Here is a 72,089-nt window from a genome sequence, read left to right as displayed (position 1 = left end):
CGACGCAGACGTTCGTCGAATGCCTTCACGTGCCCCAGCGCTTCCTCGAAGGCCATGGTGGAGACGTCGCAGAACTGTTCGATTCCGGCCACCGCCGCGTACAGGCGGTCCAGCACGGAATCGAGGAGCTTCTTCACCAGCACGTCATCCTCGAGCGTTGAATCGAGCCCTGCGAACTGCGCCGTCATGCTACTGAGCTTTCCCGCGAACTGATCGAGCGTCTCGCCCTCCTCCATGCGCAGGAGCTCGAATTCTCCCCGGAGAGTGCCCAGCCGAGCAGCTCTGACTCACAGTCCACGCACGACGCCCTGGATCGTGCCGCGATCACCGCGCCCGCTCGCCAACGGCCTCCTCCTACATTCCCGCGTACGGTGGTGCGCGTGCACACGGACACACCGTGCACCACACACGCCTACACACGCACACCTAAACCATGTACCCGATGCATCCGACGTGCCCGGCGCGCGCCCACACACGAGCCCGACGCGCCAGGTGCACCGCCACGGTTTATTTCCTAACAAACGTCACCGGTGATGCGCCCTGGTTGTACCTGGCCGCCGAGTCGCCGTCGTCACCAAGGCCCTGTTGGCCATGACCGTCGCTCGCCCGGCACACCCAGCCACGGCTGGCCGCAACCATATTGGTCACCCGCGTCACGCCCTGTCCGTGCTTGCGTCGCTCGTGCCGCACACCGGCTGGGCCGCGCTAGTCACGCCCTGCGTGCTGCAGGTCGTCGCCACGAGTGCACGCGCTCGGCTGCAACGGCCGCGCTCGCCGCACGCGCCTCGGCCGCGCCGGTCGTGCTCGCTCAGGCCATGGCCGCGTCTCGCTCCACCGCGTCCTGCTGGCCGGTGTCGCGTGCGTGCTGCAGGCTGCCGCCGCGAAGTGCCTGGTAGCCAAATAGCCATGCGCGAGCTGCCACCACCCCGCGTGGAATCAGATGCACATACACGAGCATACATTCACCCCTATAAATGAACGCACCCACACCCTATCCCTATAAGCATTTTTAAAAGACTAAGCCGGCACATCATCTTGAGATTAACGAAGTCGTCACTAACGCCTTCGTTGTCGACGGGAACGTCTCTTCCCACTGAAAACACATCGCCGGAAGAACTGAAATAAATTCAGGAAAATGCAAGCACCAACGTCAAGTCTAGAACTTAAACTTTGGTGCGTAGGGGATACCACAGTCCTCTTAACCATCCAACCACGGGTTGGTTTGCACTTGTTTTGCTAATAGAATGGAGCAAACGCACAGATGTATTTCCTTTTGACCTCACGTAGTCCTACGTATTTATACGCAACTTCACTCCTGCTAAATTATTTTGTGTATAAAGCCATGGACGCGTCAATTTTAGCAACAAAAAACGCATGTTCTGGCTTTAAAAGAGCTCGGAAATTCATTTTTTTAATGTTTTTCATGTATTACTACTCGTAATATACTACCTCATGCAACATAATTTTATTATATGGTTTTACTACTATAGATTAATTGTTTAGCACTTTTAATTATTGGGTAAAACATATAATAAAAATGAAGTTTCGCATAAATTTTTATTGAATAAGTTTATCTACATCGCATTTATGCAAAAGATTATCTGTTGTAATCTTATTATTTTCGCATAAATTGAGATGGTCGGAATCGTCAATAAGGAGTTTCTTGAGTTGGTCCGGACAGGGCTAAACTACCTGACGTGGTCTTCGGACTGCGAGATCTGGTTCGAGGGTAAGAACCTTCTAAGGGCGATCGGTAAGGGGACCCTGTTGGCCCCCACAAACCCTAAGTTTGTGCGAGAAAATGCCCAAGCTCCGCATTTCCTCCGTCATCACCTTTGCCCTACTATGAAAGACGAGTATATGGCTAAGCGGAGTGCTTCTGGCCTTTGGACCACTCTTAAGCAGCGGTTTGAAAGGCTGAAGTACACCGTCAAGCCACGTGCAGAGGCGGAGTGGATCCGTCTAAGGTTTGCAGGCTTCAAGACGGTTGGGGAGTATAATTCGGCGATGCACCGGATTTGTACAACTCTTCAGGTTTGTGGTACTCGGGTTACCGACAGTCAGAAGATTGAGAAAACCCTATCCACTTTCCATACTTACGCGGTCCAGTCCTCACGGAACTACCGCTACGGAAACTACACGAGGTATTCAGAGCTAATCGACATCCTGCAGGTGGCAGAGGCGCACGACGAGGTTCTGAAGAAGAACTCTATCGTGCAACCACTTAGGGGAGTTCTCGTCAGGAGGTGAACCTCTCAAGGTCCGCAAGCCTCTCTAGAAGAAGAGGGGGTGCAAGGAAAAGAAGAAGGGCCCTCACCCCCCCCCCCTCCTCTGGCTAAGCAGCAGAAGCTGGGCAAGGGGGCGAGGCCTCACGACTGCTTCCGGTGTGGACCGTTGGAGCATTTCTCCCGCCAATGCCGCACACCATAGGAGGTAGTTGCTGTGTACAAGGCTCGAAAGGAGTGCCAGACGCACCTCGCCTTGGTTCAAGAGGAATCACCACTGGCGCCCCCAGTGGCACCCATGATGATCCCTACGCCTCCTCATGCGCCCATCGTGACGACCTCGGATGTGCCCATAGCGGCAGTCTTGGCAGTCTCTAACGACGTTGACGTTGCCATGGAGGTTGAGCACACGGTTGCCCCTACGGTGCCGCCAGTGGATGTTGATATTGCTACCAAGATGATGTCTATCGAGGAGGCGATCACCAGTCTGGAGATTCATGCTGAAGTCAATTGCTTCTTTGTCGAGTCAACTTCGCCTACCTCGTTAGTATCAAGATTCCGTGATTTGAGACAATGCATTCGAATAAATTCGATTTGGTTGTAAGCTCTGTGAGAGCACAAACTTATTCTTTATTTCATGACGCTTGGATGGCATTTATATCATTCATTTATTTCATTTTTTATACATGATAGTATGTTATGTTCTGAAATGTGTGCATTTATTATTAATGTATCTTATTCCTTATTACATTAATTAGATGTCATATATTAGAACGAGTGTGGCGCCCAAATGGAGGAAACGTGCCTTGTTGATAGCGCCACTACACATACCATTTTATGAGAAACTAAGTACTTTGAGTCTATTAAAAAATCTCCGGGAAGTATTATGACAATCGCCGGCTGCGGTTCGAACATAGTTGGCTCCAGACGAGCTATTATCATACTTTATAGGAACAACTTTGATCATTCATGATGCGTTGTTGTACCCAGAGTCGACTCATACTCTTTTGAGCTTTAAAGACATCCGCGCCAATGGTTCCATATTGAGACCGATGATGACAACGGCAAGGAGTGACTCCTCGTCACAAAGCGGGATGCAAATGGTAAACATGTTATCGAAAGGCTTCCTTCATTTGACACACGGCTATACTACACCAAGATAGTAGCTCCGCCCGTGTACACTACCCTTAAGACTATTTTTAGAAGCTCCAAACTTTTCTGCCTCTGGCATGATAGGTTAGGACACCCCGGACTTAGGACGATGAGAAATATAATTAACAACTCACATGGTCATAATGTTAACGTGAAGAACTTCCCGAATCCCGATGATTTCGTATGCTCTGCACGCTCCATGGGGAAGTTAGTCATTCGACCATAGCCCCTCAAGGTGGGGGGTGAAATCCCCGCGTTCTTGGAACGTATCCAAGGGTACATAAGCGGTCCAATTCAGCCCCTCACGGGGCCGTTTAGGTACTTCATGATGCTCATTGATGCTTCCTCTAAATGGTCCAATGTTTGCCTGCTGTCAACATGGAACCATGCCTTTGCAAAGTTGATCTCTCAGATCATACAAATGAGGAATAATTTCCTTGATCATCGTATAAAGTCTATTCAAATGGACAACGCCGGCGAATTTACTTCAAAGGCGTTCGATGATTATTGCATGGCAACGGGAACCAAAGTTGAGCACTCGGTACCGCACGTTCATACATAGAATGTACTTGTCGAGGCATTGATTAAAAGAATTAAATTCATTGCACGACCACTCCTTCAGGGTTGTCATTTACCAACTACATGTTGGGGCCATGCAGTGTTACACGCGGCCAGACTCATCAACTTTAGACCGTCGGCCTACAAGATCCACTCTCGTGTTCAACTCGCAAGGGTCGGCACCAAAAATTTCCCACCTTCATAGGTTCGGTTGCCAGGTATACATACCTATACCACCGCCCCAACGACCAGCAATGGGCCCACTCTGTAAGTTAGGGATATACGTTGGTTATGAGACTATGTCCATAATCAGGCATCTGGACCCCATGACACGTGACTGTCACACGACTCGTTTTGCTGATTGCATTTTTGACGAGGATTTTTTTCCTGATTTTAAGGGGACAGAATCATCCCCTTGATGCTAAAAGTCGAGAAATCACGTGGCAAGCCACGGGAATCCACGCTCATGACCCGCGCACTACTGAGACTGGGAGAGAAGTCCAAAAGATAATAGATTTACAGTCATTAGCAAATCAACTGCCTGGCCACTTTAGTGACTTAAAGACTGTGACAAAATCGCATGTGCATGCGCGCAATGCACCGGAAATGATCTAAATTCCAAAGAAAAATTATGGTATACCCGCTCCGTTCCAAAGGCCTAAAAGGACGAGAGATTCGGCTTCTCAAATCCCAAGTACTCGGGGACGCCTGGCGAAAAAGGATAAGAGAGATTTATTACAGCCTATCACTAAAGTGCCCCAAAGTGAAATGTGGAGCCAGTCGAGACCTCGCACAAGTACGGAAAATCCAGTGCACGAAATTCTGGACTTAAACTTTCCCATAGGGGAAACACCCAGCAGAGATGTATGCGCACACATCGGCGCGGGGAGCCTAAAGGACATTCCTCCCAGAATGGGAAATTTGGTAGAGCAAGTGTTAGCGCCAGATGCGCTCCATGACGAAATGGCCATAGATTATATTTATACGGGAGAGTCTCTGAACCGAGCAACGTTGATTGTCGACATTAACTTTGCTACGAAAATTGCCACAATCATAGATCTTGACCCTGAGCCTAAAATGCTCGTTGATTGCAAGAAAATGTCGGATTGGAATGATTGGCAGAAGGCAATTACTTCCGAATTATTATCTCTCAACAAAAGGAAGGTGTTCGGACCAGTTTGTCGAACTCCTCCCCACATTCGCCCTGTTGTCCATAGGTGGGTTTTTGTTCGAAAGAGTGTTGAAAATAATAAGGTAGTACGGTACAAAGCAAGGCTCGTTGCTCAAGGGTTCACTCAACGACCTGGTGAGGATTTTGAGGAGACCTATTCTCCGGTCATGGATGGAGTTACCTTTAGATACTTAATCTCAATGGCAGTAAACATGGGCTTGAAAATGAAATTAATGGATGTTGTCACTGCTTACTTATATGGTAACTTGGATTCGAACATATACATGAAGGTTCCTGAAGGTATCCCTGTTCCGAACCATGATAGAGCAAACAAGAGTCTATACAGTGTTCAACTTCAGAAGGCATTGTATAGACTTAGACAGTCTAGTAGAATGTGGTATAACCGCCTCAGCAATTTCCTTCATTAGAAGGGCTACACGAGCAATACAGATTGCCCATGTGTTTTTATACGGCGATCCCAAGATGGATTCTGTATACTCTCAGTGTACATGGACGATTTAAACATAATCGGTACACCTGAGGATATTGAGAAAGTGAGTTCCTATCTAATGTCGGAATTCGAGATGAAGGATTTGGGTAAAACCAAGTTATGTCTAGGTCTCCAACTTGAACATTCCCCTGATTGGATTCTAGTGCACTAGTCGGCCCAGAAGGTGTTGAAAAGATTTGAATTTGATAAGGAATATTCTTCTAAGACCCCGATGGTCGGGAGATCTTTACAGCCAGATAAGTACCCGTTCAGGCCTAAGGAAGAGGGAGGGGACTGTGGGACCAGAGGTTCCTTACCTGAGTGCAGTTGGAGCACTCATGTACCTCTTAAATTGTACACGGCCAGACATTGCTTTCGCTATCAATTTGCTTGCTGGGTACAATTCTGAACCTACCAAGAGACATTGAAAAGGTGTTAAGGACGCCTTTCGCTACCTGCAAGGGACCAAAGATCTTGGCCTATTTTATAGAAGGAATCAAGACCTATCCCTTATAGGCTATGCCGATGATGGGTATCTGTCGGACCCGCATGATTGGAAATCACAGATGGGATATATTTTCCTTTGTGGTGGAACTGCTTTCTCCTGGAGATCAACCAAGCAAACAGTTGTGTGGACCTTCATGAACCACTCGGAAATCATGGCACTATTCGAAGCGGCAAAGAAATGTGTATCGCTTCGACGGATGATCAATCACATTCAACAGACGTGTGAGCTGAATACCGTACAAACCCCTACCATTATCTATGAAGATGATGTTGCTTGTGTTGCACAAGTTCAGATGGGTTATGTGAAGAGTAACCTCACCAAGCATATTAGTCCCAAGTTCTTCTATGCACACGAACTGCAACAATTAAACAAGGTGAGAATCTTGCATACTAAGTCATGTGACAATCTTGCTGATATGTTCACTAAATCATTACCGACATCATCCTTTGAGAGGTGTGTGCGTGGAATCGGTATGATGAGACTTAGAGAGATGCAAGGTTCAGGGGGAGAAACTTCACAAATTCGCCACTAAAATCTCGATCCCGATGATTGAGTACTCAACCAGGTGATTGAGTGGATTGTACTCTTTTCCCCTTGAGTGAGTTTTCATGATGTTTCTCACCTAAGATTTTTAATGAGGCAATTCATGCAATACAACAACGTATACTATGTGCTCTATCTCCATATTTTTTCCACTAGATTTTCGTGGTTTTGAGACATGGATATACGAATAATTACCCAAGGGAGAGTGTTGGGAAACTGGGCCAGGCCCGATCGCACACGCGCGGTAGCGAGGCTGGCTTGCGTGTGAGGCACACATCCAGCCCCTATCGTTCCCCTGTTCTCGTTACGTGGTACTTATCCCTTGACCCCACCCCTATATAACAGAGACCATCATTAATAAAGATTGTTTCCTCCCTACTTCCTGGTGTTCATCTACTCTATGTGTTTGACTACTTCGTCTACGACGCTGCTTCGCCCCGCAACCTTGGACCGGACTCGTCGACAGGAGTTGCGGAACAGAAACGATGGTTTTTACCACTCGCGGCTTTTATAGCGCATCATGATCTAATCAACATCTATCTATACCTAATAATAAAGAGGCTATTGCTTCCGTCGGAAAACCCACCGCGACATTTTTATAAAAAAAAACCTGTAATTTTTGTTATTCAACCGGCGCTCCATCATTTATCTCGAACGCAAAAGAAAAAAAACGATTCGCTGCAAAATTATATCCGTACCTCCATTGTCGCCGGTGGTGGAGTCTTCCACACCGCCATCGCCACCACCACTCATCGGAGTGTCACCTCGAAGAGTAGAGGACGCACCACGGAATATCCTCTTCCTCTCTGCGATGTCCTCCTTGTAGTCCTTCCACCATTGCAATTGTTCTTGATCCATGTCCTTCTTGGACATCATCATGTGCTCCTTCTCTTCCACCATGAGTTCTTTCCATACCTTTGCCTCTTTCACCTTGATCATCCTCTCCTCCAAGTCGGCCTTGCGCTTTGCTTCTTCACGTTTTGCTTCAACTTGTGCAAGCTTGACCTCTTTCTTCTTCTCGGTGATAAGAATCTTCGTCTCCAATGTCTTCCTTGTCAATTCCTCTCTTGCCTTCATCATTTGCTCCATCTTCTCCCTTAGGCTTGATGCCTCTCCTTCCATCTTCACCCTTTGCTTGCCCTTCTTGGTTCCCTCGGGCTTGCCCAAGTTCCTCTCCTTCTCCTCATCTTCACTATCATCCATCCTAAGCATTGCCGACTTCTTGGGTGCGGTCTATTGATCCCTCAACTTCCACTTGTCAAAGGTTTGAAGAATTGCCCAAGCATCCTTAAATGGGAATGGTTTGCCCTTGGAAGCGGCCATCTCCTTGTACCTCATGCCGACAATTGTCTCCTATCAACCACACATAATCACATAAGAACCCACCAATAGCATAGTACACACAGATAATCAAAATAGTGAAGAGATATGTACTCACATAGTCACTCTCCACGGTTCCACTAGGTGGTGCATCCCTCACTTGGTCCATGGTCGCACTCCAACGAGCACAAGCGGGCCTCATCAAATCCCACCGGCCTTGAAGCAACCGGTAACTGCGAGAGATGAACCCACTATTCTTCGGCTTGATCCTACAATAGTTGTCCTCGATCCTGTGCCAATACCTTTTACCGGTTTGAACGGTGCCGGTGGTTGCATCCATCCCCACAGAAGCCCAAGCACGAACCAAGAGGATATCTTCCACTTCGGTGTAGTTTGTCGACCGCGCGTGTGGGCGGGAAGCGGCGGTGAATGCCTCCTCCCCTATCTCGGCCACCTCCTCCTCGTCATCCCCTTCATCCTCCTCATCTTCCTCAACGTCCTCACCAAAGGGTTCTAGAGGTGGAGCCCCGAGGTCCACCTCCGCGTCTTGAAGGAGGTCCATGAACGAGGATGGGGTTGCCATTTCCTCGAACACCTCGTGCGCGGCGGGAGGAGGTTCGGCGACGGTCGGGGCCGCGGGCTTCTTCCGCGCCGCGACCTTCTTCCGCTTGGGGGACGCGCCGACGGCCTTGGAGGAAGCCCCTCGCGGCCCACGGGAGGACACCTTCGGCCGGCTCTTCTTGACGGTGGCCGGGGCGGGGACGGTAGCTGGGGCGGGCGCGGCGGCGGCCGGGGCGGGAGGAGGCGGTGTGAGGCCCGCCCGCCGCCGCTTGGCCCCGACGTGGGTCGCCGCCACCACGTCGGCCACGGTCGGCTGCAGGACGGGGCTAGGGGCGGCGGGCGGGGGCGTGACGACGGGGGAAGCCTCCATGGCGGCGAGGCGGTGGGAGGAGCTGGGGAGGCGGGGAGAATTCCCTCCCGCGCGATGTGGGAAGAGGAGTGCGGGTTGGGGGGAGTTTTCCCTCCCAACCCTCACTTCTACAGGCTGGGAAGGGGTTTGAGGGTTGGACCTCTAATTTTTTTTACGGGTTTAAGGGTTTTAAGGGTTCTAGTCTACGCCATTTTTCTGATGAAAACTGTAGAAAAGCGGTTATTTTTAAGGGTTTGAGGGCCTCAAACCCTTAAAAATAACCGCTTTTTTTTACAGTTTTCATCGGAAAAACGGCGTATACTAGACTCAAACCCTTAAAAATAACCGTTTTTTTTACAGTTTTCATCGGAAAAACGGCGTAGACTAGAACCCTTAAAACCCTTAAACCCGTAAAAAAAATTAGAGGTCCAACCCTCAAACCCCTTCCCAGCCTGTCGAAGTGAGGGTTGGGAGGTAAAAACTCCCCCCAACCCGCACTCCTCTTCCCACATCGCGCGGGAGGGAAAAACTGCCCCGCCTCCCCAGCTCCTCCCGCATCCTCGCCGCCATGGAGGCCGCGGCCGCCGCCGCGCCAGCCGCCCCGCCCGCCCCGGCCGTCGCCGCGCCCGCCCCCGGCCCCGTCCTGCAGCCGACCGTGGCCGACGTGGTGGCGGCGACCCACTTCGGGCCCAAGCGGCGGCGGGTGCTCGCACCGCCTCCTCCCGCCCCGGCCACCGTCAAGAAGATCCGGCCGAAGGTGTCCTCCCGTGGGCCGCGAGGGGCTTCCTCCAAGGCCGCCGGCGCGTCCCTGAAGCGGATGAAGGTCACGGTGCGGAAGAAGCCCGCGGCCCCGACCGCCGCCGTCGCCGAACCTCCTCCCGCCGCGCACGAGGTGTTCGAGGAAATGGCAACCCCATCCTCGTTCATGGACCTCCTTCAAGACGCGGAAGTGGACCTCGGGGCTCCGCCTCTAGAACCCTTTGGTGAGGAGGTTGAGGAAGATGAGGAGGATGAAGGGGATGACGAGGAGGAGGTGGCCGAGATAGGGGAGGAGGCATTCACCGCCGCTTCCCGCCCACACGCGCGGTCGACAAACTACACCGAAGCGGAAGATATCCTCTTGGTTCGTGCTTGGGCATCTGTGGGGATGGATGCAACCACCGGCACCGATCAAAGCAGTAAAAGGTATTGGCACAGGATCGAGGACAACTATTGTAGGATCAAGCCGAAGAATAGTGGGTTCATCTCTCGCAGTTACCGGTCGCTTCAAGGCCGGTGGGATTTGATGAAGCCCGCTTGTGCTCGTTAGAGTGCGGCCATGGACCAAGTGAGGGATGCACCACCTAGTGGAACCGTGGAGAGTGACTATGTGAGTACATATCTCTTCACTATTTTGATTATGTGTGTGTACTATGTGTGTTCTTATGTGATTATGTGTGGTTGATAGGAGACAATTGCCGGCATGAGGTACAAGGAGATGGCCGCTTCCAAGGGCAAGCCATTCCCATTTAAGCATGCTTGGGCAATGCTTCAAACCTTTGACAAGTGGAAGTTGAGGGATCAATAGACCGCACCCAAGAAGTCGACAATGCTTAGGATGGATGATAGTGAAGATGAGGGGAAGGAGAGGAACTTGGGCAAGCCCGAGGGAACCAAGAAGGGCAAGCAAAGGGTGAAGATGGAAGGAGAGGCATCAAGCCTAAGGGAGAAGATGGAGCAAATGATGAAGGCAAGAGAGGAATTGACAAGGAAGACATTGGAGACGAAGATTCTTATCACCGAGAAGAAGAAAGAGGTCAAGCTTGCACAAGTTGAAGCAAAACGTGAAGAAGCAAAGCGCAAGGCCGACTTGAAGGAGAGGATGATCAAGGTGAAAGAGGCAAAGGTATGGAAAGAACTCATGGTGGAAGAGAAGGAGCACATGATGATGTCCAAGAAGGACATGGATCAAGAACAATTGCAATGGTAGAAGGACTACAAGGAGGACATCGCAGAGAGGAAGAGGATATTGCGTGGTGCATCCTCTACTCTTCGAGGTGACACTCCGATGAGTGGTGTATAAGTATTTTTGTGTTATGGTATTGAATGGTTTACCATAAGGTAGAGGGCTAATTTTGCTTGCTGAAATGAACTCAGCTGGTGACCTTGCTCTTGGAGATTACACCACAACGACCAAAAAGATTGTTGAGCAACATTCTTATTTTATAATTGGATTTATATCCGTAAATCTTGCATCTTGATTGTTCCAGCTATGCTTATGGCAATAGCTGAAAGTCATTGGTGTTGGGTTGCTCATCATTGAGAAGTGTGTTTGTTCATGGATGGTTGTGTGATGGAGGAAGAATTTGGTAATTTGGAGTGTGCACTGAGCTATTGGAAGTAATTATGGCAGACACACACTGCTTTCCTAAAGATTCTTTATTTGTTGAATTCAAACTGGCTTAGAGGACAATGCACGAGTGTGGTGTACTTATTCTAGCATTTTGTCGCTTCATTTCTCACACCTTCCTGCTTATTGCTTTGACATGCTGAGCCACTAACCAACATCCGAAACCCAATTCAGGTAGGGCAAGAGTTGCTAAGAAAAGGAACCCACACAAAATGGGTAGTCATCAAAATGGGTTCCAAGGGATCAATCATGATCTCTAAAAGTGTTGTTTCTTGTGCATCTTCTTTCAAGGTACTTGCCATGCTGATAAAAGGATATTTGTGAACTTCAACAGAGGTAATGAAAGTTATTTTCCTGAATTGTCGCCGTTCTGGGTCCATTGCGCGCTCGCAGCGATCTGGCTTGCCCGTTCTGCATTCATGTAAAGTTTTTGGTCCTTTTCAACTGGCTGTCAAACATCCGACCGTCTGTTTTGCTTCACACCGTGGCTTTGTGGCTGGGTGGATGACGCCTGGGCCAACCATTTCCGTGGGACCGCGTTACAACATGCGTTGCTGCGTGAGTTTGGATGAAAAAAGGGGTGGATCGTGCTGCACGCGGTGGAAACCCTAGCCCAATCCGTCATGGGACACAGATAACGTGACATGCACGTTTGCATGTCACCGTGTGACTTGCGACCTAAATTCAAATTTAAACATTACGAAAAATCTAAAAAAAATCATGCATGTTCACAGCACATATTAAGATAACCTCTAAAAAATTCAGATCAAAATTCGAAACATGCACCGAGAAACAAAAAAGAGAAACTCAGATGTGAATAGTGTACACAGAACCATTCGTGACTATTCATGACAGATTTCTCTTTTTTGTTTCTTGATGTATGTTTCGAATTTTGATCTGAATTTTTTAGAGGTTATCTTAATATGTGCTGTGAACATGTATGATTTTTTTCAGATTTTTTCGCAATGTTTAACTTTAAATTTAAACCGCAAGTCACATGGTGACATGCAAAGGTGCATGTCACCTGATCTGTGTCCGGCTCGAACACATGACGGAGGACACAGATCAGGTGACATGCACTTTTGCATGTCACCGTGTGACTTGCGATTTAAATTTAAAGTTAAACATTGCGAAAAAAATCTGAAAAAAATCATACATGTTCACAGCACATATTAAGATAACCTCTAAAAAATTCAGATCAAAATTCGAAACATACATAAAGAAACAAAAAAGAGAAATCTGTCATGAATAGTCACGAATGGTTCTGTGTACACTATTCACATCTGAGTTTCTCTTTTTTGTTTCTCGATGTATGTTTCGAATTTTGATCTGAATTTTTTAGGGGTTATCTTAATATGTGCTGTGAATATGCATGATTTTTTTTAAGATTTTTTCGCAATGTTTAAATTTGAATTTATGCGGGTGACATCCAAACATGCATGTCACGTGATCTCTGTCCGTTCGAGCCCCTCTCCTCGAGCCCCGCGTCCCCTTCTCCATGCCGCCTCCCCCCTCCGCGTTTCTCCTCCTGCGTAGGATCCATGTCAGAGGCTGGCTCGAGGCGGGGGAGCGCTGCCTCCCCCCCTCCGCATTTCTCCTCCCGCGTACGATCCATGGCGGCGGCTGGCTCGAGGCGGGGGAGCGGCGGATGCGGCGGCGTCGGCACGAGAGGAGCGGTGATGGTGGCGGCGCCGAGCTGCAAAGAGGCGCCGCTTGGGGAGTGGCTGCTTCGGGCCTGATCTGGGGAGGGTACGAGGCAGGGACGAGGCAGGGAAGGACGCCGTCATCGCCGTCGTAGGTCTTCCTTCTGTTCCTTTTGTTTCCTCTCTAATTCATCCTCTTCCCATCCCTCTTGCTCGCCGGCGGCTGACTCCCCTGCCTCCTCACGTCGCCCTCAAGTCGGAGGCAACGAAGACAGCGTGCAGGCAAGCTCAAGCTGCTGAAACGTGAGCTGAGCGTCTGGCGAAGGGGGATGGCAGAGGTATCGTGGACAAGGACGCCATGGCTGCCTTTGCCGAGAGCGTCTGCATCTTCATCCAGTGCCTCTGTCATGTACTGCCTCCTGCCATGGATCTACTTGTTTTTCCTTGCCTCCACTTTTGCTCTGATTCTTAGGAGTAAACCTAATTGATTTGGTGTATTAGGTTAATTAGGTTGACTGTTTCTTTTTGGGTAATCTGGGTGCGAATTTGATGCTACCGTTACATGTTTGTGGGTTTCCTGGGAGGAGCAAATAGTAGTTGTTAATTTATTGGCACCGTGTTAGCACTGCTGGAGATTAGTTTAATTTATTGGCTCAAATTCTTTCATGTACTAAAATAGTATAAGTGCTTTTGTGTTATGGTATTGAATGGTTTACCATAAGGTAGAGGGCTAATTTTGCTTGCTGAAATGAACTCAGCTGGTGACCTTGCTCTTGGAGATTACACCACAACGACCAAAAAGATTGTTGAGCAACATTCTTATTTTATAATTGGATTTATATCCGTAAATCTTGCATCTTGATTGTTCCAGCTATGCTTATGGCAATAGCTGAAAGTCATTGGTGTTGGGTTGCTCATCATTGAGAAGTGTGTTTGTTCATGGATGGTTGTGTGATGGAGGAAGAATCTGGTAATTTGGAGTGTGCACTGAGCTATTGGAAGTAATTATGCTCTTTTTACCATAAGCAGAATTTAAATGATGGAGTCCTGCTGCTGAAGGACGTGAACAGAAAGTCCTATCGCTGGATGCTTACTGTTCGAATTGCAAGGATTTGGAAATACACGAGTACGAACTTTATTGAATCAGAACACTACAGCCATAACATGTCTCTCTCTGCAGCAAAACGACATATACCCGTATGATGACGTGTCCGATCCAGTCTACAGTGGACTATCTGGTGAAGGTTCTGTAATATTTGCTTGCAGATCGAACAGGTATGGATGAGACAGTTCTATAGGTTTTAGTAGCTCAATGGTCTTGCACTAGCCACATTCGGCTTTGGGTTTGTGCCTTGGTTCAGGTTTTCATAAGCTAAGATGGGGTTTCTTTCCCTTTTGTGATGCAGTGTATTATGTAATGTTACTGCAGACTATAGAGATTTTGACTGGTAGTACATCTTAGTTTGGGCATGCTTAATTTCTTGCCTTGTACTGCATTTAAAGTTCCATTGTCGGTCTACCTCCTTTAACTTTGTATCTTGGTGTTATTAACAGCCATTAGTGTGTATGAACTCCTGCAGACAAACAAGTATTACTGGAACATCGATGGTGATATCTGCTATTGGGTCTGTCTGATATTCATTGCTTCATACCACCTATATAATGTATCCCTTCCCATCTACTTCCTTTGTGTATCACATTGTAACTAAACATCTATGTACCAATAGTAAAGAGTTGGGTGTTTGAATATTCTCACAATACTCCCTCTCGTCTAGGCTAATTTTTTTTAATATTGCTTTTTTTATTCTTTTTGAAAAATATTGCGTTTTTTTCAAAATTTACAAAAATGTGAGTGTCTCGGCCTAGCCAAGACCAATTAGGTCCCGTCGGCCCTGACTAGGCCGATTAGCCCTTATCTGTGTTGGCTAGGCCGACAGCCCTGTTGGCAGTGCATTTGGCATCCTATCGGCCTTGGCTAGGCCGATTAGTACTAATTGGCACTAATCGGCCTAGCCAAGGCCGATAGGTGCATGGATTTTTTCCCACGTCCTATCTTTCCGCCTCCATTTCCCGCCATATCTTTCCCCGTCCATTTCGCGCCATTTTTCTCGTCATTTCTTTCCCGCCTTGTTTTTCTGCCATCGAGTCTGTAAAAGGAGGCACTAGGCTCTTCCTTCATTATCCAGGCACACTTGAGAACACAGACGCTCTAGTCATTATGAGTTTGCCTTGCTCAGATCAAAGCATTAGGCCTAGTAAAATGAAGAGTATGAGTTTGCCTCGGGGGGTGGAAGTAGTTTGTTGTTGGTGCGGTGATCTCTGTAAGGTGAAGGAGGTGACATTTTTCAGTTTGGTTGGGCATGAAATTTTTCATTTGCGTCAATTACGAGGAAGATCCACCCACTTCTATTTCTCCATACATCAGGCCTCCGGTATGCTCAAGTCATCCCGAATAAATATGTTGTTGATATTATTGTTTACTTGATATTTATATTTATCTTTTTTTGGTAGTCACCTCCTCCACTGTGCATGTACTCTCGTTGAATTGACACGCAATAGCCAGACTGGGCGTTGACCGAGATTCGTGAAAGAGGTCGTATTGCATGGGCTAGTTTGGACTTGGAAGAGCGCCGCGCGAAGGCCGAAGCAGAGGAGAAGAGAGAGCAGAGGGCTATGATTGATGTGATGTTGAAGCAAAACCAAGAAGAGAAAATTCGACTGGCAGAGGTTTATAGACAGCGAGAGGAGGCCCGTAATGCTGAGAGGCGGAGAAAAAAAAAGGGGCTCGCGCGGCCAAGGAAGCAGAAGAAGCTGGTGATGGAAAAGAAAAATATCCACGTTGAAGATTTATTTTATTGTATCCTAAAATTGTTGAATACTTTCGGCAAGTTGTATCTTAATTTCAGCAAGTTTTATCCACGTTTGACTCAAGTTGTTGGTACTATATGTGTTATCCGCGCTGAACCAAATGAGCATAGAAATAGAACATGAAGGTGCCTCATACATAAAATAGACATATGTCTCATACATAATTAGATAGCCATGTCTCTAATGATAGATAGAGGTGTCTCATACATAAAATAGACATATGTCCCATACATAATTAGATAGACATGTCTCTAATGACAGATAGAAGCGTCAATCACGACGTCTGCCTTGGCGCTCTGGGGTGTGGGAGGCGTACTCCATCCAAACCTGGGGGGTAATGTTACAAAGAGGAATCTCGGACCCACCCTGGTAATTCTGTGTATCCTGTGTGGGCCATGGTGAAGGAGTTGAAAACATGTCCAACCACATGTTTTGCTCCGATAGTGGCTCTTCTTGTTCACTCGCGCACCCAGATCCAGACGCCGACGCCTCGTGATATGCATAGGATCCTGTAGGAGGGCCCATACCAGTTGGATGTGGCTGAAACATGAAACCCGCAATGGGACTGTGATGTTGTGGTGTTGGTTGAAACATGAAACTCAAGGAGGGGGCATGGTGCTGTGGTTGATGCCATGCCGAACTGCTAGCCTGGTCAGGAGGGGGTGGATGGGCCGTCGGTTGCTGTTCTAGACGTGGACGCGACTGATGTCGATGCACGGAGGGACGCGGCAGTTGTTGATGTTGGTGGTGGTGCTGCTGCTGAACAACGTGTGAAGTGTGTGTGCACGTGATAACTCTATAGACATCTCGTATCTTCTGCTCTAAGCGTGTGACCCATTGCTGAAGCTGAGACCTAGGTACCAGAAGAGGTCCAGTGGACAATTGTCGTCCAAAGTTCGTCACATCGGTATGAAGACTGTATGCCAACTCATCCTGAAATTGTCATGAGAATTAATTAGTATGGAAGACAAAGTATGTAACAACAAGTTGTTTTAGGTAACGATAATAAATATTACCACGTACTGCCTAGAGCCAGAAGTATCATAGGTCGGGTACGTGTCCGACGTAAGGGGGTCTGGTAATGGAGTGTTGAATAATGTGTAATCGTGTCCCTCTCATGTACGTATCCAAATAGGCATTGTATAGAGCCAGATCAAATGCGAGTTGTTCATGCCAGAGACGTTCAGTGGCAGTATCCCAGTCTGTAACGTACTGCAAGCCTTTGTAGCCACTGAGCCCGTGTCCTGTTGGTTCCCTTCCTTGTCATCCTGTAATTGATGGTGTTGTTTAATCATAGACCATAGTTAAAGACAATGTAATATACAGTACGTATATAATACCTGTGGACTACTCCTTCCAGCTGGTCCTCTGTAGGGGGTATATTCGACAGCTACCGAAGACCGAACTGTCTCATAACCCGCTGCTGCGCCATCTCCTCAACGAAGACATCGAAGATAATCTTCGATTTCGTCATCCAGTAACCCCGATCTCTCGTGCATAGCTCAGAAATACCACCGGGATATCTCGCAGTTATGACTGCTTGCATGTAGGGCTGCTAGATAACTCCAGTGTACGTATCGAACTGCTCATTACGTGCAATGTAGGCTCGCCTTGTCTGTTCACTAGCATAGCGTCTCTGTAAAACAAAAGTGAGTTTCAGTCATAGTTTTCGAAAGAGAAGGTGGATAACATTATAGCACGAGACATACCTTGTGACGCGTCCAACACAGACCGAAAGTAGGCATGTCGATGTTGTCAACATCAAACATGTTGCCCACATGAAAACCTTGGTCGACATCTATGTTTAGTTGTCCGATAGAGAACCTCTCCCAGGACCACAGTTGTAAAAACAGAGGGCAACCAAGAATGGCCGACTTGGGCGTGGTAAGCTGGCAACCGTTGCACATACCTCGGTATGTAGCTACTAATACCACCGAACCCCAACTCCTCGGTGTGATCTGGTAGGGTGTCTCAGCGCTCGCGATTTCCAGCGCAATGGGGATGTAGCGCGCACTCAAAGTGGTGACATGGTTCTCTGTGAACATCACCTTATCGAGAAGCCACATAAGGTACGCCTCCAGGCTACGAGTAATATGTGGTTCACGCAAAGGGACTTGTGGATAAATTCTAGATCTGTAATCACGCAAGGAAAAAGTATTAGATAATAACTTGAAGCATGTGAATTGAAAGATATGCGGCTTAGGAACTAACCCTGAAATTTTGTAACCTGTCATACTTAGGTCCGTGTGCCTCTGACGCTAGAGATGGAGCCCGCTCATATATAGCACGGAAACGTGCTGCCAAAGATTGTTGCCAATCTGGCGGGTCCTCCAATGGTCCAATGGCAGGCCCCGCCAATGGTAGCCCGAGCAACATTGAGACATCTTCCATAGTAGGAGCCATCTCACCCCAGCGGAAGTGGAATGTGTGGGTCTCAGGCCTCCATCGGTCCACTAAGCACGTGAGCAAAGAAGAGTCAATGCTGAGGTGCATCGATGTCTCGGTGGCCTCAACTAGACGTGTGAAAGGTAAAAGCCCGACCCATTTGAGTCTGCATATCCACCAACATTATGTTACTTACAGTCTATCTTTAATACACATGCTTCAAGTTTACCATACAAATACAACATTTACCTGTCAACCCAACGTGAATGTATACTCCAGTCCATCTTAGCAGTGCGAGTGACAAGTGGTACGAGCTTTTGCTCACTTAATAGCGCAACACGATGCTTAGTATCAATGTCCGGACTAAGAAGAAACATTCCCTCCATTGCTATACTAATGAAATATAGTAAATATACAATACAAATGACTAACATAGTGCAACAGTTAGTACGAATGAAAACATAGTGCATGAATTAGTACGAATTATAACATATTACAACACTTAGTTCGAATTTAAACATATTCCAACACTTAGTACGAATTAAAACATAGTGCAACACTTAGTACAAACTTAAAACATAGTGGAACACATAAATCTTAAACTCTTCCTCCCCCTCTTGCCCTCCCTCTTCCTCCTCTTCTTCCCCGGCTGCCTCATCCACGCCTAGGGCCCTTTGCAGTGACGAAAGTGGGACAATCAGGGTCCCTGTGCCCAAATTCATTACATAGAATGCATTGCATGGTGCGCCCACCGGCTTCAGATTCATCCGTGTCATTTCGAATGCGCTGACACTGCCATCTACCTCTGTTTGTATGCATATTCTCTGGGTGTGGAATGTATCGCCTTTCAACAGCGTCGACGGTGTTGAAGTTTCCCATTGATCGAAAACCCATCAACTCACCTGTCCAGGTATTGACAACCGCCTCTTTCAGAAAGTATAGAGACACAAATGAGATTGCGTCAAGGCCTAGCTGCCTGCAAGCAGCAAGTACATGCGAGCAAGGTAGGTGAAGCAAACTTCGATTTGTTGCATGTGCACTCACACGTAGGCCTCACTTCATTTCCAATTTTCACCTCACGCGTCCTCATCCGATTTGTACATCCAGATTTGTTGTTAGCTAAGCGGACCTCGAACCTTCGCTCTAGATTTCCTATGACGATAACAGTGTGTGACCGGGCTTTCTTCATCTTTTCATCCATGTACTTCATAACCCTTTCACAGCAACATGTGTTCGGATTGTTCATGATATGCAGCGCAACACTTTGACGTCTTTCTCTGAAATACTTCACTGTGCCATAGAAAATGCCCTCGACGATCGATGTAAGTGGCAAAGCCCTGTTTCATCCGAGGACAAAGTTATATGTTTCAGCCAGATTGGTAGTCATGACACCGTACCTTGCTCCATGTGTGTCATGCAACAGAGACCACCTCTCCAACGGCTCATGCTCTATCCACTGATCAAAGGTTTTGATCGTCCTTGCAATCCTTCTCCTTGTACCAGGAGGGTCAAATCCTGGTAAGTCACAAAGCCCAACAGGCTCTTCCTCCACGGTAACAAATCATGTTGCCAGTTGTGCAATCACTGCTTCAACATGTGCCCTGACAGCTGCATCTCTTGCAGCTCGCCTGTCTCTAATATGTTTCTGTGTGCAAACATTTAGTATGTTATGTATCAGCTCATACTTTCATGGTTGGTTCTGCTTGCAGAGTTTCTTGAATAGATTCATGAGGTTCTTATTTCTGAACTGTGAGAATAAATTTTCCCCTAGATGGCGCATGCACCAACGGCTCTGCATGTCCTGCCATGGAGTTTGTTCATCGGGACTAGGGTTTGACAATGTATTGATCGCATTGAGTATACCTGCATGTATGTCATGAAGGATGCACACATTCGGCTTATCATGCACAACTGCTATTTTCAACTGCCCGAAGAACCATGTACAACTCTCGATGTTCTCGCTCTCCACAAAAGCAAATGCAAGTGGGAGGACTTGATTTTGGCCATCTTGACCTATGGCTGTGAGGATCTGACCCTTGTACTTGCGAGTGAGAAAAGTGTCATCCACACATATCACCGGTCGACAATGTCTGAAAGCTTCGATGCAGACACCGAAAGAGAAGAACAATCAACACAACACCCTCATAGTTGGGAACTCTGGCATGTACAAGTCTTGGATGTCGACATAGGTGCCAGGATTCCGGTTCCGCGGTGTCTGCAGGAGCCTAACAACAGAGTCATATGCATCAAAATAGGAACCAAATTTGGTTTCGAGTGCCTTCTGCTTAGCCCTCCAAGCCTTGCCATACGCTATGTTGTACTTGAACCTCACGAATACTTTTGTCTGGATATCTTTAACTTCCATCGCTTTGCTCTCCACTATCTTGTTGTAAAGCAAGCGAGCAATGACCGTGGAAGTAAGGTTAGGATGATCTTGAGGGATACATGGAATAACACAAGTATGACTAACTATGTCACTTATGACCCAACTTGTGCCATACTTCGGGAAATAACCATGTGTTGGAAATATGCCCTAGAGGCAATGATAAAATAGTTATTATTATATTTCCTGTTTCAAGATAATCGTTTATTATCCATGCTATAATTGTATTGAATGAAAGCATAGATACATGTGTGGATACATAGACAAAACAATGTCCCTAGTAAGCCTCTAGTTGGCTAGCCAGTTGATCAAGGATGATTAAGGTTTTCTGACCATATGCAAGTGTTGTCACTTGATAACTGGATCACATCATTAGGAGAATCATGTGATGGACTAGACCCAAATTATAGATGTAGCATGTGATCGTGTCATTTTGTTGCTATTGTTTTTTGCGTGTCAAGTATTCATTCCTATGACCATGAGATCATGTAACTCACTGACACCGGAGGAATACCTTGTGTGTATCAAACGTCACAACGTTACTGGGTGACTATAAAGGTGCTCTACAGGTATCTCCGAAGGTGTTCGTTGAGTTAGCATGGATCAAGACTGGGATTTGTCACTCCGTGTGACAGAGAGGTATCTCGGGGCCCACTCGGTAATACAACATCACATACAAGCCTTGCAAGCAATGTGACTCAAGTGTAAGTCACGGGATCTTGTATCACGGAACGAGTAAAGAGACTTGCTGGTAACAAGATTGAAATAGGTATAGGGATACCGATGATCAAATCTCGGGCAAGTAACATACCGAAGGACAAAGGGAATGTTATACGAGATTATATGAATCCTTGGCACAGAGGTTCAACCGATAAGATCTTCGTAGAATATGTAGGATCCAATATGGACATCCAAGTCCCGCTATTGGATATTGACCGAGGAGTGTCTCGGGTCATGTCTGCATAGTTCTCGAACCCGCAGGGTCTGCACACTTAAGGTTCGGTGACGTTTTAGTATAGTTGAGTTATATGTGTTGGTGACCGAAGGTTGTTCGGAGTCCCGGATGAGATCACAGATGTGATGAAGGTTTTCGGAGTGGTCCGTAAACGAAGATTGATATACATGATGGTTTCATTTGGTCACCGGAAAGATTTTGGGCATTACCGGTAGTGTACCGGGAGTGATGAATGGGTTCCGGATATTCACCGGGAGGGGCCCATACACATGGGAGTGAGCCCAGTAGCCCTAGGGTGGCACACCAGCCCTTAGTGGGCTGGTGAGGCCAGCCCAAGTGGTCTATGGCGCCACAAGGAGAAAAAACCAAAAGAAAGAAAAAAAGGAAAAAGGGAGGTGGGAAGGAAGGAGTGGACTCCTTTCCCCAAATTGAATTGGGGTGGGAGTCCACCTCCTCCCCTTCGGCCGGCGCCCTTGGGGCTCCCTTGAGCCCCAAGTCTAGCCCCTCCCCTCCTCCTATATATATTGATGGTCTTAGGGCTTTTGAGACACAACTTTGCCACGTGCAACTCAAACCTATACCACGTAGTTCTTCCTCTAGATTAGATTTCTGCGGAGCTCGGGCGGAGCCGTGCAGGAATAGATCATCACCAACACCGGCGCGCCGTCACGCTGTCGGAGAACTCATCTACTTCCCCGTCTCTCTTGCTGGGTCAAGAAGGTGGAGATCGTCATCGAGTTGTACGTGTGCTGAACGTGGAGGTGCCGTCCGTTCGGTGCTAGATCGGGACGTATCGTGGGACGACGGTGATTTGAATCACGAAGTTGTACCACTACATCAACCGTGTTTCTTAACGCTTCCCGCTTAGCGATCTACAAGGGTATGTGGATATGATCTCCCCCTCGTAGATGAATATCACCATGATAGGTCTTCGTGTGCGTAGGAATTTTTTTGTTTCCCATGCAACGTTACCCGACACCATGCACCCTTGCGGGTCAACCCTGGTTTCTGCATACCATTGTCAAGTTTTCCGGACTTGAAACATCAGCTACAAAAACCCTTTGAGTCGACATTGCCCAATTAGTGATTGCATCCTTCAGAGCATGTTTGTTTGGGTACAGGGCACCTGCCGCAATATTGTTCTGGTGATATTGCCAGGCAGAATCATGACCGTCGTTCACCAACATTGCAGATGAGAAGTCCCGTTTCCATGATGCAGGAATATGCGCTTCATGATCTGACACGACGGAATAATCGGAAATATTACCTTCTCTATCTTCTTCATGCATCTGGTTTTGCATCTATCCATCTATCTCGTCAGCATCCGCCTCACCGCTGACATAATCATCTGCATTTCCTCCTTCTACCTGACTGCTATGGTCTGTTTCGTAAACATCATCTCCGGCATGGGACGCATAATTTAAGTGTGAATCATGCATCCCTTCACTGCTTTGGCCATAATCGTAGCTACATTGGGCTTCGGGTGCACTCACCGGCTTCAGCACGGGAAGCAGTAAGGCGACATGATTATATCCCCTACGCTCGCAAGATTTTAACGAGTGCACCCACTGGTAGTCATAGGGATGGCACCCGCAGGGTATGGGTACGGGTGGAGCCTCCCCATACCCTTACCCGCCTCGTCTGATATTACCCATCACCCTTACCCATGCCCGTTAATGGGTAAAAAATTTTCCCATACCCGTTACTCGACAAGGTATACGGGTACCCGCGGGTAAAATTACACATATTTGCAAAACATAAATTTAAACAACTTATAGGTATAAACTACATTGTATCATATACTTTACAAAGATAGATTATAAGTACAACATATACTTATAAAACCACATCATATAGTCATAAACAACAACACATAGGCATACACTTTCAATTCATAAATTATTGACATAGTGTAGATTGTAGAGATAATTTTGAGTTTACATAGATTTTATATGGGTACATGGGCATATGGGTATGGGTTATATGATCTCATACCCGTAACCGCTTTACCCGATGGGTTTTAGATTTTCCTATTTATATACCCATGAATAATTTTTTTGTCCCATACCCTTACCCTAATAGGGTTTTTACCCGCGGGGTATGTGGGTAATGGGTATCCATTGCCATCCCTAGGTAGTCACGCTCTATATGCTTCAAATAATAGTAAACATTTGACGTGGACCGGGTACATATTGCATGAACACCGACGGTGTGTGTTTCAATATTGAACCCTAAACATCCGGCCAACCATTCTGTCAACTGACTAACATTCCATGTTTCAGGTGAAGTCACTGGCACCTCAATCTACTGAAATTCACTAAGATCAGCTTCCATGTCATTTGTTCGGACAGTAACAGGACCATAGTGAAAACCTAACTTCACTAAGTCAGACATTTCTACTGACCTAAAAAATTATTCAACAAGGACAAAATTAAGAACCTACACGTATTTTCCAAATCTATCGGACAACCTACAAATATTTAAACAACTAAATTGACAGGACTAAATATATTCAAATCTAATGGTGAACCTAAAAATATTTAAACAACTAAATTGACAGGACTAAATATATTCAAATATAACGGCGAACCTAAAAATATTTAAAGAAATTTTGTAACTGACCTAAATATATTCAAATATATCGAAGAACCTAAAAATATCTAAACTATTTAATTAAGTGACCTAAATATATCCAAATCTACCGGAGCATACCTAAATTTTTTACACAACGCTACGGGACCGAATGTTGAATTTTACCCTTAAAGCGTGCGAAGAACACCGTTGAACACCGAGAAAATCCACGAACGCAACCACCACCACCACCACCACCTCCACCTCCACCTCCACGTCCACCTCACCTACACCTACACCACCATCACCACCTCCACATCAACCTCCACCACCACCATAAAAAATATGTTCAACAAACCACCACGAACTACCCCATCGCGAGTGAGACGAACGGATTGGATGCCTTAACCCTATAGAATATAACTATGGTGAAAAATATGAGAAAAAATAGCTAGAATGTAGTGTAGAAGTGTGACATATTTCGGGTGGGGAGAGAGGAAGAAAAGAGGAAGAAGGGGAGGAGGAAGAAGGCTCGACCGAGTGGGGAGAGAAGAGGAAGAAGGGAGCCTCGGCCGGCCGGCTGGGGCCAATTTGGTCACGCCAAGGCCGAAAGGCCATTCGGTCGTGCCTAGGCCGATTGCCACCCACTCGGCGCACGCGACGTGGCCCGCCGGTGGCCCGGCCGGTGGTCGGCCTCCACGTGGACGACAGGCCACTTGTCGGCCACCCGTAGGCCGAAAGGCCCCACTCGGCCACGGTCAGGCCGAAAGGCCCCACTCGGCCACGGTCAGGCCGAGGCACAGACATTTTTGTAAATTAAAAAAAACGCAATATTTGTCAAAGAAAATAAAAAAAGCAATATTTAAAAAAAATTGGCCTCGTCTAGTAGGCATAAACAGAGCTCACCTTCCCGACCGCGCACATCAATTTGCGCATCCCCGTCAGAGTCGAACAATTCCTAAGCACGCCTCCTGATCTCCTCCGCCATTTCGCTTGACACGGCGTCATCGGTTTTATCCACGAATCACCTCCTCGTCTCGCCTAGGATCCAAAGGCAAGGGACCAATCACACGCGGAGAAGACGAGAGCTCCAGGATTTCTTCTAGGAGCCAATCCAAGAACTGGGCCTTCTTCTTCTTGGGACAACGGATCGGCCATGGCGCCGCCGCCTCCGCCACCAAACGAAGGGGACCTCGCCACGCCGGCCGCGCTGCGGGCGCCGGCGGACGTGATCTCCCGGGTCTTCTCGCAGCTGGACTGCGTCGACCTCCTCAGCTGCTCCCTCGTCTGCAGGTCAGCGGGCCCTTCTCCCCCTCTTCCTGCACCTGCACGCCCGGTGTTCGACAGGTTGCCCGCTGCAAGTCTGTGTCCATCAATCCCGTTTGAGCTCCCCGATTAACTTGCGGACAGCTTCTCAAGCACAAAATTTCCAGCTGTCTGTGTTTTGGTCAGTGTATGCAATTGCAGTGATAAATTGTTTTTGATCGGTAACCCATGACCTGAATTGCACTCACCAGGCAATGGTGCCGCGATTCTGCGGAGCTACGGGAAGAGTGGAGGATGGAGTACATGGATGCGTGGAACCTGCAGGGCCTCAACGTCAAGTCCGATACCCGATCAACATGCCCAACTTGCTCCATCAGAAGCCTGCGAACCTGGTGCCCTTGACCTTCAAGGCTTCAACCAGGCAGGGCACCAGAGTTGCATTGCCACAAGCATATTATTCAGTGTCAGTGCTACCTGCACAAGACCAATCTTTATATGTGTACATGCCTGATAAACTGTATTGAATTTACAGTGTGCATTTGTACAGTTATACATACACTTTATATCAGGAATTAAGAGTGTGGACTGCAATTGTAGGAATTTTCATTCACATGATGTGACCATCAAAATCTGTCATCGCCACTTTCTGAGAACTGCACATCATTTCGATGACTGAAAGAAAAGGGCTCGAAAAGCTCAATGCGACCGAGATAAACTCAGCATAAAATACAAACACCATAGTAGAGTATCACCAAATAATTAAGATAAGACTGGTAAACATCCAGGCTCACCTGCGAGTAGCAACGAATAGGAATCTGGCTAAACTTTTCTTACAGAAACCCACTCCATGCAAGTCTGATTATCTAGGTAGTATAGTTCACACCGTGTAAAATTCACAACTTAAACGCAGTAGTTCATGCACACATATAAATAACTCACGATCTCACCTAATACCTATCACATAATATAATATGTTTTTAAGATAATGATGAATGATGAAGAACTTCACAACTCTTGCAAAACAGAACCCATCCTTTTCCATGGACCCCTTTAGAGAGTATTGGCCTGGAGGAGACCATCTCTGATCTGCGATGCAACATCCTTCACGGCTCCAGGACCATGGGGGATGAACACTGAAGAGGACTTGGATGAGGCTCCGATCTCTTTCATCGTGTCGAAGTACTGGGTGACCAGAACCATGTCCATGATGTCCTTTGCAGTGGTGCCAGGGACATTCTCCGAGAAGGCGAGCACGCTGTCCCTCAGTCCGTCGACGATAGCCTGACGCTGCCTTGCAATCCCCACACCAGCCAAGTACTTGGACTCGGCTTCTCCTTCTGCTCTTTTGATCTGAAGTATCTTCTCAGCCTCAGCTTTGTCATTGGCTGCCGACCTCATTCTAGAAGCTGTTTCACAAAACCATATTGATATTAATATACAAAAGATAATTCTGAGCATGCATCAAATCATCTAGTATATGTTTTGCTGCCAGTTTAATATGATGTGTGGATTGAAAGCAAATGATCACTAGCACTTGCCTGCATTGATCTCATTCATTGCCCTCTTGACATGCACATCAGGCTCAATGTCAACTATCAGAGTTTGCACAATCTCATACCCATACATAGACATTGCCTGCAACATTTGCAAATCATGTCAATCAAGATATTCTCTGTGCTCTAGGATAACAGACAGTGAACAAATACCTTTTCAAGCTCCTGTTCAACAGCTTTTGCAATGTCATCCTTCTGCACAAATGCATCGTCCAGCTCCAGCTTTGGGACAGTGGCTCTAATAACTGAAACAATAAGCATGACCTTATGAGTACTAATTGCACACAAAAGGGTAAAAAACATACAAATCTTCTCCTTTAGATTGAAAATTAAACACAAAACTGGCGTTAACAAGTATATTAAAGGAAGCACGTGAATTTCAGTAAGTTGACAACCATATGAAATGGAAAATCTGCAACTTCAGTTAAAGATCCGAGGATAAAAGCTAAAGTGGACACAGATAAGGGATGTAGTCAAAATATTTAGTGAAATTTTGAAGGACAGGTAATTTACCATCAAAGACGTAGGACTGGATTTGTTGCTTTGTGTTGCTCAGTTTGTAGAAGGCATCAGATGCCTTATCAACAAGGGCACGGTATTGGACAGAAGCAACAACAGTCACAAAGACATTATCCTGAATGGGTACAGATTAAAATATCAGAGTTGAAAGAAATAGAAAAGTATTTACCAAAGCACGTTAACAAAAAATGCAGCGACTGTAGAACAGAGAAACACCCAATTGGGATCATTGCATAAGTGTTTTTCATTTGTTAAGATTGCTTCAGCAAGGTATTAAATAAGTAGAGATATGATGATATAAGAGAAAACCTTAGTCTTTGTTTCACAGCGGACGTCTAGCTGTTTCACACGCAGTGAGAGGTAACCAACAATCCTCTGCCCTATGCACCAAGGCAAGAAGTGGCAACCAGGCTCCAGGACCTCATTAAACTTACCAAAAGTTTCCTTGACAGCTACAGTTGACTGATCAACCTGCACTAAACCCAAAACGCCACCCATGGTTTATCTGCACAATGGAAAAGATAGTGATTAAATAAAGTTCAGTGAAGTCATAACTGCCGACTGTGTAGACTGGAAAAGCAAAGATGAACTGTTCATCATCCAAGGATAACCTAACTTCTAAAGTTCTAAAGTGACATCAGACATGGCAAGTATGCAGCAGCAGCAGCAGACCAAATACACGGTAGATAGCCTACCAAGTGTCAAGTGTCTGAACGACCTACTAATTATCTGGCTAATAACTTGTAAGGCAGATGGCAGAACACCAAATGGTGGTAAATGGTTTAGATTTATTTCCCGAAGAGATATCAATTATTACTTCCCAAAACGAAGATTATAATAATATAATGTACAAAAAGGAATTATCATCACAGAGTAAGTGAAAGCATGGCACCCACGTCAGTAAATATATCAGTTATCACGAAATAGGGTAAAATCATCAATAAGACTACAGATATATGGTGTATTAAACTTGTATACACATTGTGCATCACACATACAGGTGACAACCTTCGCCAGTACATAAAATTTTGATATTATCCTACTTCAAGCAAAGAGTGTTATAAATAGGGTTCATGGCCAATTTGTAATACAAGTTGAAACAGCGACACCTCTGAAATTCCATAAATTCATGATGCACCACAATGCTTTCAAAACCAGTTAACAGAGGACAGAACAAAACAACTGAAGAGAATTTTAGGCAAATATAACTACGGAGTACAGCTTTGCCAGAAAAACTAAGTACGGATTGGTGAATAGTGAAAGAAATACTCGTCAAAAAAATATAGTGAAAGAAATTAAGTTATTGCAGTGATTTACTGAAATCAGAGGTAAAGGGGGCACCTGGCTGGAATTCCTGAGAACTAATAGGTACTACCTCCGATACATAAAAAGTGTGGAAGTTTTGAGCTAACCCCAGTTCAAAATTGGGTCACTTATTTTGGATCGGAGGGAGCAGCTTAAATAAACTTAACAGCTATGGGGAGATACAACCATACAAATACATGACAACTCAGGCTAGCCCGCAAGACGACCGCCACAGATTTCACACGGTTTAGGGGTTTAATAATTACCAAAGGTAACTGACTACCAAGCAGATAATCTGCAGCTCGACACTAAACCAATTATTATTTCACGAAACCACCAAATTCTGCAATATACTACTCTTTAAGGTGCTGCTCGCAAATAAAGTATTTTTAAGGGTCTGGAAACTATAACTGCCTAAGAAGTGATCAAGAAAGCAGCATGACACACAACACAATCACGTTCGATTACAACCCACAGGGGTACATATGTTGGATGAAATCGCAATAGGAGCAGGAAATTGATTAATTGGCCAAATCCGTCTCGAATTTCAAAGATCGCACCTTGCTATCTGAAGCAGGGCCACTCCCTCTTTCAGATAAAAAAACTACAAATTGGCAAACAAAAACAGCCACGGATGGGGACCTAAAAGATGGGGAAATATTGTGACTGGCAGAACACGAAGGCGAACAGAAATCTGATCTAGAAAACCTAGACGACGCGCACCCGCGTTCCTCCCCGCAAGAACGCATCTATGTATAGAAATACAAGGGGTGTAAACTAAAGATCAGAAGAACAGAAGAGAATGCATCCATCTGATCTGATCTACCGCGTGAGGAAGAAATTCCAAGGAGAGGGGGGGAAGGGATCGGTTACCCTGAGCCTCGGCGAGCAGGAAGGCGACGAGGATTCGGATGGTTTCGCTGGAAGGAAAATCGTTGGGCGCCCGGGGTTTTCCGCTGAACCAGAACCCTCCTGGGCTGGGGATTGTGGCTGTGTGGCGTATATATACGGCGGCAACGCAGGAGAGGTTTTTTTTTTTTTTTTTTGGCTGATGGATGGACCGACGGTTCAGATCTTGTTGTGCCCATCTTGTGGTCTTGATGGAGCCGATGATGATCTTAACAGATATAGATATCTCTTTCTTCCCTTGAAAAAAGGCCCATAGATCTTTTCTTTTCGGCCACGTAACAGCCTAACAAGAAAATATATCTATACCTATCTAATAATAAAGCGGCTATTGCTTCCGTCGAAAAACCCACCATGCTATTTTTATAAAAAAAACCCTGTCATTTTTGTTATTCAACCCGCGCTTCAGTTTTTCATTATGATGAAATTAACTATGGACGGGTTGATTTTTCAACAAAATAGGATAGGACTAACTACATTAGTTAGTTAGCTTATTATTTTAATAAATCAAAATAATTATAAAAAGATTAAAAGCGTGTGGTATTTTTTCTTCCGTTGCAACGCACGGGCTATTTTGCTATCACACCAAAACATAAGGGAATCGTTTCCACCCGGCGCGCCGGCCGAACCGACACGCCGGTCGCCCCCTCGCGCGCTGGCCCATGCAACATTTTTCCCACCCCGCGCGCTTCGTTGGTCAATGGATGGAACATTTTTCGTCTAAATTTGTTGCAACCAGCGTCATTTTTGCTGCAAGCATTTTTTTACTATATTTTGTCCGAGTATAAAAGTTGCATATACGTTTGGTTGCAACTCCAGTTCGTCGGATTTTTCATTACAATCGATGTTTTTTACTTTTGTTACAACCATGTTAATTTTTGCTACAACCGGCATCATGTTTTGCTGCAACCGTTCACTAAAAAAGTTGCATACACGTCACGTAAATATTTGTTACAACCGACGTTTGACTTTTGCTACCACGTACCATCAGCTTCGTTTTTTGCTACGATCACATAAATTTTGTTTTTTGTTGCAACCGTTGAAAAAATTGCTGCATGACATCGAAATTTTGCTGCATAGAGAGAAAAATGTTGCATGCGGATCCAACGGTGCAGACGACGCGGGGTTGGTGGATCCTGCGGCCCGCGCGCGGCCGGCCGAAAATCTGTGCCGGCGCGCCGACGCAGATCACTCCCCAAAACATAACCATATCGTAGGATTACCATCTTTTGGTATATATTACTGAGGAAGTATTTTATTGAAGGCCCTTCCTACAAATCAACCGGCTGATCTTTACCAAAGATCAGCCGCCTATCAAACCGTCTGATTCGCCCCGCTGGGACTGATTAGAGCCGCTTGATTCCTATTTCAATCATCGCTTCCGTCTTCCTCCAGCTTTTCTAACTTCACTGCACGTGAGATCCATAAACATCATCACACCTTTGCAGCTCTATCGCCGGCGAGCAGCACCACGGATGTTGCGCTGCAGCTCTGTCGCGGACGAGCAGCTCCATGGATGCAGCGTTGAAGCTTCATTGTCAATGAGCAGAGCCATGGATGCTGCGCTGAAGCACCATCGCTACTGTGTTGCAGCTCTGTTGCAAGCGAGCAAGGCCATGGATGTTGCGTTGAAGCACCATTGCTGCTGCGTTGCAGCTCTGTCGCCGACGAGCAACACCATGAAAGTTGCGTTGAAGCTTCGCGCCCGACGAGCAGCCTCATGGCTGTTGCATTGAAGCACCATCAATGTTGTGTTGCAGCTCTGCCAGCGACGAGCGTGTCATGGTTGTTGCGTTGAAGCTTCGTCACCCGCGAACAGCACCACAATTGTTGCGTTCAAGCACCCAATTTCGACAGGCGACGAGAGCTCCCTTGCAGCACCGCCACCGCGCGAGCTCCACGGGGTCGTGGCGCTGCTTGTGCTGCATTGTAGCTTAGTCGCCATGGCGAGATCCACAGGGACGCGGCTTCCTCCGACGATGAGCGGCACACACCTCTGGCCTTCACTTGTTGAGCTACAGCGCTGTCGCCGAGCGGCGCCAGGCTCCGGCCTCCTTCTTTATGCTGCAACACCATGCATCCTCTCTCTCTCTCACGCACGCGTGTGACAACAGGTGACGGGGATGGAGTGGGGCGAACGTGCGGACGCGAATAAGATAAGGCTGGGGCATTTGCGAGCGGTCATGAATAGGACACGTGTCGTGCGTTTCAGGAGGTTTACGCGGTGCGGAAATCAGCCGGTTGAAAATAAACGTTTTTCTTTATTAAAGCGTTGTTAGTTGTGAAAAGTATAATATTTCACACAACAACAATGCAAGTAGTTTTTATAGTATTTTTCTACAAGATATGTGAGACATGGGAGGCGACGGTTCTACAGTTGGAGATGTTTATAGCAAACCAACCTATGGTTGGATGGTTAGAGGGACCGTTGTGTTCTTATCCGATCAGGATTCAAGTCTTGGTGCTTGCATTATTTTTAGATTTATTTTAGGATTTCCGGCGATACGCTTTTAGTGAGAGGGGACGTTGCCGTTGACGACGAGACGCCTACGGTGATTTCGTAAATCTAAGATGACATGCCGGCTCAGTCTACCGAAGATGTCCATAAAGGTATGGTGTGTGTGTTTATAAGGGTGAGTGTTACGGTGTATATAAACGCTTACGTGTGTATTGTGTTTAAAAAAAAGTTGAAGATGTTTATATTAACGGTAATGCTATTTTCCACACGGCAAGAAAATTACAACAGACCCGCACGAGTCGACCATCCAGCGATCCGCATCGAACGGCCTCCCGATCCACTCGTCCACTAACAATTTTTATTTTATTTTCCTAAAAACCATTGTATTTACCTTTTTTTTCCTTCGCTACATTTTTTCTTGTAAAAAAGACACACAGTGGGAATCAAACCTACAACCTGGCCGTTCAATTCCAGACTCGCTACCAGCAACACAAGTACACAACTCATTGATAGTTACTAGCCATGCCCGCGCGGCGTGCCTGTTGATACATTATGTCAGAAATTCTATATATAGTGATATTAAACTTTATCGGACTGATTATTTGGTTTTTGCTTGTTCACTTTATATTTTTTATCTCATGATGAGTGTATAAACATTGACATCTTGAAAAGCTTTATTGAAAGAAAAAAGAGGTAGCGTTTGTTGATAAAGGGAATATATACTAATATTGCATGACAACCTTTTATTTTCTAGTAATGTATAGCATTCTTATTCGACCGCTCACTGGATGTGTGCCAGTGATGAAATCTGCCGTATGTTGAATTTACATATACATGGTAAAATGAAGATCTCTGTTATAGTTTTTCAAGTACTTGATTCGTAGCTAGTTTGGACATCATTTATTTGCTCGGGCATTCTAAATCGTGGATGTACAATTGGTTTGGTCGATCATATGAAATCATAGCTTTGTGTTTTTAACTACAGTGTATTAATGTTTTTTTCTGTTATTCAAGAAATCACAAAAAGCACTATTTGAAGAGGTCTCTATCCGATGTCACCCGTTGTCTTTTTTGCATATTACGGAATAAAACTAACTCAAAATGTACCCAAGTCTTATATTAGTTTATAGAGGGAGTAGTTGTGTCTGTAACATGATACAAAACATGGATGGTGTATCTTATGTTGGAATTATGCTAGGATAGACAAATAATGCATTTTTTAAAGTGAGATTTTACTACATAAAACAACCGTTGATTTTGGTTGAATTAAACTGAAGGTTCTAGTTTCATTACCCAAACCGCTAGGGATTATATCACAATGAGGCTTCAGTTTATCAAATAGCACAAGACGTTGATTCTAACCCCAAAGAATTAAACCTGCAGAAACCTAAAAAAGTAACTGAGATAGGATGCATGGACCATGATGCTATCAATGGATGTTGCATTACACACGTCGTGTGTCGCGAAGATTGTAGCACCGTGTTGATACCACCCCACCTATATAGGTTTTCAACCTTTTCTTTGACTATTATGGTGTGTTATGTCAATAAAACAAAGGAATGTAAGAAAATCTACAGTATGTATAAACCAGGAAAATCAGAAAACACTTATTGTGATTTGATTTGGCATGAACCTCTCCTCTCTCTTGGTGGGCACACACTTGTTGTTCTGTGCAACAGATGCCTTTTTTTTCATTCCTAGCAACAGATGCTTATTTTACAGATATAGAGTACGTGCGGCGGGCGTGTTTCGTTGAGATTTTGTGCGTTGTGGACAAAGGGTTATGTGTTGGTTACTTTGTTGTTTGATTGGTTACTACTCATGTTGTTATCTGTATTTGCTATAGTTGTGCGTGTTAAGTCTTGTCTAAGTGTGACATTGAGTCTTAGTGTACATGGTAAGGTATTGGTGACTATAAATAGATATTGTTGATTGTTGTTGTTGAAATGTGAAGTAGTATATCCCTCACTAAAAATATAGTTAGGCTACATGGTTGCTCTATGTCACGCCCAAGATGCGACCCTATCCTCAATTTGGCACGAAGGCCTCGTCAGGGATAGAAGCGCATCTCGTCGTGTCGCAAGAATGGATATCGTTACAAGTACATGTACTGAAAAGAAGAGATATATAAAGAGTTGGCTTACACTCGCCACAAGCTACATCAGAGTCACATCAGTACATTACATAATCATCAAGAGTAAGAGCAGGGTCCGACTACGGACGAAAACAAACGAGAAAAATAAGAACGACGTCCATCCTTGCTATCCCAGGCTGCCGGCCTGGAACCCATTCTAGATCGATGAAGAAGAAGAAGAAGCAACTCCAAATGAACAATCAACGCGCTCGCGTCGAGTAACCTTTACCTGTACCTGCAACTGGTGTTGTAGTAATCTATGAGCCACAGGGGACTCAACAATCTCATTTCCAAAGGTATCAAGACTAGCAAAGCTTAATGGGTGAGGCATGGTTAAATGGTGAGGTTGCAGCAGCGGCTAAGCATATATTTGGTGGCTAACTTACGAGTACAAGAAATAAGAGGGGGGAAGATCTACGCATAACGGATGTGAACTACTCATGATCAAATGAATGATCCTGAACACCTACCTACGTCAGACATAACCCCACCGTGTCCTCGATCGAAGAAGGAACTCACGAAACAGACAGTCACGGTTACGCACTCAGTTGACATATTTTAATTAAGTTAACTTCAAGTTATCTAGAACCAGTGTTAAACAAAGCTTCCACGTTGCCACATAACCGCGGGCACGACTTTCCGAAAAGATTTAACCCTGCAGGGGTGCTCCAACTAGTCCATCACAAATTACCACAAGCCGCATAGAAATCCTCAATCACGAAGCTCGCGATCTCGTCGGATTCCCTAGTGAAAAACCTCAACTCTGAGATTACCCAAAGCATCACCGGAATCCTGATGCACAAGATATCTCGTCAAAGGTAAAACTAATCCAGCAAGGCCGCCCGACGTGTCGACGATCCCAATAGGAGTCGCGTACCTCATTCTCAGGACACGGCGGATGAGCGATGGTTACCACGCCAAACACCGAGTTGCCCCGGGTAGCGTTAATAAGCTGCTCTGTTTTGGACCAACACTCATGAGGAGCACTGGCCCGGGGGTTGATTAAAATAGTCTGCGGGTGCCGGCGGGTCCCTATGCAATTTTATTAGGTGATTAGGCAAATGTAGTACCAATGTTGGGCCTAGCAAGACCAGCTTTAATCTAAAACGAATTATCATGGGGGTCCCCATAACAATCCCGATCGTGTTAGGAGCGCTTGATTATGGAACATAACACCGGTAGCCGGAAACTAAGAGGGGCAAAGGTGGAACAAAACACCAGGCTAGAAAGGCCGAGCCTTCCACCTTTTACCAAGTATATAGGTGCATTAAATTAAATAGCATTAATATGGTGATATAACAAGGAACCCATGCTTTCACATGGAAGCATCTGCACCTGCAACTAGCAACGCTATCAACAGGGTTAAGCAAGCAGTAACATAGCCAATCAGTGGTTTGCTAGGTTGAACAGGTTGAATGTTTCATGGCATTGTTGAGAGGCTGATATTTAACATGTGGTAGGCAACGAGACATAATCGATAGAAGCGATAAAACTAGCATGGCAATGATAGTAATGGTATCTGGGGAAATGATCATCTTGCCTGAGATCCCGCTTGGAAGAAGAATGCCTCCGTGAAGCAGACGAACCGACGTAGTCGAACGGGTCCTCACAATCCGGCACGCTGCGGAACTCTATCGAGACGAAGCAAACCGGAAACACAAATCAACACACGAAATTCACCACATGATGCACAACACATATGATGTATGAGCTACTGAATACATGCAAGTCACGGCATGACAATTCACACAATCAAACACTACACATTAAGTGAAGTTCAATATGCAACGAGTTGCATATTGACGAAACTCCACGTTTATTATTTAGTTCTATCCCGATTAGTTACACAGCAATATTAAATGTGGTTAAACATGGCAAGAGGTGAAGCATAATTAATCTACCTATCTAGGCATTTTAAATGAGGTCGGAAATGACATATAGCACCTCTGAAACGACCTCACATGTTAATTTACAATTCTGTCCAGATATGAATTAACACCTTTAATTAGTTGTTAAACAGCAAAACAAATAGGTTCACGTGATTCTACGTGTTATTTCAAGCAACCTACACATAAAGAACATCTCCAACGGAGCTACGGTTCAAAAGATACAAGCACCGCAAGATATGATGGCATGAATGCAATATGTGTGCAACGACGGTCACGAGCACTTCAAAGCATACAACCAGCAAGAAAAAATGAAACTACACAAGATTCTAAGCAAGTTTCATGCAGGACACGATCAAATCGGAGCTACGGTTCAAAAACTACGAGCAAAACAAGAATTGACTACAATATGCCAAAATCAGCCACATAGCATTTTCTACGCCCCACAACTACGAGCTACACAACTCCGATAAACTCAAGAAAGGCATGGCACGAAAGAGGGCAAGACACACTACTACGAACAACTAACAACAACTAGCATGGCAGCAAGGAACACTAGGAAAAGAAGTCACAAAATGGCTTCCCACACACTATTTCAGAGTTAGTGAAAATAACACCTCATGAAAGTGAAGTTTTCGATCTGAAGCAATATGGACAGCAGAAAAACCTATAGCTACAGGACTCCAAATGGTATGAAAATTTACAGCATGCTAGAGAAACACAAGGGGTACAACTAACTCCATTGGACCAACCTCAAAAGAGCTACAGATCACAAGCTAGAAGCAAAACAAAACAGCAACAAAATATAACAGATTCCAGACTTAGAAATATTTCAGCACCTCCAAATCAGCACTATTTCTAGCAACTTGAGAGCAAGCAACCAACACCTAAACATGCATTTCTATTGCAACCAAAAATATCAGGGGCTAAACAAAACATCCAAGATCAACTCTCTAGTTGACAACTCCGTCAAACGACTGTGACGCCCTCGGCTTAATCGTACGCTAAACATACACGCAATTGCGTACGACCAAACCCAAGGACGGGAAGATATCACAACACAACTCTAGACACAAATAAAATAACATCAGCTTCATATTACAAGCCAGGGGCCTCGAGGGCTAGAATACGAAAGCTCGATAAACACACGAGTCAGCGGAAGCAACAAATATCTGAGTACATACATAAAACATGGGGTGCCTTAGAGAAGGCTAGCACAAAAGATACAACGATCGAACGAGGCAAGGCCTCCTGCCTGGGAACCTCCTAACTACTCCTGATCATCAGCGGCCTCCACGTAGTAGTAGGCACCGTCGGGGTAGCAGTCGTCGGCGGCGGGGACCTCCATCTCCTGGGCTCCATCATCTGGTCGCAGCAAACGGATCAAGGGGACAAGGGGGGAGCAAAGCAGCGGTGAGTACTCATCCAAAGTACTCGCAAGTCTTACATCAGAACTATTCTAAATATGCATCAGTATCAAAGAAGGGGGGTTATATGTGGACTGACTACAGCAATGCGAGAATAGAGAGAGAAAGCCTAGTCCTATCGAAGACTAGCATCTTCAGGGTCTTGCAGCAATAGACGAGAGTAGAACAGGGGGAAAACAATAATAGTCATATTGTTGCAGCAATATTAAAGTGAGGCCACGCCTAAAGATCCTCCCTCGACTCCCTGCGAGGAAGCAATCCCGAGGCAAACTAATTCCAGTTAAGTACCAATTGTAGTTGTAAAAGATCGGGGCACAACTCCAAGTCGTCCTGTAACCGTGGACACGGCTATCCGAATAGTTAATTTCCATCCCTGCAGGGGTGCACCACATGTCCCGTCACGCTCGATAACACTCTGGCCGGACATACTTTTCTGGGTCCTGCCCGGCCTCGGAATATCGACACGTCGTAGCCCCACCTAAGACTAATCAGAGAGGCCAGCCCGCCGGTCTAAATCCTAAGCACAAAGGGTTCGTGGGCCCAGTTCCCCTTCACGCTCCTGCACGATGCGTGGGCGGCCGCCGTCAGTCCTAGCATCCCTTAATCACAACCGCGATGCATCTCGGGACCACTCGGGCGCGCGCCGCTACGTTGCTGGCATCTGAAAAGCTTCGGCTGATACCGCGACGCCGAGTACCCATAATTCTTCCCGCGTAGCCGGTTAGTGCGAAAAGGTCTCCGACCAACCCAGATCAAATACCGAAATCCATTAACATTTTAATTAGGCCATCAACACAGTCTCACGGGAATCCACCCGTCTTACAACTAATCACCAATGATCCTAGTAACATGGTCGAGTAACTGTGTGGTTGTAACATCGGGGGAATCCGAGGTATCACCCTCGTTGGATTCCGAACGATGTACCCGTCAAGGTGGACTTAGAGGAATCACCCTCGGGGGTCCCACACTCGCGGGGTTGCACGACAGAGGCGTCATCGGGAATGGTGAAAGAGGAATCACCCTCGATAACCACGACCGACTAGCTATACTACAGAGATATCATCAGGAGTACTTAGTGAGGTGTCACCCTCGGTACCCGATAGTATCTCTGTAGCGTCATACAACAAAGGGGGGTGAATGTGCTGTGTCGGGTCTGGCTCGTCGACCAGAGATCGAGATTTGAAAACAAGCGGGGCAACTGAACTACGGGGTCAGAGGGGATGACTGCTCCACCTATACTAGGCATATTTATAGTACAGGACTGAAAGTAGTAGTTCATAAAAAATAGGCTATGCATCAGATATAGGAGCTAACTACAACAGTAGCAAAATACTAATGCAAGCAGTAGAAAGAAAGACATAGGCGATATAGGAATGATCAAGGGGAATTTGCTTGCCTTGCTGCTTTGCGGCAAAGGACTGATCGGCAGGGTCGTAGATGTACCCGGCAGCAGCGTCAGTCTCGGGGTCTACCGGTAAGAAGAGGGGGAAGAAACAATAAATAATAGCACCGATGCAACACAAAGCATGACATGGAAAGATGCAGGCTAGACATGAGCTAACGCAGCAACATCCGTCATAGACGGGTCGGAAGAATATCTGACGATATTTTCCGGGTCTCGGGCTACTACCGGTTATACTGGAAACGATGGAAAATTTCCAAGTTTGCTATGCTAGGGACGCGTGACAGACGAATGGGCCGTGTATCCGGGTTCGTCTCGTTTTGCTGATCAACTTTCATGTTGAAATTATTTCGATCTGACTTACGGATTATTTAATATTAATTTTCAAAGTTTTATTAATTATTTAGGAATTAAAAACAGATTTAAAAGATTTAATAAAATTCCATTATGACATCATCGCGATGTCATGCTGACATCAACATTTGACCGGTCAACTGACCAGCGGGTCCCGAACGTCATAGGCACAAGTTTTAATATCGATTTATCAGATTAATTTAGTGAGGGACCCACGTGTCATACTCTAATTATTCTAATTAATTAATTTAACTAATATATCTATTTATTTATTTAATAAAAACATTAATATTTATTTTTAGTTTAACTATCGCGTGGGGCCTCCCTGTCATAGACAGCGGGTGCATTGGCCCCACCGGTAAGTGGCCTAAGGCTATTTTCTCATTTTTTTTATTAGATACCTAACCGTGCAAATACCGTATTCCTCTAAATATCCATATACGCAAATACATACATCACATCTCATACATACATACATACATACGCATCTAATACATCATTTGTTTTTATTTCTTTTTTTCTAATTTCTTTTCACTAACTGATTTTTCTTTTTAAATACTTTCTTTTATTATACTTTCTTTTTCAATTTATTATACATACTTCTAAATCTCCCTTTCATATACATATTCTTTTAATATTTGTAATGAACTTATAAAGTACTTTTTCTTTTGCTTTCAAATTTTGGATCCGGACAGACTCGAATCAACGCGGGTCTGAGATGGGAATTCGATGACGTGGCATCATTAACGGTTGATCACTGTAGCTTAACTACAATAATTACTGTTGCAAAAATCGAGGATGTCACAACGACGCACGCAATAAATCCTACGAAATAAACAAGAGGGCAACATGGCAAAATATGTCGCGAACTAACTTGCTCTAATGGCAAAACTAATTGCACAAAAAAATCCATGGGATTTTTCTACCCCGGAAACATATAAAATACGTGGGGTTGCAACACAAAATAAAGCCACACATTAATGCGGGAAAATAACCTATATACGGGAAAATAAACTAGAGGCAATTCCCTACACGCAAAAATACAAATGACCACTCTAAAATGCAAGGAAAAATGGTCTCTAAAACAGGGACATTTCTAAAACGGCATTCGGGCAATACGGTCTAGCGTGAAAAATAAATACGGCGTCTATCCTATATTGACAGCACGGTAAACAATGCATTTGGCACGCTAAACTAAATCAAACAAATACGCAAGGTGCACAAACGTAATCTACGCGTAAAACTACGCGAAAACCATATATTACAGATACGGATTAAAAGATACGGACGTTTTAAATATCTATTAATTCCTGAAATTATTTAATCACAGAAATATCCTAAATGCAAACGGGCCGAATCTGGAGGCGCAATTTAGTAAATAGCGCCAAGGGCGCGAGATGGATCTCACCTGGGGGGGGCTCTTGGGCTGGAGGGGCGAAGTGGAAGGCAGCCGGCCTGGCTGCCGAAGCTGGAGGTGGGCCGCGGGTGAGGCCGAAGCCTGGGCCTGGGTCTGCTCGACGGAGGGAGGCCGGCCCAGGCGGGATGAGGCCGGCCCAGGAGGGGTCGCGGGGAGGCTACGCGCGTGGAGTGTCGTCGTTCTCCTCTGCACGCTCATGGCGGCGCAGCAAGGAGCCGACAGAGGGGCTCGAGGCTCCGGTGGCTGCCGGAACTGGGGCGGGGGTGAGGATGGCTGCCGGATCTGGCCGGATCCATGCACGGGAGGTCAAATCCCGACGGCGGCGCGAGCTCGAGACCAAAGCAGTGGCAGATCGGCACCTGCGGTGGCTCGGGAAGGCAAGGCGACAGGGACAGCGACCTGGCGCGCCGGCGGGAAACGACGACGAGGATCTGCAGGCGGCGGGTCTTGCAGCGTGGGCAGGCCGGCGGCGGCTCGCCACCGCGGGCTCGTGAGCACGGGGAGGCGCTTGCTCGGCTGGGGAGATCCGGGCAGGACGGGGAGGCGGCGCCCGGATGGGCTTGGCGGGCCTCGCGTGGGCTCGCAGGCCCGGCGGCACGAGGAGGAGGTGGGAGGAGGCAGCGGGAGAATTAGGGTTTCAGGGGTAGGCACGGATTTTGAGGCAAGAGAGAGGGGGCTGCCTAAAATAAGCACGGGGTCTATATATAGACAAACGAGGGGGCTAGGTTAGTCGGAATTTCGTTCCGGATCCTAACGCTGGGTCGGATTCGGACGATTCCGAACGCGGGTATGGGTACGCGGCCGCGTAGAGGGGATATACGGAGACGAGAGGGAGAACGGGCGGTGCGGCAACGCTTTCTAAAACACTGGCATACGTCCGACAGTAGACCGAATACGGTGCCACTACGGACGACCGTTCTGGTAGCAGACGGTCTGCGACCGCGACGAAACTCGACAGGCGGCCTGGCTATATATAAATAATACCGCACGACACATTCCAGCTCAATCGGAGAAAGTATTATCCATGCTTTAAAAACAGGGTTACGACGGTGCCGCGGGCGCGTGCGAGTGCGGTCAGGCTCGGAACGAACAACGATGATAACCGGCAACTAACAACGGATGCAAGTTTTGAAAACTGGCGGCAACGGAGATGCCGATGCAATGCAGATGATGCGCATGATGTGATGATGATGCGGCAAATAAAATAAATCACACGACGAAAACGGAATAGAAGGGGAATCTTCTGGAACGTCGGCATCGGGCTCTCACAACTCTCCTACACTACAAGAGGATCTCGCCCCGAGATCCAAGAATGAAAGGGGGAGAGGATGAGAAAGAACAAGAGGTAAACTTAGTCACTTCTTGGACAAACGAGTGAAACTAATGATCCTTGAAGGTTGCAAAGAGATGAGGAATGACATGAGAAAGAAGCAAGAATTCACGGAAAATTTCGGCAACACTTCGGTAGGAAAATGAGACAAAAAATTCGATAAGATGAAAGAAATAGACAATATTCATAACAAACAACTAAATAGAGCAAGGGAACACCAAGATCTTGATAGAACAACAAGATAGACCCAAAAGAGCAACATCACAATGCCTCCAGAAGAATAGAATAGGACCTAGCTCAAGCGGAAGAAGAGAATGAAGCAAAAGAATGAGAACTATCATCACAATAGAATTGAAAAGCCTCCGGACAGAGAATTGACTTAGTAGTTGGAAAAACCTGTTGGAATTATGCCCTAGAGGCAATAATAAATGTATAGTTATTATTATAATTCCTGTATCAAGATAATAGTTTATTATCCATGCTATAATTGTATTGAATGAAGACTCATTTACATGTGTGGATACATAGACAAAACACCGTCCCTAGCATGCCTCTAGTTGGCTAGCCAGTTGATCGATGATAGTCAGTGTCTTCTGATTATGAACAAGGTGTTGTTGCTTGATAACTGGATCACGTCATTGGGAGAATCACGTGATGGACTAGACCCAAACTAATAGACGTAGCATGTTGATCGTGTCATTTTGTTGCTACTGTTTTCTGCGTGTCAAGTATTTATTCCTATGACCATGAGATCATATAACTCACTGACACCGGAGGAATGCTTTGTGTGTATCAAACGTCGCAACGTAACTGGGTGACTATAAAGATGCTCTACAGGTATCTCCGAAGGTGTTGGTTGAGTTAGTATGGATCAAGACTGGGATTTGTCACTCCGTGTGACGGAGAGGTATCTCGGGGCCCACTCGGTAATACAACATCACACACAAGCCTTGCAAGCAATGTAACTTAGCGTAAGTTGCGGGATCTTGTATTACGGAACGAGTAAAGAGACTTGCCGGTAAACGAGATTGAAATAGGTATGCGGATACTGACGATCGAATCTCGGGCAAGTAACATACCGAAGGACAAAGGGAATGACATACGGGATTATACGAATCCTTGGCACTGAGGTTCAAACGATAAGATCTTCGTAGAATATGTAGGATCCAATATGGGCATCCAGGTCCCGCTATTGGATATTGACCGAGGAGTCTCTCGGGTCATGTCTACATAGTTCTCGAACCCGCAGGGTCTGCACACTTAAGGTTCGACGTTGTTTTATGCGTATTTGAGTTATATGGTTGGTTACCGAATGTTGTTCGGAGTCCCGGATGAGATCACGGACGTCACGAGGGTTTCCGGAATGGTCCGTAAACGAAGATTGATATATAGGATGACCTCATTTGATTACCGGAAGGTTTTCGGAGTTACCGGGAATGTACCGGGAATGACGAATGGGTTCCGGGGGTTCACCGGAGGGGGGCAACCCACTCCGGGGAAGCCCATAGGTATTTGGGGGGGTCACACCAGCCCTTAGTGGGCTGGTGGGACAGCCCACCAAATCCTATGCGCCAAGGAAGAAAAATCAAAGAAAGGAAAAAAAGGGAGGGGAAGTGGGAAAGGGGAAGGACTCCCTCCCACCAAACCAAGTAGGACTCGGTTTGGGGGGGGGGAGAGTCCTCCCCCCTGGCTCGGCCGACCCCCTTGGGGTCCCTTGGACCCCAAGGCAAGGTCCCCCTCCCTCCTCCTATATATATGGGGCTTTTAGGGCAGATTTGAGACGACTTTCTCACGGCTGCCCGACCACATACCTCCATAGTTTTTCCTCTAGATCGTGTTTCTGCGGAGCTCGGGCGGAGCCCTGCTGAGACAAGATCATCACCAACCTCCGGAGCGCCGTCACGCTGCCGGAGAACTCTTCTACCTCTCCGTCTCTCTTGCTGGATCAAGAAGGCCGAGATCATCGTCGAGCTGTACGTGTGCTGAACGCGGAGGTGCCGTCCGTTCGGTACTAGATCGTGGGACTGATCGCGGGATTGTTCGCGGGGCGGATCGAGGGACGTGAGGACGTTCCACTACATCAACCGCGATTTCTAATCGCTTCTGCTGTACGATCTACAAGGGTACGTAGATCACTCATCCCCTCTCGTAGATGGACATCACCATGATAGGTCTTCGTGCGCGTAGGAAAATTTTTGTTTCCCATGCGACGTTCCCCAACAGTGGCATCATGAGCTAGGTTCATGCGTAGATGTCTTCTCGAGTAGAACACAAAAGGTTTTGTGGGCGGTGATGTGCGTTTTGCTGCCCTCCTTAGTCTTTTCTTGATTCCGCGGTATTGTTGGATTAAAGCGGCTTGGACCGACATTACTCGTACGCTTACGAGAGACTGGTTTCATCGTTACGAGTAACCCCCTTTGCTCAAAGATGACTGGCAAGTGACGGTTTCTCCAACTTTAGTTGAATCGGATTTGACCGAGGAGGTCCTTGGATGAGGTTAAATAGCAACTCATATATCTCCGTTGTGGTGTTTGCGTAAGTAAGATGCGATCCTACTAGATACCCTTGGTCACCACGTAAAACATGCAACAACAAAATTAGAGGACGTCTAACTTGTTTTTGCAGGGTATGATTGTGATGTGATATGGCCAATGATGTGATGTGATATATTGGATGTATGAGATGATCATGTTGTAATAGAAATATCGACTTGCACGTCGATGGTACGGCAACCGGCAGGAGCCATAGGGTTGTCTTAATACTAACATATGTGCTTGCAGATGCGTTTACTATTTTGCTAGGATGTAGCTTTAGTAGTGATAGCATAAGTAGCACGACAACCCCGATGGCGACACGTTGATGGAAATCATGATGATGGAGATCATGGTGTGGTGCCGGTGATAAGAAGATCGTGCCGGTGCTTTGGTGATGGAGATCAAGAAGCACGTGATAATGGCCATATCATGTCACTTATGAATTGCATGTGATGTTAATCCTTTTATGCACCTTATTTTGCTTAGAACGACGGTAGCATTATGAGGTGATCTCTCACTAAAATTTCAAGACGAAATTGTGTTCTCCCCGACTGTGCACCGTTGCTACAGTTCGTCGTTTCGAGACACCACGTGATGATCGGGTGTGATAGACTCAACGTTCACATACAACGGGTGCAAAACAGTTGCGCACGCGGAACACTCGGGTTAAGCTTGATGAGCCTAGCATGTGCATACATGGCCTCGGAACACATGAGACCGAAAGGTCGATCATGAATCATATAGATGATATGATTAGCATAGGAATGCTTACCACCGAAACTACTCCCGACTCACGTGATGATCGGACTTGGGATAGTGTAGGTGGATCATGAACCACTCAAATGACTAGAGAGATGTACTTTTTGAGTGGGAGTTTAGCATGTAATTTGATTAAGTTGAACTCTAATTATCTTGAACATAGTCTAAGTCCACTTTGAATATATTTGTGTTGTAGATCATGGCTCACGCAAGTGTCATCCTCAATTTTAATACGTTCCTAGAGAAAGCTAAGTTGAAAGATGATGGAAGCAACTTTGTAGACTGGGCTCGTAATCTTAAGCTAATCTTACAAGCTGGAAAGAAGGATTATGTCCTTAATGCTGCGCTAGGAGATGAACCACCCGCTACGGCTGATCAGGATGTTAAGAACGCTTGGCTAGCACGTAAGGAGGACTACTCAATAGTTCAATGTGCAGTCTTGTATGGCTTAGAGCCGGGACTTCAACGTCGCTTTGAGCGTCATGGAGCATTTGAGATGTTCCAGGAGTTGAAGTTTATCTTTCAGAAGAACGCCCGGATCGAGAGGTATGAGACCTCCGATAAATTCTATGCTTGCAAGATGGAGGAAAACTCGTCTGTCAGTGAACATGTGCTCAAAATGTCTGGGTACTCAAATCGTCTAGCTGAACTGGGGATTGAACTCCCGCAAGAAGCTATCACTGACAGAATCCTCCAATCACTGCCGCCAAGCTATAAAGGCTTTGTGTTGAACTACAACATGCAAGGGATGAACAAGTCTCCCGGCGAGTTGTTTGCGATGCTGAAAGTCGCAGAGTCTGAACTCCGGAAAGAGCATCAAGTGTTGATGGTCAGCAAGACCACTAGTTTCAAGAGAAACGGCAAAGGCAAGAAGGGCAATTCGAAGAAGAGCGGCAAGCCTGTTGCCAATCCGCCGAAGAAACCCAAGGCTGGACCTAAGCCTGAAACAGAGTGCTTCTATTGCAAGGGTATGGGTCACTGGAAGCGCAATTGCCCCAAGTATCTGGCAGATAAGAAGGCGGGCAAAGAAAAGTCAGGTATATTTGATATACATGTTATTGATGTGTACTTAACCAGCTCTCGTAGTAGTGCCTGGGTATTCGATACCGGTTCTGTTGCTCACATTTGCAACTCGAAGCAGGAACTGCGGAATAGACGAAGGCTGGCGAAAGACGAAGTGACGATGCGCGTAGGAAACGGTTCCAAGGTTGATGCAATCGCCGTCGGCACAGTGTCACTTCAACTACCATCGGGATTAGTGATGAACTTAAATCATTGTTATTTAGTGCCTGCGTTGAGCATGAACATTATATCTGGATCTTGTTTATTGCGAGACGGTTACTCTTTTAAGTCTGAGAATAATGGTTGCTCTATTTCTATGAGTAACATCTTTTATGGTCATGCACCGAATGTGAGAGGATTGTTCATATTGAATCTTGATAGAGATACGCATGTACATAACATTGAGACCAAAAGAGTTAGAGTAAACAATGATAGCGCCATATTTTTGTGGCACTACCGCTTAGGTCATATTGGTGTAAAGCGCATGAAGAAACTCCATGCTGATGGACTTTTGGAGTCACTTGACTTTAATTCACTTGACACGTGCGAACCATGCCTCATGGGCAAGATGACTAAAACTCCGTTCTCCGGAACAATGGAGCGTGCAAGTGACTTGTTGGAAATCATACATACCGATGTGTGTGGTCCGATGAGCGTGGAGGCACGCGGCGGATATCGTTATTTTCTCACCTTCACTGACGATTTAAGTAGATATGGTTATGTCTACTTGATGAAGCACAAGTCTGAAACATTTGAAAAGTTCAAGCAATTTCAGAGTGAAGTGGAAAATCATCGTAACAAGAAGATCAAGTTCCTACGGTCTGATCGTGGGGGTGAGTATCTGAGTTTCGAGTTTGGTACTCACTTAAGACAATGTGGAATTGTTTCGCAGTTGACACCGCCTGGAACACCACAGCGTAATGGTGTGTCCGAACATCGTAATCGTACTTTATTAGAAATGGTGCGATCTATGATGTCTCTTACTGATTTGCCGTTATCGTTTTGGGGTTATGCATTAGAAACAGCTGCATTCACTTTAAATAGGGCACCATCGAAATCCGTTGAGACGACACCATACGAACTGTGGTATGGCAAAAGGCCAAAGTTGTCGTTTCTTAAAGTTTGGGGATGTGATGCTTATGTCAAAAAGCTTCAGCCTGAAAAGTTGGAACCCAAAGCGGAAAAGTGCGTCTTCATAGGTTACCCAAAAGAGACAGTTGGGTACACCTTCTATCTCAAATCCGAGGGCAAAGTGTTTGTTGCTAAAAACGGAACTTTTTTCGAGAAGGAGTTTCTCTCGAGAGAATTGAGTGGGAGGAAGATAGAACTTGACGAGGTTGTCGAACCTCTCATCCCTCTGGATGGTGGCGCAGGGCAAGGGGAAACCTCTGTCATTGCGACGCCGGTTGAGGAGGAAGTTAATGATGATGATCATGAAACTCCAGTTCAAGTTTCTCTTGAACCACGCAGGTCGACGAGATCACGCGCTGCTCCAGAGTGGTACGGTAATCCCGTCTTATCAATCATGTTGTTAGACAACAATGAACCTGCAAATTATGAAGAAGCAATGGTGGGGCCAGATTCCAACAAATGGCTAGAAGCCATGAAATCCGAGATAGGATCCATGTATGAGAACAAAGTATGAACTTTGGAGATACTGCCTGAGGGCCGCAAGGCTATTCAAAACAAATGGATCTTTAAGAAGAAGACGGACGCCGACGGTAATGTGACCGTTTATAAAGCTCGACTTGTGGAAAAGGGTTTTTCACAAGTTCCAGGAATTGACTACGATGAGACTTTCTCTCCCGTAGCGATGCTTAAGTCCGTCAGAATCATGTTAGCAATAGCTGCATTTTTCGATTATGAAATCTGGCAGATGGATGTCAAAACGGCGTTCCTTAACGGTTTCCTTAAGGAAGAGTTGTATATGATGCAACCCGAAGGTTTTGTCGATCCTAAAAATGCTGACAAAGTGTGCAAGCTCCAGCGATCCATTTATGGACTGGTGCAAGCATCTCGGAGTTGGAACAAACGCTTTGATGAGGTGATCAAAGCATTTGGGTTTATACAAGTGGTTGGAGAATCTTGTATTTACAAGAAAGTGAGTGGGAGCTCTGTGGCGTTTCTAATATTATATGTGGATGACATATTACTGATTGGAAACAACGTAGAGCTTTTGGAGAGCATAAAAGGTTACTTGAATAAAAGTTTCTCTATGAAGGACCTAGGAGAAGCTGCTTACATTCTAGGCATTAAGATCTATAGGGATAGATCAAAACGCCTGATAGGACTTTCACAAAGCACTTACCTTGATAAAGTTTTGAAGAGGTTCAAAATGGAACAGTCCAAGAAAGGGTTCTTGCCAGTGTTACAAGGTACGAGATTGAGTAAGACTCAGTGCCCAGCAACTGATGAATATAGAGAGCATATGCGCTCCATCCCCTATGCTTCAGCCATAGGTTCTATCATGTATGCGATGCTGTGCACTAGACCGGATGTTAGCCTGGCCATAAGTATGGCAGGTAGGTTCCAGAGTAATCCAGGAGTGGATCACTGGACGGCGGTCAAGAATATCCTGAAGTACCTGAAAAGGACTAAGGAGATGTTTCTCGTGTATGGAGGTGACGAAGAGCTCGCCGTAAAAGGTTATGTCGATGCAAGCTTTGACACAGATCCGGACGACTCTAAGTCACAAACTGGATACGTATTTATTCTTAATGGGGGTGCGGTAAGCTGGTGCAGTTCCAAGCAAAGCGTCGTAGCAGATTCTACATGTGAAGCGGAGTACATGGCTGCCTCGGAGGCGGCTAAGGAGGGTGTCTGGATGAAGCAGTTCATGACGGATCTTGGAGTGGTGCCAAGTGCACTGGATCCAATAACCTTGTTCTGTGATAACACTGGTGCCATTGCCTTAGCAAAGGAACCAAGGTTTCACAAGAAGACCAGACACATCAAACGACGCTTCAACCTCATCCGCGACTACGTCGAGGAAGAGGACGTAAATATATGCAAAGTGCACACGGATCTGAATGTAGCAGACCCGCTGACTAAGCCTCTTCCACGGCCAAAACATGATCGACACCAAAACTGTATGGGTGTTAGATTTATTACAATGTAATTCACATGGTGATGTGAGGGCTAGATTATTGACTCTAGTGCAAGTGGGAGACTGTTGGAATTATGCCCTAGAGGCAATAATAAATGTATAGTTATTATTATAATTCCTGTATCAAGATAATAGTTTATTATCCATGCTATAATTGTATTGAATGAAGACTCATTTACATGTGTGGATACATAGACAAAACACCGTCCCTAGCATGCCTCTAGTTGGCTAGCCAGTTGATCGATGATAGTCAGTGTCTTCTGATTATGAACAAGGTGTTGTTGCTTGATAACTGGATCACGTCATTGGGAGAATCACGTGATGGACTAGACCCAAACTAATAGACGTAGCATGTTGATCGTGTCATTTTGTTGCTACTGTTTTCTGCGTGTCAAGTATTTATTCCTATGACCATGAGATCATATAACTCACTGACACCGGAGGAATGCTTTGTGTGTATCAAACGTCGCAACGTAACTGGGTGACTATAAAGATGCTCTACAGGTATCTCCGAAGGTGTTGGTTGAGTTAGTATGGATCAAGACTGGGATTTGTCACTCCGTGTGACGGAGAGGTATCTCGGGGCCCACTCGGTAATACAACATCACACACAAGCCTTGCAAGCAATGTAACTTAGCGTAAGTTGCGGGATCTTGTATTACGGAACGAGTAAAGAGACTTGCCGGTAAACGAGATTGAAATAGGTATGCGGATACTGACGATCGAATCTCGGGCAAGTAACATACCGAAGGACAAAGGGAATGACATACGGGATTATACGAATCCTTGGCACTGAGGTTCAAACGATAAGATCTTCGTAGAATATGTAGGATCCAATATGGGCATCCAGGTCCCGCTATTGGATATTGACCGAGGAGTCTCTCGGGTCATGTCTACATAGTTCTCGAACCCGCAGGGTCTGCACACTTAAGGTTCGACGTTGTTTTATGCGTATTTGAGTTATATGGTTGGTTACCGAATGTTGTTTGGAGTCCCGGATGAGATCACGGACGTCACGAGGGTTTCCGGAATGGTCCGGAAACGAAGATTGATATATAGGATGACCTCATTTGATTATCGGAAGGTTTTCGGAGTTACCGGGAATGTACCGGGAATGACGAATGGGTTCCGGGGGTTCACCGGAGGGGGGCAACCCACTCCGGGGAAGCCCATAGGTATTTGGGGGGGTCACACCAGCCCTTAGTGGGCTGGTGGGACAGCCCACCAAATCCTATGCGCCAAGGAAGAAAAATCAAAGAAAGGAAAAAAAAGGGAGGGGAAGTGGGAAAGGGGAAGGACTCCCTCCCACCAAACCAAGTAGGACTCGGTTTGGGGGGGGAGAGTCCTCCCCCCTGGCTCGGCCGACCCCCTTGGGGTCCCTTGGACCCCAAGGCAAGGTCCCCCTCCCTCCTCCTATATATATGGGGCTTTTATGGCAGATTTGAGACGACTTTCTCACGGCTGCCCGACCACATACCTCCATAGTTTTTCCTCTAGATCGTGTTTCTGCGGAGCTCGGGCGGAGCCCTGCTGAAACAAGATCATCACCAACCTCCGGAGCGCCGTCACGCTGCCGGAGAACTCTTCTACCTCTCCGTCTCTCTTGCTGGATCAAGAAGGCCGAGATCATCGTCGAGCTGTACGTGTGCTGAACGCGGAGGTGCCGTCCGTTCGGTACTAGATCGTGGGACTGATCGCGGGATTGTTCGCGGGGCGGATCGAGGGACGTGAGGACGTTCCACTACATCAACCGCGATTTCTAATCGCTTCTGCTGTACGATCTACAAGGGTACGTAGATCACTCATCCCCTCTCGTAGATGGACATCACCATGATAGGTCTTCGTGCGCGTAGGAAATTTTTTGTTTCCCATGCGACGTTCCCCAACAAAACCTACAACGAAAAGAACAAGATAGTAGTGGGCTTAAGGAAACCTTTTCAAACTAATGAAGTGACAACCAGCCAATAACAAAAACAAGGATTGATTGAGAGAAACAAGATATGAACAATTTCTTACACCAAGAGGATACATTGAGAACTTGGATTAATGACAAGCACCATGATAGCAACAATCCAAAGGAAAAGCTTTAGGTGAAATCCAAACCAAGGTAGCTCAATGAAGAAATCATGGGTTGAAATATCTCATGACCATAGAATTGGTGGGTTTAATTATCTCATTCTTGAGATAAAATCTCTTCAAGGCTCCTACACTAACAAGAATGCTATAATACCACCTCAAAGGATAAAGGAAGAACAACTGCACATATAAATGCAAGAGAAAGGATACATGAGGTTCTCCAACAAAAATCTTGAAGAACATTTGATAAAGGATTAAAACCTTGATGCACCACCAAGAAGGACCTCCGTATACAAATGAACGATGCAAGATAACAAGGTATAAAAGAATAAGATTATGACCTTGCCGAGATTTAGAAGAAGCTTCACAAAGAGATACTTGATAAACTTAGAACTCCGGAAAAGAAAGATAAGAACACTAGAGAAAAGAATTGATATCATGAACCACTCCGAAAGAAGAATTCAGATTACTATGAACAAGAATAAGAATTATGTTATGCTCATCCTTCATCAAGTTAAATTGATGACAAGCAACGGATTTAGCATATCACTTATTCTACTAGAAATGAATCTTGAAGAGGCAGAGAGATAAGCACCACTTGAGGCAAAATTAAGGAAGCACCGGTAAGAATTCACAATTGAATGGAAACACCACGAATTAATGGAGATGCATGAGAATGAAGAGATCATAAGCCACCTGAGAGAAAACTTGAATAAGGCACAGGATAATCGAGAGACGAACGAAGAGACAACAATTGAGACGAATTGAGGATGAAAGCTGAAAGCTGAGAACGAAGATTCTTCTAAAATGATGGCCTTCGGAGGAACGAGAAATAAAAACAACTCAGAAATGCACCGGATAGCAAGAAATAGATTACTCCTGATTGGAACAAATAAGATGACAACACCAAGCTGAAATGATGAATCTCCTAGCTAATGAACCAAGATTTGAGAGAAACACCCCTTCGGTCTTCAAAGGAGAGAATGATGAGAAGAACACCACCAAGAATAAGTAAGACACTCCGGAATAATGAAGAATGCAAGGTTGAGCCAAATAAGAGAATTAATTCTAATTGATCTAGAAGAAGGAATATGACTAATGAAATTCATACTTACATCATAGTTGAAAGGAATTAATGATCTCCGAGAAAAGATTAAAAGAGTTAGGAAAGATCCTGGGAAAGAACCTGTGGGTTATGGGCCCACTCAAAAGAACCACCGTTGAAAAGATTGCTTAGAAGAGAGATATTGCACCGTACAAAGAAACTTGATGAGGTTGAGCACCTCGAAATAATTGAAAGAATTGATAACAAGAAACTACTGAAATATCTTGAACACACCGGATAGAAAGAGAAAAATGAATAACAAGATAGGCTGAAAAGAATTTCCAACATGGGAAAGAATTGCAGGGATGAATAGGATATGATAACACGGACAACTGAATTAAATTCACCGGTAAGGATGACAAGAATGAACAAATATGACACGAATCTCCTCAGAATCTTCACAATGAAACACCGGATAGGACACAAAAGAAAAGATAGCGGAAGCAACAATGAAATGAAAATTCTTGGATGAAAATTGAATCACTGAGAAAAAGGGCGGGAGGGCGGGGAAAAACAAAGACAACTTGGGACATATGAGATGAACTCCGGATGGAATAAGAGAATGCTCTTGACAAATTGGAGAGGATTCAATTCACTGAAGAGAAGCACACCGGTTAAAAACATATTAACATGACGACTCCGGTTAACAAGAATTGACAAGACAACTGATTAAGCAAAAGAATTGGCATTCACATAAAAATATGAGAACACCTCTTGGAAAAGATCTGAAATCACCACTTGACATCGAAGCAACTTTAATTACCATATTAAAACAAAACAAAGGGTGAGGCTTATGAAACAAGCCAGAACAAACTCATGAGAAAGATTTCGTCCGATATTTTCGTGGACAGGATCGCACGGGCTCGATTTTACTGTAGCCATCAAGTACAAGGCAGTGCACCCGACATACGAAGTGTCCCCGAGTCGTAGCAAGCTACAAGGACTCTTTAAGACACAACGTGTAGCGCTGTAAGTCGACCGTGAACAAACGAATCCACTAGATGTCGAACCCCAACCTAACATCAATAATTTGTTGGAAGATTGTCCTATAAGCAACTACTTGAATTCCCACCTATGAATTCCCAAAATATCTGGTCATGCAATCTGGTACACGGATACAAGGAGTAATATTCACACAACTCCTATACTAACCCGTCACCTGTATCACATCCGTCAACACACAACCAGAATCTCGGACCTTCATCTACAACAGACCCTCGTGATCACAACGATACAAAGTATGGCAGTACTCCCGAACAATCTGCACCAGTACTGGGGACATCGGGGTTATCTCGCCACTACTAGTATTGAAGCAATTACGAGCATCCTTCGTTCTGAGATACTAAGAAATCTGGATGATAACGATGTGCTCAAGAATCCCCTGGAGCTCAACTCCCCTGAGACTTAGAGCAGATAGGAGGCACCAAGACAGAACTCCGTCACATCGGCATCATATAGATTCCAAAAATACCCGCGTGATCCTAAAATTTTTTTTGAGTGAGAAGAGGAGTAGAGTAAATTATTACGTCAAGATTCCTCACCAGAGCATAGAAGAGGAGAAAAAAGAATCCTACTCTCCGATATATAACTAGACTCAGAGTATTTTTTCACTAGACTCGACTCGGCCAAGTTCGATCAATCAAGGGGGCTCCTAGGTCGGTACTGGTCTGATACCAACTTGTCACGCCCAAGATGCGACCCTATCCTCAGTTTGGCACGAAGGCCTCGTCAGGGATAGAAGCGCATCCTGTCGTGTCGCAAGAATGGATATCGTTACAAGTACATGTACTGAAAAGAGGAGATATATAAAGAGTTGGCTTACACTCGCCACAAGCTACATCAGAGTCACATCAGTACATTACATAATCATCAAGAGTAAGAGCAGGGTCCGACTACGGACGAAAACAAACGAGAAAAATAAGAACGATGTCCATCCTTGCTATCCCAGGCTGCCGGCCTGGAACCCATCCTAGATCGATGATGAAGAAGAAGAAGAAGCAACTCCAAATGAACAATCAACGCTCTCGCGTCGAGTAACCTTTACCTGTACCTGCAACTGGTGTTGTAGTAATCTGTGAGCCACAGGGGACTCAGCAATCTCATTTCCAAAGGTATCAAGACTAGCAAAGCTTAATGGGTGAGGCATGGTTAAGTGGTGAGGTTGCAGCAGCGGCTAAGCATATATTTGGTGGCTAACTTACGAGTACAAGAAATAAGAGGGGGGGAAGATTTACGCATAACGGACGTGAACTACTCATGATCAAATGAATGATCCTGAACACCTACCTACGTCAGACATAACCCCACCGTGTCCTCGGTCGGAGAAGGAACTCACGAAAGAGACAGTCACGGTTACGCACTCAGTTGGCATATTTTAATTAAGTTAACTTCAAGTTATCTAGAACCAATGTTAAACAAAGCTTCCACGTTGCCACATAACCGCGGGCACGGCTTTCCGAAAAGATTTAACCCTGCAGGGGTGCTCCAACTAGTCCATCACAAATTACCACAAGCCGCATAGAAATCCTCAATCACGAAGCTCGCGATCTCGTCGGATTCCCTAGTGGAAAACCTCAACTCTGAGATTACCCAAAGCATCACCGGAATCCCGATGTGCAAGATATCTCGTCAAAGGTAAAACTAATCCAGCAAGGCCGCCCGACGTGTCGACGATCCCGATAGGAGTCGCGTACCTCGTTCTCAGGACAGGCCGGATGAGCGATGGTTACCACGCCAAACGCCGAGTTGCCCCGGGTAGCGTTAATAAGCTGCTCTGTTTTGGACCAACACTCATGAGGAGCACTGGCCCGGGGGTTGATTAAAATAGTCCGCGGGTGCCGGCGGGTCCCTATGCAATTTTATTAGGTGATTAGGCAAATGTAGTACCAATGTTGGGCCTTGCCAGACCAGCTTTAATCTAAAACGAATTATCAAGGGGGTCCCCATAACAACCCCGATCGTGTTAGGAGCGCTCGATTATGGAACATAACACCGGTAGCCGGAAACTAAGAGGGGCAAAGGTGGAACAAAACACCAGGCTAGAAAGGCCGAGCCTTCCACCTTTTACCAAGTATATATGTGCATTAAATTAAATAACATTAATATGGTGATATAACAAGCAACCCATGCTTTCACATGGAAGCATCTGCACCTGCAACTAGCAATGCTATCAACAGGGTTAATCAAGCAGTAACATAGCCAATCAGTGGTTTGCTAGGTTGAACAGGTTGAATGTTTCATGGCATTGTTGAGAGGCTGATATTTAACATGTGGTAGGCAACGAGACAAAATCGATAGAAGCGATAAAACTAGCATGGCAATGATAGTAATGGTATCTGGGGAAATGATCATCTTGCCTGAGATCCCGCTTGGAAGAAGAATGCCTCCGTGAAGCAGACGAACCGACGTAGTCGAACGGGTCCTCACAATCCGGCACGCTGCGGAACTCTATCGAGACGAAGCAAACCGGAAACACAAATCAACACACAAAATTCACCACACGATGCACAACACATATGATGCATGAGCTACTGAATACATGCAAGTCACGTCATGACAATTCACACAATCAAGCACTACAAATTAAGTGAAGTTCAATATGCAACGAGTTGCATATTGACGAAACTCCACGTTTATTATTTAGTTCTATCCCGATTAGTTACACGGCAATATTAAATGTGGTTAAACATGGCAAGAGGTGAAGCGTAATTAATCTAGCTATCTAGGCATTTTAAATGAGGTCGGAAATGACATATAGCACCTCCGAAACGACCTCACATGTTAATTTACGATTCTGTTCAGATCTGAATTAACACCTTTTATTAGTTGTTAAACAGCAAAACAAATAGGTTCACGTGATTCCACGCGTCATTTCAAGCAACCTACACATAAAGAACATCTCCAACGGAGCTACGGTTCAAAAGATACAAGCACCGCAAGATATGATGACATGAATGCAATATGTGTGCAACGACGGTCACGAGCACTTCAAAGCATACAACCAGCAAGAGAAAATGAAACTAGACAAGATTCTAAGCAAGTTTCATGTAGGACACGATCAAATCGGAGCTACGGTTTAAAAACTACGAGCAAAACAAGAATTGACTACAATATGCCAAAATCAGCCACATAGCATTTTCTACGCCCCACAACTACGAGCTACACAACTCCGCTAAACTCAAGCAAGGCATGGCACGAAAGAGGGCAAGACGCACTACTACGAACAACTAACAACAACTAGCATGGCATTAAGGAACACTAGGGAAGGAAGTCATAAAATGGCTTCCCACACACTATTTCAGAGTTAGTGAAAATAACACCTCATGAAAGTGCAGTTTTCGATCTGAAGCAATATGGACAGCAGCAAAACCTATAGCTACAGGACTCCAAATGGTATGAAAATTTACAGCATGCTAGAGAAACTCAAGGGGTACAACTAACTCCATTGGACCAACCTCAAAAGAGCTACAGATCACAAGCTAGAAGCAAAACAAAACAGCAACAAAATATAACAGATTCCAGACTTAGAAATATTTCAGCACCTCCAAATCAGCACTATTTCTAGCAACTTGAGAGCAAGCAACCAACACCTATACATGCATTTCTATTGCAACCAAAAATATCATGGGCTAAACAAAACATCCAAGATCAACTCTCTAGTTGACAACTCCGTCAAACGACGCACGGAATAAATCCTACGAAATAAACAAGAGGGCAACATGGCAAAATATGTCACGAACTAACTTGCTCTAATGGCAAAACTAATTGCACAGAAAAATCCATGGATTTTTCTACCCCGTAAACATATAAAATACGTGGGGTTGCAACACAAAATAAAGCCACACATTAATGCGGGAAAATAACCTATATACGGGAAAATAAACTAGAGGCAATTCCCTACACGCAAAAATACAAATGACCACTCTAAAATGCATGGAAAAATGGTCCCTAAAACATGGGCATTTCTAAAACGGCATTCGGGCAATACGGTCTAGCGCGAAAAATAAATACGGCGTCTATCCTATATAGACAGCACGGTAAACAATGCATTTGGCATGCTAAACTAAATCAAACAAATACGCAAGGTGCACAAACGTAATCTACGCGTAAAACTACGCGAAAACCATATATTACACGCTTCATTCCGACTTACGGATTAAAAGATACGGACGTTTTAAATATCTATTAATTCCTGAAATTATTTAATCACAGAAATATCCTAAATGCAAACGGGCCGAATCTGGAGGCGCAATTTAGTAAATAGCGCCAAGGGCGCGGGATGGATCTCACCTGGGGGGGCTCTTCGGCTGGAGGGGCGCAGTGGGAGGCAGTCGGCCTGGCTGCCGAAGCTGGAGGTGCGCCGCGGGTGAGGCCGAAGCCTGGGCCTGGGTCTGCTCGACGGAGGGAGGCCGGCCCAGGCGGGATGAGGCCGGCCCAGGAGGGGTCGCGGGGAGGCTACGCGCGTGGAGTGTCGTCGTTCTCCTCTGCACGCTCATGGCGGCGCAGCAAGGAGCCGACAGAGGGGCTCGAGGCTCCGGTGGCTGCCGGAACTGGGGCGGGGGTGAGGATGGCTGCCGGATCTGGCCGGATCCATGCACGGGAGGTCAAATCCCGACGGCGGCGCGAGCTCGAGACCAAAGCAGTGGCAGATCGGCACTTGCGGCGGCTCGGGAAGGCAAGGCGACAGGGACAGCGACCTGGCGCGCCGGCGGGGAACGGCGACGAGGATCTGCAGGCGGCGGGTCTTGCAGCGCGGGCAGGCCGGCGGCGGCTCGCCACCGCGGGCTCGTGAGCACGGGGAGGCGCTTGCTCGGCTGGGGAGATCCGGGCAGGACGGGGAGGCGGCGCCCGGATGGGCTTGGCGGGCCTCGCGTGGGCTCGCGGGCCCGGCGGCGCGAGGAGGAGGTGGGAGGAGGCAGCGGGAGAATTAGGGTTTCAGGGGTAGGCACGGATTTTGAGGCAAGAGAGAGGGGGCTGCCTAAAATAAGCACGGGGTCTATATATAGACAAACGAGGGGGCTAGGTTAGTCAGAATTTCGTTCCGGATCCAAACGCTGGGTCGGATTCGGACGATTCCGAACGCGGGTATGGGTACGCGGCCGCGTAGAGGGGATATACGGAGACGAGAGGGAGAGCGGGCGGTGCGGCAACGCTTTCTAAAACACTGGCATAAGTCCGACAATAGACCGAATACGGTGCCACTACGGACGACCGTTCGGGTAGCAGACGGTCTGCGACCGCGACGAAACTCGACAAGCGGCCTGGCTATATATAAATAATACCGCACGACACATTCCAGCTCAATCGGAGAACGTATTATCCACGCTTTAAAAACAGGGTTACGACGGTGCCGCGGGCGCGTGCGAGTGCGGTCAGGCTCGGAACGAACAACGATGATAACCGGCAACTAACAACGGATGCAAGTTTTGAAAACTGGCGGCAACGGAGATGCCGATGCAATGCAGATGATGCGCATGATGCGATGATGATGCGGCAAATAAAATAAATCACACGACGAAAACGGAATAGAAGGGGAATCTTCTGGAACGTCGGCATCGGGCTGTCACAACTCTCCTACACTACGAGAGGATCTCGCCCCGAGATCCAAGAATGAAAGGGGGAGAGGATGAGAAAGAACAAGAGGTAAACTTAGTCACTTCTTTGACAAACGAGTGAAACTAACGATCCTTGAAGGTTGCAAAGAGATGAGGAATGACATGAGAAAGAAGCAAGAATTCACGGAAAATTTCGGCAACACTTCGGTAGGAAAATGAGACAAAAAATTCGATAAGATGAAAGAAATAGACAATATTCATAACAAACAACTAAATAGAGCAAGGGAACACCAAGATCTTGATAGAACAACAAGATAGACCCAAAAGAGCAACATCACAATGCCTCCGGAAGAATAGAATAGGAACTAGCTCAAGCGGAAGAAGAGAATGAAGCAAAAGAATGAGAACTATCATCACAATAGAATTGAAAAGCCTCCGGACAGAGAATTGACTTAGTAGTTGGAAAAACCTACAACGAAAAGAACAAGATAGTAGTGGGCTTAAGGAAACCTTTTCAAACTAATGAAGTGACAACCAGCCAATAACAAAAACAAGGATTGATTGAGAGAAACAAGATATGAACAATTTCTTACACCAAGAGGATACATTGAGAACTTGGATTAATGACAAGCACCATGATAGCAACAATCCAAAGGAAAAGCTTTAGGTGAAATCCAAACCAAGGTAGCTCAATGAAGAAATCATGGGTTGAAATATCTCATGACCATAGAATTGGTGGGTTTAATTATCTCATTCTTGAGATAAAATCTCTTCAAGGCTCCTACACTAACAAGAATGCTATAATACCACCTCAAAGGATAAAGGAAGAACAACTGCACATATAAATGCAAGAGAAAGGATACATGAGGTTCTCCAACAAAAATCTTGAAGAACATTTGATAAAGGATTAAAACCTTGATGCACCACCAAGAAGGACCTCCGTATACAAATGAACGATGCAAGATAACAAGGTATAAAAGAATAAGATTATGACCTTGCCGAGATTTAGAAGAAGCTTCACAAAGAGATACTTGATAAACTTAGAACTCCGGAAAAGAAAGATAAGAACACTAGAGAAAAGAATTGATATCATGAACCACTCCGAAAGAAGAATTCAGATTACTATGAACAAGAATAAGAATTATGTTATGCTCATCCTTCATCAAGTTAAATTGATGACAAGCAACGGATTTAGCATATCACTTATTCTACTAGAAATGAATCTTGAAGAGGCAGAGAGATAAGCACCACTTGAGGCAAAATTAAGGAAGCACCGGTAAGAATTCACAATTGAATGGAAACACCACGAATTAATGGAGATGCATGAGAATGAAGAGATCATAAGCCACCTGAGAGAAAACTTGAATAAGGCACAGGATAATCGAGAGACGAACGAAGAGACAACAATTGAGACGAATTGAGGATGAAAGCTGAAAGCTGAGAACGAAGATTCTTCTAAAATGATGGCCTTCGGAGGAACGAGAAATAAAAACAACTCAGAAATGCACCGGATAGCAAGAAATAGATTACTCCTGATTGGAACAAATAAGATGACAACACCAAGCTGAAATGATGAATCTCCTAGCTAATGAACCAAGATTTGAGAGAAACACCCCTTCGGTCTTCAAAGGAGAGAATGATGAGAAGAACACCACCAAGAATAAGTAAGACACTCCGGAATAATGAAGAATGCAAGGTTGAGCCAAATAAGAGAATTAATTCTAATTGATCTAGAAGAAGGAATATGACTGATGAAATTCATACTTACATCATAGTTGAAAGGAATTAATGATCTCCGAGAAAAGATTAAAAGAGTTAGGAAAGATCCTGGGAAAGAACCTGTGGGTTATGGGCCCACTCAAAAGAACCATCGTTGAAAAGATTACTTAGAAGAGAGATATTGCACCGTACAAAGAAACTTGATGAGGTTGAGCACCTCGAAATAATTGAAAGAATTGATAACAAGAAACTACTGAAATATCTTGAACACACCGGATAGAAAGAGAAAAATGAATAACAAGATAGGCTGAAAAGAATTTCCAACATGAGAAAGAATTGCAGGGATGAATAGGATATGATAACACGGACAACTGAATTAAATTCACCGGTAAGGATGACAAGAATGAACAAATATGACACGAATCTCCTCAGAATCTTCACAATGAAACACCGGATAGGACACAAAAGAAAAGATAGCGGAAGCAACAATGAAATGAAAATTCTTGGATGAAAATTGAGTCACTGAGAAAAAGGGCGGGAGGGCGGGGAAAAACAAAGACAACTTGGGACATATGAAATGAACTCCTTATGGAATAAGAGAATGCTCTTGTCAAATTGGAGAGGATTCAATTCACTGAAGAGAAGCACACCGGTTAAAAACATATTAACATGACGACTCCGGTTAACAAGAATTGACAAGACAACTGATTAAGCAAAAGAATTGGCATTCACATAAAAATATGAGAACACCTCTTGGAAAAGATCTGAAATCACAACTTGACATCGAAGCAACTTGAATTACCATATTAAAACAAAACAAAGGGTGAGGCTTATGAAACAAGCCAGAACAAACTCATGAGAAAGATTTCGTCCGATATTTTCGTGGACAGGATCGCACGGGCTCGATTTTACAGTAGCCATCAAGTACAAGGCAGTGCACCCGACATACGAAGTGTCCCCGAGTCGTAGCAAGCTACAAGGACTCTTTAAGACATAACGTGTAGCGCTGTAAGTCGACCGTGAACAAACGAATCCACTAGATGTCGAACCCCAACCTAACATCAATAATTTGTTGGAAGATTGTCCTATAAGCAACTACTTGAATTCCCACCTATGAATTCCCAAAATATCTGGTCATGCAATCTGGTACACGGATACAAGGAGTAATATTCACAAAACTCCTATACTAACCCGTCACCTGTATCACATCCGTCAACACACAACCAGAAGCTCGGACCTTCATCTACAACAGACCCTCGTGATCACAACGATACAAAGTATGGCAGTACTCCCGAACAATCTGCACCAATACTGGGGACATCGGGGTTATCTCGCGACTACTAGTATTGAAGAAATTACGAGCATCCTTCGTTCTGAGATACTAAGAAATCTGGATGATAACGATGTGCTCAAGAATCCCCTGGAGCTCAACTCCCCTGAGACTTAGAGCAGATAGGAGGCACCAAGACAGAACTCCTTCACATCGGCATCATATAGATTCCAAATATACCGGCGTGATCCTAAAAAAATTTGAGTGAGAAGAGGAGTAGAGTAAATTATTACGTCAAGATTCCTCACCAGAGCATAGAAGAGGAGAAAAAAGAATCCTACTCTCCGATATATAACTAGACTCAAAGTATTTTTTCACTAGACTCGACTCGGCCAAGTTCGATCAATCAAGGGGGCTCCTAGGTCGGTACTGGTCTGATACCAACTTATCACGCCCAAGATGCGACCCTATCCTCAATTTGGCACGAAGGCCTCGTCAGGGATAGAAGCGCATCTTGTCGTGTCGCAAGAATGGATATCGTTACAAGTACATGTACTGAAAAGAAGAGATATATAAAGAGTTGGCTTACACTCGCCACAAGCTACATCAGAGTCACATCAGTACATTACATAATCATCAAGAGTAAGAGCAGGGTCCGACTACGGACGAAAACAAACGAGAAAAATAAGAACGACGTCCATCCTTGCTATCCCAGGCTGCCGGCCTAGAACCCATCCTAGATCGATGATGAAGAAGAAGAAGAAGCAACTCCAAATGAACAATCAACGCGCTTGCGTCGAGTAACCTTTTCCTATACCTGCAACTGGTGTTGTAGTAATCTGTGAGCCACAGGGACTCAGCAATCTCATTTCCAAAGGTATCAAGACTAGCAAAGCTTAATGGGTGAGGCATGGTTAAGTGGTGAGGTTGCAGCAGCGGCTAAGCATATATTTGGTGGCTAACTTACGAGTACAAGAAATAAGAGGGGGGGAAGATTTACGCATAACGGACGTGAACTACTCATGATCAAATGAATGATCCTGAACACCTACCTACGTCAGACATAACCCCACCGTGTCCTCGATCGGAGAAGGAACTCACGAAAGAGACAGTCACGGTTACGCACTCAGTTGGCATATTTTAATTAAGTTAACTTCAAGTTATCTAGAACCAATGTTAAACAAAGCTTCCACGTTGCCACATAACCGCGGGCACGGCTTTCCGAAAAGATTTAACCCTGCAGGGGTGCTCCAACTAGTCCATCACAAATTACCACAAGCCGCATAGAAATCCTCAATCACGAAGCTCGCGATCTCGTCGGATTCCCTAGTGGAAAACCTCAACTCTGAGATTACCCAAAGCATCACCGGAATCCCGATGTGCAAGATATCTCGTCAAAGGTAAAACTAATCCAGCAAGGCCGCCCGACGTGTCGACGATCCCGATAGGAGTCGCGTACCTCGTTCTCAGGACAGGCCGGATGAGCGATGGTTACCACGCCAAACGCCGAGTTGCCCCGGGTAGCGTTAATAAGCTGCTCTGTTTTGGACCAACACTCATGAGGAGCACTGGCCCGGGGGTTGATTAAAATAGTCCGCGGGTGCCGGCGGGTCCCTATGCAATTTTATTAGGTGATTAGGCAAATGTAGTACCAATGTTGGGCCTTGCCAGACCAGCTTTAATCTAAAACGAATTATCAAGGGGGTCCCCATAACAACCCCGATCGTGTTAGGAGCGCTCGATTATGGAACATAACACCGGTAGCCGGAAACTAAGAGGGGCAAAGGTGGAACAAAACACCAGGCTAGAAAGGCCGAGCCTTCCACCTTTTACCAAGTATATATGTGCATTAAATTAAATAACATTAATATGGTGATATAACAAGGAACCCATGCTTTCACATGGAAGCATCTGCACCTGCAACTAGCAACGCTATCAACAGGGTTAAGCAAGCAGTAACATAGCCAATCAGTGGTTTGCTAGGTTGAACAGGTTGAATGTTTCATGGCATTGCTGAGAGGCTGATATTTAACATGTGGTAGGCAACGAGACATAATCGATAGATGCGATAAAACTAGCATGGCAATGATAGTAATGGTATCTGGGGAAATGATCATCTTGCTTGAGATCCCGCTTGGAAGAAGAATGCCTCCGTGAAGCAGACGAACCGACGTAGTCGAACGGGTCCTCACAATCCGGCACGCTGCGGAACTCTATCGAGACGAAGCAAACCGAAACACAAATCAACACACGAAATTCACCACACGATGCACAACACATATGATGCATGAGCTACTGAATACATGCAAGTCACGTCATGACAATTCACACAATCAAGCACTACACATTAAGTGAAGTTCAATATGCAACGAGTTGCATATTGACGAAACTCCACGTTTATTATTTAGTTCTATCCCGATTAGTTACACGGCAATATTAAATGTGGTTAAACATGTCAAGAGGTGAAGCATAATTAATCTACCTATCTAAGCATTTTAAATGAGGTCGGAAATGAAATATAGCACCTCCGAAATGACCTCACATGTTAATTTACGATTCTGTCCAGATCTGAATTAACACCTTTAATTAGTTGTTAAACAACAAAACAAATAGGTTCACGTGATTCTACGCATCATTTCAAGCAACCTACACATAAAGAACATCTCCAACGGAGCTACGGTTCAAAAGATACAAGCACCGCAAGATATGATGGCATGAATGCAATATGTGTGCAACGACGGTCACGAGCACTTCAAAGCATACAACCAGCAAGAGAAAATGAAACTACACAAGATTCTAAGCAAGTTTCATGTAGGACACGATCAAATCGGAGCTACGGTTCAAAAACTACGAGCAAAACAAGAATTGACTACAATATGCCAAAATCAGCCACATAGCATTTTCTACGCCCCACAACTACGAGCTACACAACTCCGATAAACTCAAGCAAGGCATGGCACGAAAGAGGGCAAGACGCACTACTACTAACAACTAACAACAACTAGCATGGAATTAAGGAACACTAGGGAAAGAAGTCACAAAATGGCTTCCCACACACTATTTCAGAGTTAGTGAAAATAACACCTCATGAAAGTGCAGTTTTCGATCTGAAGCAATATGGACAGCAGCAAAACCTATAGCTACAGGACTCCAAATGGTATGAAAATTTAAAGCATGCTAGAGAAACACAAGGGGTACAACTAACTCCATTGGACCAACCTCAAAAGAGCTACATATCACAAGCTAGAAGCAAAACAAAACAGCAACAAAATATAACAGATTCCAGACTTAGAAATATTTCAGCACCTCCAAATCAGCACTATTTCTAGCAACTTGAGAGCAAGCAACCAACACCTAAACATGCATTTCTATTGCAACCAAAAATATCAGGGGCTAAACAAAACATCCAAGATCAACTCTCTAGTTGACAACTCCGTCAAACGACGCACGGAATAAATCCTACGAAATAAACAAGAGGGCAACATGGCAAAATATGTCGCGAACTAACTTGCTCTAATGGCAAAACTAATTGCACAGAAAAATCCATGGGATTTTTCTACCCCGGAAACATATAAAATACGTGGGGTTGCAACACAAAATAAAGCCACACATTAATGCGGGAAAATAACCTATATACGGGAAAATAAACTAGAGGCAATTCCCTACACGCAAAAATAAAAATGACCGCTCTAAAATGCATGGAAAAATGGTCCCTAAAACATGGGCATTTCTAAAACGGCATTCGGGCAATAGGGTCTAGCGCGAAAAACAAATACGGCATCTATCCTATATAGACAGCACGGTAAACAATGCATTTGGCATGCTAAACTAAATCGAACAAATACGCAAGGTGCACAAACGTAATCTACACGTAAAACTACGCGAAAACCATATATTACACGCTTCGTTCTGACTTACGGATTAAAAGATACGGACGTTTTAAATATCTATTAATTCCTGAAATTATTTAATCAAAGAAATATCCTAAATGCAAACGGGCCGAATCTGGAGGCGCAATTTAGTAAATGGCGCCAAGGGCGCGGGATGGATCTCACCTCGGGGGTGGGGGGCTCTTGGGCTGGAGGGGCGCAGTGGAAGGCAGTCGGCCTGGCTGCCGAAGCTGGAGGTGGGCCGCGGGTGAGGCCGAAGCTTGGGCCTGGGTCTGCTCGACGGAGGGAGGCCGGCCCAGGCGGGATGAGGCCGGCCCAGGAGGGGTCGCGGGGAGGCTACGCGCGCGGAGCATCGTCGTTCTCCTCTGCACGCTCATGGCGGCGCAGCAGGGAGCCGACAGAGGGGCTCGAGGCTCCGGTGGCTGCCGGACCTGGGGCGGGGGCAAGGATGGCTGCCGGATCTGGCCGGATCCGTGCACGGGAGGTTAAATCCCGACGGCGGCGCGAGCTCGAGACCAAACAGCGGCAGATCGGCACCAGCGGCGGCTCGGGAAGGCAAGGCGGCAGGGACAGCGACCTGGCGCGCTGGCGGGGAACGACGACAAGGATCTGCAGGCGGGTCTTGCGGCGCGGGCAGGCCGGCGGCGGCTCGCCACCGCGGGCTCGTGAGCACGGGGAGGCGCTTGCTCGGCTGGGGAGATCCGGGCAGGACGGGGAGGCGGCGCCCGGATGGGCTTGGCGGGCCTCGCGTGGGCTCGCGGGCCCGTTGGCGCGAGGAGGAGGTGGGAGGAGGCAGCGGGAGAATTAGGGTTTCGGGGTAGGCACGGATTTCGAGGCACGAGAGAGGGGGTTGCCTAAAATAAGCACGAGGTCTATATATAGACAAACGAGGGGGCTAGGTTAGCCGGAATTTCGTTCCGGATCCAAACGCGGGGTCGGATTCGGACGATTCCGAACGCGGTATGGGTACGCGGCCGCGTAGAGGGGATATCCAGAGACGAGAGGGAGAATGGGCGGCGCGGCAACGCTTTCTAAAACACTGACAGACGTCCGACGGTAGACCGAATACGGTGCCGCTACGGACGACCGTTCGGGTAGCAGACGGTCTGCGATCGCGACGAAACTCAACAGGCGGCTTGGCTATATATAAATAATACCGCACAACACATTCCAGCTCAATCGGAGAAAGTATTATCCACGCTTTAAAAACAGGGATACGACGGTGCCGCGGGCGCGTGCGAGTGCGGTCAGGCTCGGAACGAACAACGACGATAACCGGCAACTAACAACGGATGCAAGTTTTGAAAAACTGGCGGCAACGGAGATGCCGATGCATTGCAGATGATGCGCATGATGCGATGATGATGCGGCAAATAAAATAAATCACACGACGAAAACGGAATAGAAGGGGAATCTTCTGGAACGTCGGCATCGGGCTGTCACACTCTATGCGAACGGTGGATGATAACGGAGACCAATGTTGGCCAATTTTATGAAAAGAGTCAAATTCTAATACTTTTACAATACCATAAATTCAGTCAAACTCTAATGAGCATAGCACGGGATTCAAAATGAAAATTTCCACACCCAAAGTTGTATCTTCTGTATGTCAATAGCACAAACACATCAAGTGTTTATGTGTCTGAACATCATATGAAACTGAATCACAACCATAATTCCTTTCATCCAAGAAATGAAAAGGAATGTAATGAAAAAAAATCTAAAATAAACATGACTCACCATGTCATATTAAAAGATGCAGTTCCAGTATTTCGTTCGACAAGTTCTTGAAGATTTCAAGGTGCAAAAAAAGAGATAATCCATTGATGCCATGTAGATATTGCAGGGTCAAAGTTTTGGAGGGATGATGGTATATCACCAATTCACTATAAATTTCAAGTCTGCACCGCCGTTAGATTTTTATATATTTAAAAAAGAATGACACGTGCATATTTTAGAAAAGATTGACCCAAAATTAGAGTACATGTTGGAGGAACAAGAAGTTGTTGGCACATCATCGATGATTTTTCATATTAGGGTAAAAAAAGTTTTTACAGTCAATCTCTATCTAATCTAGCTACACCATCCATGCATAACAGAATGCTCGACTATATTTCTGACGGTATTACCTAGCGTATAACTTAAAGCTTTTCTAGAGATGAAAGTAAAAGAGAAAACCTGTACCAACAAAACTTAACTTCCACTGTTTTCCACACATGAAGCCAATTGTGCTCCTTCAATATGTGAGGCATCAAGCTTGTTCTACATCTCCTCTATTATTCAGGGAGAAAACAATGAAAAAAACTACCTAAATACCATGATGACATAACTACCTCCGACAGATCACCACTTTATCGTAAAAAAAATTGAACAATCACCGGGGGAGCTTCCCCACCTGAATATATTACTCAAAAGTATGGCATTGAGCCGGTGTTACATCAGGGAGCACAACAGGAAGAGAGGAACATGCATCAAGACAAGGCGGCATCTCTAATAACCTGGTCTTTAAACCTAAAGACCCAAAGAGTAAAATCATAGATTACATTTCAGACAGTATCCATAGCTGAGTGAGTCTCAGACCGGAACACCTGGGCGTTACGAGAGTCCCAAAGCTTCAAAAGGATGACGAGGGCGACCGTGGACCAAATGTTGATGTCGAGGCCATCCGGGGTGATGGTGTGTAACAGCCCAGATGTTTTCTTTCCTTAATTGTATCCCCTTTCCTTTTGTGGACATTGTTGAACCCATGTTATGGAAGTGATGAGTGGTTATCATTTCATGTGTTGTCATTGCATGTGCATCTCATGCATCATATCATCATCATTTTTTTGGGGAACGTCGCATGGGAAACAAAAAATTTCCTACGCGCACGAAGACCTATCATGGTGATGTCCATCTACGAGGGGGATTTCAGATCTACGTACCCTTGTAGATCGCACAGCAAAAGCGTTAATAAACGCGGTTGATGTAGTGGAACGTCATCATGTCCCTCGATCCGCCCCGCAAACCGTCCCACGGACCGTCCCGCGATCCGTCCCACGATCCGCTCTGATCTAGTGCTTAACGGACGACACCTCCGCGTTCAGCACACGTACAGCTCGACGATGATCTCGGCCTTCTTGATCCAGCAAGAGAGATGGATAGGTAGATGAGTTCTCCGGCAGCGTGACGGCGCTCCGGAGGTTGGTGGTGATCTAATCTCAGCAGGGCTTCGCCTGAGTCTCCGCAGAAACGCGATCTAGAGGAAAAACCGTGGAGGTATGTGGTCGGGCTGCCGTGGCAAAGTTGTCTCAAATCAGCCCTAATACCTCAATATATATAGGAGGGAGGGGAGGGTCCTTGCCTTGAGGCTCAAGGAGCCCCAAGGGGGTTGGCCGAACCAAAGGGGGAAGCCCTCCCCTTCCAATCCTAGTCCAACTAGGATTGGAAGGTGGAGTCCTTCTCCACTTTCCCACTTCCCCTTTTTTTCTCTTTGATTTCTTTCTCTCCTGCGCATAGGGCCTCTTGGGCTGTCCCACCAGCGCACTAAGGGCTGGTGTGGCACCCGTAAGGCCTATGGGCTTCCCCCGGGTGGGTTGCCCCCCCGGTGAACATCCGGAACCCATTCGTCACTCCCGGTACATTTCCGGTAATGCCGAAAACTTTTCGGTAATCAAATGAGGTCATCCTATATATCAATATTCGTCTCTGGACCATTCTGGAAACCCTCGTGACGTCCGTGATCTCATCCTGAACTCTGAACAACATTCGGTAACCAACCATATAACTCAAATACGCATAAAACAATGTCGAACCTTAAGTGTGCAGACCCTGCGGGTTTGAGAACTATGTAGACATGACCGGAGGGACACCTCGGTCAATATCCAATAGCGGGACCTGGATGCCCATATTGGATCCTACATATTCTACGAAGATCTTATCGTTTGAACCTTAGTGCCAAGGATTCATATAATCCCGTATGTCATTCCCTTTGTCCTTCGGTATGTTACTTGCCCGAGATTCGATCGTCGGTATCCGCATACCTATTTCAATCTCGTTTACCGAGAAGTCTCTTTACTTGTTCCGTAATACAAGATCCCGTGACATACACTAAGTCACATTGCTTGCAAGGCTTGTGTGTGATGTTGTATTACCGAGTGGGCCCCGAGATACCTCTCCGTCACACGGAGTGACAAATCCCAGTCTTGATCCATACTAACTCAACAAACACCTTCGGAGATACCTATAGAGCATCTTTATAGTCACCCAGTTACGTTGCGACGTTTGATACACACAAAGCATTCCTCCGGTGTCAGTGAGTTATATGATCTCATGATCATAGGAATAAATACTTGACACGCAGAAAACAGTAGCAACAAAATGACACGATCAACATGCTACGTCTATTAGTTTGGATCTAGTCCATCACATGATTCTTCCAATGATGTGATCTTGCTATCAAGTGACAACACTTGCCTATGGTCAGGAAACCTTGATCATCTTTGATCAACGAGCTAGTCAACTAGAGGCTTACTAGGGACAGTGTTTTGTCTATGTATCCACACAAGTATTGTGTTTCCAATCAATACAATTATAGCATGGATAATAAACGATTATTATGAACAAATAAATATAATAATAACTAATTTATTATTGCCTCTAGGGCATATTTTAAACACATTTTGTGTTTGTCTTCTTATTGTCTACCTTGTTGTGATGATTGCATGTGGCTTGTGTGGTCTTATTGAGTGTGGTGTGGGTGCATTAAGGAAAAAATCTACTTTCCGCAAAGGCTATATTATATAGTTAAATCACACCTCAATTGCATTGTCCGCATTATGTAGTGAGCTCGAGCCGTTACGCGAGGTCGTCAGAAAACGGGCCCCTCCTGTTATAATGAAGGTTAACTGGGCCGAACAGAAGGTTTGGTGTTTTTTGCAAATGATTAGGACAAAAATTAGTGCTATCTACAAAGATTTTTTAAAAGAGTCTTTTCTGCAAAACCACGCTTCAATGTGATGGTTTTTCGCAATTCACTCCAACCCAACCACCCGATGGAGATCATAGAAGAGCTTATCAGAGCATTGGACGTGCCAGCCAAATCCTGGGTATCAAAGCCGAGCAGAGCTATTTGGAGACCACATGGGGCGGGCATGGTGAAGCTTAACACCGACGGGGCTATTGCCATCTCCAAAGGGTGTGCGGGAGGCAGATATGGTGGCGCGAGATCACAACAGAGCTTTCATTGCAGGAAGGTGTACTCAATATCTGGGTGCCACTGATCCTTTTGTTTGCCAAGCCCTCGCCTGTCGGGATGCCGTTCACGGTTGAGAAAGGATGGACAAGGATTGAGATGGAATCCGGTTGCCAAGCTCTTGTGGATGACTGGCTTGGAGGAAAAGATCGGCCGGTTAGGGGTCCTGTAATCAGAGAGACGCACACCCATCTCTCGCATTTTCAGGGGGGTTAGATGAAGCTTAATGGAGGAGATGCAAACAAGACGACCCATACTTCAACAAGACATGCTCTTTCTGTTGGCATGCAAAGGGTAAACATTTGATGTAAGGGCATCTCCAGCCGTTCGGTCGTCCCGGTTTGAAATATCACTACCTGAGACTAACCGACGATATTTTTGCTATGGGGGCCTCTGGTTCCCAGCCGCCGCCCCAAGTTCGTCCCCCAACCGTCGATTTCAAACACAAATTTGGTCTAAATTCGATGAAAATTACTGAAATTTAAATGAAATGTAGGCGGTTTCATTTATATCTTACCTTCTTAAGAAGTTGGTTCCAATTCTCTCAACATGCAAGGTGTCCACCTCATCATCCCATTAAGCAATGCATTTAAAATCTTTTCTTCCACTAAGCCATGTAAAGTGCTCCACATAAGCACATGCAAAGTGTCCACCTCATCATCCCACTAAGCAATGCATTTAAAATCATTTCTTCCACTAAACCATGCAAAGTGCTCCACATAAGCGCTCTCAACATGCAAAGTGTCCACCTCA

At 45.6% G+C, this 72,089-nt stretch overlaps 2 protein-coding genes and 1 long non-coding RNA gene across 3 annotated transcripts; 2 read left to right on the top strand and 1 right to left on the bottom strand.

The window, feature by feature from the left end:
- Window positions 1-12,741: 12,741 nt before the first annotated feature.
- On the top strand, window positions 12,742-15,835 carry LOC123395480. The gene is made up of 2 exons (XR_006609766.1): window positions 12,742-14,184; window positions 14,490-15,835. It is a non-coding gene; the product is annotated as an uncharacterized LOC123395480 (long non-coding RNA).
- A 9,140-nt stretch (window positions 15,836-24,975) lies between these two features.
- Window positions 24,976-25,947, top strand: LOC123396093 (F-box/SPRY domain-containing protein 1-like). The gene is made up of 2 exons (XM_045091129.1): window positions 24,976-25,364; window positions 25,589-25,947. The coding sequence occupies exons 1-2, from the start codon at window positions 25,228-25,230 to the stop codon at window positions 25,737-25,739; spliced, it is 288 nt and encodes a 95-aa protein (XP_044947064.1). The 5' UTR covers window positions 24,976-25,227; the 3' UTR covers window positions 25,740-25,947.
- Window positions 25,948-26,078: 131 nt separating this feature from the next.
- On the bottom strand, window positions 26,079-29,695 carry LOC123396092 (hypersensitive-induced response protein-like protein 2). Its single transcript, XM_045091128.1, has 6 exons — window positions 29,588-29,695; window positions 27,719-27,914; window positions 27,404-27,524; window positions 27,044-27,135; window positions 26,876-26,972; window positions 26,079-26,743 (listed from the first exon to the last, which is right to left on the bottom strand). The coding sequence occupies exons 2-6, from the start codon at window positions 27,905-27,907 to the stop codon at window positions 26,388-26,390; spliced, it is 855 nt and encodes a 284-aa protein (XP_044947063.1). The 5' UTR covers window positions 27,908-27,914; window positions 29,588-29,695; the 3' UTR covers window positions 26,079-26,387.
- Window positions 29,696-72,089: the final 42,394 nt, after the last annotated feature.

This window comes from Hordeum vulgare, chromosome 5H (assembly GCF_904849725.1).
Source record: "Hordeum vulgare subsp. vulgare chromosome 5H, MorexV3_pseudomolecules_assembly, whole genome shotgun sequence".
Taxonomy (NCBI): Eukaryota; Viridiplantae; Streptophyta; class Magnoliopsida; order Poales; family Poaceae; genus Hordeum; species Hordeum vulgare.
This window is presented reverse-complemented; position numbering and strand designations above follow the sequence as displayed.

Excerpts from the sequence above, each read along its gene's own strand:
- LOC123396093 (XM_045091129.1), top strand. The coding sequence starts at position 25,228 with ATGGCGCCGCCGCCTCCGCCACCAAACGAAGGGGACCTCGCCACGCCG. Across the intron at positions 25,365-25,588 it reads AGCTGCTCCCTCGTCTGCAG|GCAATGGTGCCGCGATTCTG; the intron begins GTCAGCGGGCCC and ends TGCACTCACCAG.
- LOC123396092 (XM_045091128.1), bottom strand. The coding sequence starts at position 27,907 with ATGGGTGGCGTTTTGGGTTTAGTGCAGGTTGATCAGTCAACTGTAGCT. Across the intron at positions 27,525-27,718 it reads GCTGTGAAACAAAGACTAAG|GATAATGTCTTTGTGACTGT; the intron begins GTTTTCTCTTAT and ends GTACCCATTCAG. Across the intron at positions 26,973-27,043 it reads TTGAACAGGAGCTTGAAAAG|GCAATGTCTATGTATGGGTA; the intron begins GTATTTGTTCAC and ends CAAATGTTGCAG.